The 72,089-nt window shown below is 40.0% G+C and overlaps 2 protein-coding genes and 1 long non-coding RNA gene across 4 annotated transcripts; all 3 read right to left on the bottom strand.

Moving 5' to 3' along the window:
* Nucleotides 1–1,140: 1,140 nt before the first annotated feature.
* On the bottom strand, nt 1,141–19,956 carry LOC124265890. Of its 2 annotated transcripts, none has more exons than XM_046700744.1 (3): nt 19,555–19,956; nt 5,821–6,024; nt 1,141–2,897 (listed from the first exon to the last, which is right to left on the bottom strand). In XM_046700744.1, the coding sequence occupies exons 1-3, from the start codon at nt 19,613–19,615 to the stop codon at nt 1,714–1,716; spliced, it is 1,449 nt and encodes a 482-aa protein (XP_046556700.1). In that variant the 5' UTR covers nt 19,616–19,956; the 3' UTR covers nt 1,141–1,713. The 2 variants fall into 2 exon arrangements, with proteins under 2 accessions (XP_046556700.1, XP_046556699.1); XM_046700743.1 differs by lacking the exon at nt 19,555–19,956 and adding an exon at nt 10,912–11,036.
* A 4,401-nt stretch (nt 19,957–24,357) lies between these two features.
* Nucleotides 24,358–35,617, bottom strand: LOC124265903 (probable basic-leucine zipper transcription factor L). Its single transcript, XM_046700756.1, has 2 exons — nt 35,401–35,617; nt 24,358–24,704 (listed from the first exon to the last, which is right to left on the bottom strand). The coding sequence occupies exons 1-2, from the start codon at nt 35,615–35,617 to the stop codon at nt 24,358–24,360; spliced, it is 564 nt and encodes a 187-aa protein (XP_046556712.1).
* A 16,829-nt stretch (nt 35,618–52,446) lies between these two features.
* LOC124265923 lies at nt 52,447–54,470 on the bottom strand. Its single transcript, XR_006895593.1, has 3 exons — nt 54,432–54,470; nt 52,916–53,091; nt 52,447–52,537 (listed from the first exon to the last, which is right to left on the bottom strand). It is a non-coding gene; the product is annotated as an uncharacterized LOC124265923 (long non-coding RNA).
* Nucleotides 54,471–72,089: the final 17,619 nt, after the last annotated feature.

The following is a 72,089-nucleotide window of genomic DNA, read 5'->3' on the forward strand; positions in this document are numbered from 1 at the left end:
TTATTCCACCCCAGAAACTCAGACCTTGTGTTTGACGAATATACAATGTGATGACACATCTACCGACAACAATTAGTCATGCCATTCTTTAAGAAAAATACTTTAGAAAAGTAGTCATTTTAAACATCAAGGATGTAAATCTGGTAGACCAATGTTTGACTTGGTCTCTTTAAATATACTTGAATTATTTCCTTCACGAGTCCTGTGACATGTCACGAGATTTTATTTCACCAATAGAAAATTTATTGCTTGGATGAACTGCATACATCATGATAAATCTGATCTGTCTTGATAGCTTCCCGTTGAAATTAAACGCCCTTCCTGAGTGATATAGCATTTACAGATCTGTACTGCAAACAAACAGAAGTTGATAAGTAGACTAGGGCCCTGTTCACAAAGTAATCTCCAGCACTACGACTACCATAAATCTAAGTTAACATATGAATTTAACATAGTCATTTTGCTAACAACACAATGGCAATGGGTCCTCACAAAAGAGGGATTCATCTAAGACTGAAAACTTTGACCCCTGGATCCAAATTTGAAAAGAAACATTATTTTATTAAAATAAATGGTTTCTTAAAGTACTTACCATAAATTCTCAGTATTTTAACATTGTTTTATGGGACTGTATTTGATGCAATATTACACAATCAAGTATTAAGCATTCTTCCACTTTAATGGTATTGTCAGCAGTGAAATACAGATAACATATATTTCTTTATCACTTTGTACATTGTTTACTTGCCTCCTTATCATGGGTAATCACACGGAAATATTTCTGTAATAATCATTTCCTACTCAAATTTATTGTGTAGCAGTGTGTAAATTACAAGTTCAACTGATTTTAGAGTTTATCTTTCTAACTTCAAATTTAGATAGACCTATATTGGAGTCCATTGTTTCATGCCAAATAAGGCTGCATTGGTTTTACGTCGAAATGTGATCCATGAAATGTTTTATCTAACAATTTCTCCTCACAAAATGTGACATGCAAATTATCTTAACTAAAGAAACCCACCAAAAAAACATTTGTTCTCTTCTTGTTTTACTCTCAAATTTTGAATGTTTCTGAACAACTTGTTTTAAAAAGGCTAAACATATCCTGTTTGTATACCTTGTTTCATTTTAATTTTGAAAAAATAATCAACACCATTAAATGTTTAACATTAAGTTCTAGTTATAAGAGATAGAAAGGTCAATCAAATCTGGAAGCATGAATCTAGAACAACATTAACAGATTCAACCCAAGACTTTCAGGAATGTTGTCTGTGTTATATAGGCTCAATTTGTATAATACATGTTTTACATTTTATTTTTGTTCGTGAGTTTGGTAAATGCTTCTATCAGCAATATTCCTGCTATGAAGGTGGCCTGTAAGTAGTTGAATCAGAGCCAGACAATCCGTTTCAGTGATGCCACAAAACTAGTCATCATGGTCATAAACAGCTTATCATTTTCAAAAATATATCTATCATATATTCCTTGTCACACATTACAAAAAACGTTTGATTTAAATTAGGAGTAAAAAAAATCACACACAAAAAGCATAGGCAATTCTTTCTCAGATTTCAAAGATATTTGATGGGAGTCAATTTTGATTTGAGCATTATTACGTCCTTTCAATCCTTTCAAAATGACAACTCATTCTATAAATAATTAATAGAAACCCTAAAACGTGTGGTAACAGGCAGGAACATATATAATCCCTGATCATGACATGCATTCAGTATAATAATCCCTGTCTTTGAAACTACTTAACATTGACCTTGTATAATATTCACTCACCATTTCCAGACTTAACAGTGAAACATTCAGATCAGTACTCAGAGAAAGTCTATCAGATACATCAATTCCATTAAAATATATTTTAACGATCAGATCTTTTGACTGAGAAGATTCATGAATCTCAAACACAAGCCTTGACGCCAATGGAAGAACTTGCTCCACTGGCAATCCCAGAACTGTCATCACCATGACAACGAAATCCTCTTCCGCTGCCATGACGGAAAATCTCTCATACCCACTCCCATGCAGCCATTTGAACATTCGCTCAAAAAATGGATAAACATTAAGATGTGCATAGCTTTTGAAACTAACTGTGGACGTTATGTGATTGAGATAATCATTAGTTGACTGGAAAACATCATTTAAATTTGAAATGCTGATGTTGAAACAGGTTCCATCTTTGCATGGATGTTGTCTCCCATCACAGACCCATGATGAAAGGAAAGACACGATTTCACGTGGAGCAATTTCTGTATGATAAGGAAGGTTTATTTTTTCATTGATGCCACGCTCAACTTTGGCACTTTCTTTAAATATATGAAACCCTCTTCGCACTGCTTTCGCAATCTGATGTTGAAGAAAATCTGACTTTGGACAGGAGCATCGATGACTAGGATACATTTGACAAAAATTATTCAAAGACTTTTTGACGCTTGTTGATACAAAATCTTTCTCATGAAGCAAGCCATGCAAAAACGCAAAAATACTCTGATACGCTGCTTCATCTTGTATGCAGTGCGCTGCCAACATCCCCTCTATGGCATATGGTTCATCAAACCCAAATTTAGAGTATTTCTTTCCCATATATTCTCCTAAAAGAATATGCTGGGTTGTACCAAGGGGAGACAACTCCTCATACTCACAGAATGGTGAATCAGGGTATGGCCGAAATATTTTGAATCCATCTTTCTTTGATTTCATATGACGATAAATATCAGCAACTTCGGGGAGACTTTGAACTTTAGGATGGCTTGACCGGTGTGCATACTCCTCAAAGTCACAGCTTATATCGGGACTTGTCATGTTTTCAAAATCAATCTTTGTAGCTCGCTGTCCTGGAGAGATTAGGGTGAGAACCTTCTTCAAGTGATAGCCAGGCACAGGAGAACCTGAGAAGGACAGAATTAAAGGCATCAAGTCAAAACACTTGGGTTCATGCAATATGCAAATTTTAAGGTGACCTTCCCCTAAAAGAGTTTTGAGCCCTTCCTAAACATGTATATTTTGTTTGTGTGTTGTTTAATGCTCCACTCAGCAATATTCTCAGTGTATGGCGGCAGTATGTAAATAATCAAAACTGTACCAGACAATCTGATGACCAACATCATGAGCACATGAGCATCGATCTACACAATTGGGTCAAATGTGTCAACCAAGTCAGCATGAGTGAGTGAGTTTAGGTTTATGCTGCTTTCAGCAACATTCCAGCAGGGGACACCATAAGTGGGCTTCACACATTGTCCCCATTTTGGGAATCGAACCTGGCTCTNAACGGTGTGACGAGCGAACAACTTCAGTGTAACCACGAGGCAAACCCACCAACCCCACCAAGTCAGTGAGCCTGACCACACTCGATCCTGTTAGTCACCTCTTACAGCAAGCATGGGTTGCTAACCCAGATCTTCACTCATCATCATCATCATCATCATCATAGAACAAGACACCTTGATATTTTGCCCCAGTTCTTAGCACTACCTGTGAAGATTTACGAGTCCTTGTGTCAAGTTTCATGGATTAATGGCTTCCCATGACAGTTACTAATTAGCCTGTTGGCCAGTGTCAGTGTGTCTGATGTTAGCTGTATCCAGTTGGGCTGGCTGAAGTGAGTGAGTTTAGTTTTAAGCCGCTTTCAGCAATATTCCAGAAATATCACGACAGGGGACACCAGAAATAGGCTTCACACACTGTACCCTAAACTAACAACTAGTCTCTGAAATGAAAATATTTAACAGAGAAAAAGCTCATAATAACAAAAATCAAATATAATGAAAAGGAGCCCAGACTTGCCGCATTTTCTAAACTTGCGTGGACTTTCTTGGATATATTTGCTTCAGGGTCTGTATGAGAGACTAACTGTACCCACATCGGGAATCAAACTCGGGTCTTCAGCGTGATTAGTGAGTAAGTGAGTGAGAATAATGTTATGCCGCTTTTAGCAATATTCCAGGAATATCGTGGCGGGGGACACCAGAAATGGGCTTAACACATTGTATCCATGTGGGGAATCGAACCTGGGTCTTCAGCGTGACGAGCCAAAGCTTTAACCACTAGGCTACCCCACCGCCCCTTCAGCATGATGTGCGGACGCATTAATCACTAGGCAACCCCACAGCCCCTAGGGCTGGATAACATGATTGGTAATCAGACTTATCATTGGTGGGAAGACTGACTGACTGACTGAGTTTGGTTTTACGCCGCTTTTAGCAATATTCCAGCAATATCACGGCGGGGGACACCAGAAATGGGCTTCACTCATTGTACCCATGTGGGGATTCGAACCCGGGTCTTCGGCGTGACAAGCCAGCGCTTTAACCACTAGACTACACCACCGCCCCCATTGATGGGAAGAACTATTAATGATTATCGATATGAAAGTTGTGTCAGCAATAATATTGTACTAACTATTGTGATGACATAGTTTAATATACACTGACAACACACAAAGTCTATATTCATGGGCTACTTCCAAATTATGTTCAAAGCGTATTTTTAGAAAAAAAGCCAAAACATGTCACCAGTCACCAGTGATGTGACATATGTCTATTTCTTTCAGAATGTTTTGGCATTTTTGCTCAAAGTTAGTTCTGATATTTATTGATAATCGAGCAATATTCAGTTACAGTCCGTTAGAGTCAGAAATGGACCGATGAATTGCAAATTTTATCATTGTACAAAATTGCCACATAAATATAAATAGTACACATGTTTATCATTTACTAATACCCAACAGCTTTCTTATATTTGAAAATTATCCGGACTCCACCCAAAAAGTTGTTTAAGAAACTATCATCATTGAAAACGCAAAAGTTGTTATCTGTCGCGGAGGGGTGAAACCATGTTTTTTTTTTACCTTTATCATCCATATAGATAGCCAGGCCCAGTGTTCAGTCAGAAGATGTTGGTTTGTTTGTTGTTTAATGCTGCACTCAGCAATATTCCAGCTATATGGGGGCGGCAAGTAAATAATCGAGTCTGAACCAGACAATCCAGTGATCAACAACATGAGCATCGATCTATGCATTTGGGATACAATGACATGTCAACCAAATCAGCCTGACCACCTGATCCCGTCAGTTGCTTCTTACAACAAGCATGGGTTGCTGAAGACCAATTCTAACACGAATCTTCACGGGTGCAAGGAAATGTTTCAGATTGAGTTGAGCTTTGCTAACCAACAACTTTGCATAAGCGAAGCAAGAAAGCCAGTGAGGGCATCGTCACACATGTTATGGTAACAAATGGCCCAGACATTTTGACCAAATTTCACTGAAATAAGTGGATGACTTTAATGAAAATGCATTGCAACCCCAATGAATATGAACTAAGCTGCTGTCTAAACATTCATTTGAATTAAAGATACGCCGTGGTGCCCTGTTTTGATAAATACGTCTAAAACAGATCTGAACTCATGACTCAGTTTTCTTGTGCTCCGCTATATTTCATTTTTTTACATCAATAAGCAAACAAGAGTCAAAACATGAAAGATTCAACAGATAAAATATCTAATGCCTGAGTCACATGTTTGGCTCTCTTATCAGTAGTTTGCCAAAAAAGAGTACTTGTGGACTTTGGATGGGATTTCCCTTGTTTAAGTGAAAAAGGACTAAGTTTAAGTGTATGCAACAATGAGTGCAACAATGGTTTAAAAAATTGGTATAAATTAAATCTGAAATGGTTTTTTTTTAAGATTCAAACAGACGTTTTGACATCCCTTGGATAGCAATGCAACTATTGATGGTATCCATTCTTTAATCTTACGAGTATTACATGCAATTAAGGCGGAGTGTTGGAAATAAAATCTTTCATATCTACCTTCACTGCCAGTGAATGCATTTTCCGACAGACGACAATAGTTCATAAACCCAGGGTGTAACAAGGGATCGGACTGGTTGTCGACTGTGAATGTCATCACACCGCCATTGTTCTCTTCTGGCTTCAGCAGTGCCCTCTGGTGGTCACCAGACACATGAAGAGATGAATCGTCGCCATGGATACATGGGAAGCACAAGCAAAACACTGAAATAACAAGAACATCCAATATACTTTATCCTCATACATACAAGCAGAAGAGAAAGAAACACTGCATGATACTGACGCCAAATTACATTTCATCCAATTGTTTTTTCCAATCATTAAAACCATCTGCAATACAACATCTAGAGTCCACTTTACTCTACAATGCTTTACTCCACTCTACAACCACAATGTCTGCTTTACTCTGTTATACAACCACCCAAGGTTTTACACAGACTTAGAAAAACGGGAGTCATGGTGACTCACAGTATTTATTTTGGAGAGTCATTTTCAACATTTGGGAGTCATGAAAATTTTAGTTTGATATTAGTGTAATATTTTATTGTGCAAATCCAAAAGCAAGAGTTGTGCAACAATTTTGTTCTTTTGTGTTGTATTGTCATTGATATGAGTCCTTGTGGGTAGCAAAAAGCACTTTAAGTCCCTAAGGTCCCTAGTGTGACGATCTACCTTCAATTGTTCGCGACCTATAGCCTGTTTTTATATTGCATTGTCTTCGTAAAGTAAAATAGTTTTTAGATTTACAGGCTAGTTTTAGACTCCATCTGTGATAATCTAGTTATTTTACAGTCCTTTGATGACTGATTATTTAACAATTAAAATTTATTGTCTATGTAAAACATTTTCTCATCACTATATGGCTGAAATATTGCTGAGGTGACATAAAATTTTAATTCACTCACTCACTCATGTATATGATTAGTTAATACATAGTATATTTTTCACTGTTCAATTCAATCATAACAAAGTCCAGTATACTGTATACCAGCAGGTTCACCCAGAAAGTTCACCATCAATATACCTGACATAAATTGCCAGCTTTTTTTTCTATGGTGATGTCACAGGTCTCATCCAATATAAGGCCAATGTATGGACTGCTTTTTATGGCTTCAATTTGCTGTTCTTCCATAATATGGAAGATCGATTCTTCAATGACATGAGCATTTCTGTAAAGTTACTGCGATGTGTTCTACACCATTGATAACCTGTAGATTCATCAAATCTCTAAAAGTATCGGCAGGGATATTTTTTGAGCCACCTTACATAAACAGTGCGCATATGTGACCATCAGTCTGGTCGCCACGGTCTGCATTTTTGATAGATGTGCTGAAATGCGCTTTGCATTTTGTGAATTTTAACTGAGTCAATGTCATCTTTAGAAGATTTAATGACTGGTTAAGGTTGAGTTCTGGAAAATTTTGACAAACAAATGTGATGGGGTTCGATTTATTGTTTGCCGAATGCACATATCACTGATTATGATTTTGAAGCCGGTTTTAGTGCTCATCATTAGAAACGCCATGAGATTAGTTTTTCTCGCTTTCATTATCGAAAAACAAGTCAAGCAACAGCTGTTTCTTAGCAGGACTGACAATGCTTAAATGACCAAAACAAAGTCTAAACATAGTGACTGACGTATTTAACTGCTATTGGCTGTCAAAATATAGTAGAATGGCATACCCAATGCTATTGGCTGGTTTCTTTACCGTGATTCTAGCATGCCATGGCTCTATATTTGTAGCCACTCGGTGTTCCCATACTTCCTGTTAATATCACGCTGCGTTTTCAATACAGTTTACAAATAAGAAGACAAAGTCATCAATATCCCCGAATGGCAAAATACTCTTCATGATTATGTCTACGAAGTTATGATTATGTCAAATATTTATGTGTGTATATAGAAAAGTGGAAGGAGAGTATTGAAAGGTTTTGAAAGTTCTGCTCCAGAAAGGAACAGTCACCAATTTCATTCTATGTCAAACTTGTTGGCATGGAAATGCCAAAAACATTTTATTCAGAATTCGAAAACTACCAAAAGGTACAAGTACACCACCAGATCTATCTATATGCCAAGTTTGGAGATGAAATATTGAACGGTTTTAGAGTTCTGCTCGAAAAGAGCACTACCACAATTTCAGTCAAAGTCTAACTTGTTGCCATGGAAAGGCCAAAACATATTTGATTCAGAATTCCAAAACTACCAAAAGGCACCAGTACACCACCAGATCCATGTATGTGCCAAGTTTGGTGAAGAAATATAGAACGGTTTTAGAGTTCTGCTCGAAAAGACAAATGTGCACGGACAGACGGACGGACGACGCACGGACGGAGTCTATTTTAATACCCCATAAAGCGCGCTGCGGGGATAATAAACCGAAAGTTATCTCTGTTGATAGATTTTACTGAACTGAATTCCGAGGGTCACTCATAAGACTTTGCGTCAAGATTGACTCTCGTATGATAATATTTTGAAGGTCTTTTTACAAATTGTTGCGTCAATTACACAGGAATCACGCAGCGGCCATGTAAAACCCTGCAACACCCAGTCTGCTTCACTCTCGGCTTCTACAACCACCCACAGTCTGCTTTACTCTGCTATACAACCACCAACAGACTGCTTTACACTGCTATACAACCACCCACAGTCTGCTTTACTCTGCTATACAACCACCCACAGTCTGCTTTACACTGCTATACAACCACCCAGTCTGCTTTACACTGCTATACAACCACCCACAGTCTGCTTTACTCTGCTATACAACCACCCACAGTCTGCTTTACTCTGCTATACAACCACCCACAGTCTGCTTTACTCTGCTCTACAACCACCCACAGTCTGCTTTACTCTGCTATACAACCACCAACAGTCTGCTTTACTCTGCTATACAACCACCCACAGTCTGCTTTACTCTGCTATACAACCACCCACAGTCTGCTTTACTCTGCTATACAACCACCCACAGTCTGCTTTACTCTGCTCTACAACCACCCAGTCTGCTTTACTCTGCTATACAACCACCCACAGTCTGCTTTAGTCTCCGCTTCTGCTTTACAACTCTACCCACCCACAGTCTGCTTTACTCTTTACTCTGCTATACAACCACCCAGTCTGCTTTACTCTGCTATACAACCACCCACAGTCTGCTTTACTCTGCTATACAACCAACCACCCAGTCTGCTTTACTCTGCTATACAACCGCAGTCTCTTTGCTATACAACCACCCAGTCTGCTTTACTCTGCTATACAACCACCCACAGTCTGCTTTACTCTGCTCTGCTCTACAACCCAGTCTGCTTATACAACCACTCTTTGCTCTCTACAACCACCCCAGTCTGCTTTACTCTGCTATACAACCACCCACTCTGCTGCTGCTATACAACCACCCAGTCTGCTTTACTCTGCTCTACAACCACACAGTCACAGTCTGCTTTACTGCTGCTCTACAACCACCCACAGTCTGCTTTACTCTGCTATACAACCACCCAGTCTGCCTTACTTTACTCTGCTATACAACCACACAGTCTGCTTTACTCTGCTCTACAACCACCAGTCAACATTCTGCTTTACTCTGCTATACAACCACCCCAGTCTGCTTTGCTCTGCTATACAACCACCAACAGTCTGCTTTTCTGCTATACAACCACCCAGTCTGCTCTGCTGCTTTACTCTGCTCTACAACCACCCAGAGTCTGCTTTACTCTGCTATACAACCACCAGTCTGCTTTACTCTGCTATACAAGTCCACCACCCAGTCTGCAGTCACCCAGTCTGCTTTACTCTGCTATACAACCACCCACCCACAGTCTGCTTTACACTGTTATACAACCACCCACAGTCTGCTTTACTGTGCTTATACAACCACCCAGTCTGCTTTGCTGTGTACAACCTCTGCTTTACTGTGTTATACAACCACCCAGTCTGCTTTACTGTGTTATACAACCACCCAGTCTGCTTTACTGTGTTATACAGCCACCCAGTCTGCTTTACTCTGCTATACAACTACCCAGTCTGCTTTATTCTGCTATACAACCACCCACAGTCTGCTTTACTCTGTTATACAACCACCCAGTCTGCTTTACTCCACTCCACAACCACACAGACTAGTAATCTTTGTATTGCATGCAAACTTGATGGGTTGACTCTGTTTTTAAGATACGAAAGGAAATTCATTGTTGCATAAGAAATACATTTCCTGTGTACTAATCCGAAAAAGCTTACACTGCTGGGATACTTTCTTACATTTACAATCAAACTAGAACTACCAGGGATATTTCCAAATTACAACATCTGACGGGCATCCACCATTCTTATTATCTGATTGTTTAGGCTGAAGAAATTAATTAGCACGCGTCCTTTGGTATATGTATATGCGTATAAACAAGGCTAGAATAACAAGTTACACTGTCAAGGTAGACAGCTGCCCAGTCTCCATGTCCGTCACAGTCAAGGAAGCTGAGCATCGGGCAGCTGGAGGACATAATTGTCGGCAAGAAACATGAATCACTCTAGATCAGTGCCCCTTTAACACTGATTTCAACAGTATTACAGTTACGTCACAGCAGAACTGTAAAAAAAGTGACATGTGGGATTAAAGCCAAACGAGATGCATGTCTCATATAGTCACCATTACAGTGAAATCAGTCAGCACAGGTATGAGTGAGCGAGTTTAGTTTTACGCCGCTTTTTACTAATACTATATTCTAGCAATATCACGGCGGGGAAAAACCAGAAATAGACTTCACACATTGGACGCATGTGGGGAATCGAACCAGGGTCTTCGGCGGGACGAGCAAAGCTTTAACCACTATGCTACCCCACTGCTCCTAGCACATAATCAGGACAAGCTGGGATTCAAACTCATACTGATAGGTTTCTGGTTTGCCAAAGGGAGGCAACTCGGCACTGCAAATAACTGCACCTCTGACAAGTGACAATCAGTATCAAGGAAAACCAAGTGAGTAAAAGCATACAGAATACCTTATCAACACCCAATGTGTTTGACATGTGATTAAATACATGGCTAAAAGAATTATCTTAAATATAAAAATACATCAACATATGACCCTTTTCATAATCTGTCTGCTCACCTGCAAGGGCTGCCACCATTGAAACGAATCTGTCACAAGGTGGGTGACTGTGATAGCCTATGAACGTCATGACGGACAAGGAATGAAACCATCTACACATAGCTGCCCCCACAATCTATCCCCTAGCACAGTGGTCTCTCTACTTATACTGACATTGCCGACACCCCCTCCCCCTCCCCCAAGCTGCTAAATAGTCGTGCATGGATCTACGTCAACAGGTGTTGAAGCAGTTGATTAGACGAGACAATGAACACCTGTAGAGACTGTTCCATAATTATGGGAAATATTTCGACATGAACAACTAAACTTATCATTCTCATATCACGCTTACGTTATTTCATAATAATGATAATCAAAAATAGCTTTCATTTCATCCAGTAAATATTTCCTTTGCTATTTTATTCATGCAATGTATTTTTACTTTAATATGTCTGTTTACTATATACCCAACCAATGAATAAATTAATTATTTTCTGTTTATGTTTTGATATGTTGGATGGTCATAATATACCAAAAATAACAGAAGATATTCATAAACAGAAAATGGATTCAATTGAAGTCCATGATGACTCCAAACAACGGCACTGTGGCATTATAAAATTTTCCAATGGTCCCTATCAAAACCATTCATGGACAATAGTCAGAGCTACCGATAACTTTTGGGCCTTTGAGTGTAGTACTGGCTTGTGTTCATCTCTATTGGGTATCCTAATTTTCCTTGGAGTAACCAAATTTATTTGTACTCACCTCCCTCAAACTCAATTGGGCATTTTGCCATTTTCCATTATTATAAAAAATATAAAATCTTTAAAAGTTGGTTTATGTGTTTCTTATATATATTTGTTCAGTAACATGAGAAACGATAAGAAAGACTAAGTTGCCAAGTTCATGTGCTGAAATAGAACCTCTACCGCAGTTAATTTATCTATTTTTGTGTGTACGCATGTAAGATCAAATGTATGGAGTAGTTACAAAAATTCAAGCGTACTTGTACACAATAGACTTAAGAGGTATTGAGTTTTCACATAAGTGAGTGAGTTAATATTTATCGTCACATCTGCAATATTTCAGCCATATCGTGACGAGAACAGTTTATAATTATATTATATATCTGCCAAGTTCTGTTGAAAGATATTGAATGGTTTTCGAGTTGTGCTCCGGGAAACCAAGCCCACCGCTCCCTTTTGAGAAAAATAAAAATGCCAAAAATCTAATTTGTTGAAAAATTTTGAGTTATGCTCCGGAAACAAAATGATTACGGACGGACGGACGGACGGACAGACTGACGAGGCGTCGACTATATCCCCCTGCATTAAATGCCGGGTGGGTAAAAATTCACTGCGTCCAAAAGTATGCACAATATTATTCACTGTACCCAAACACTTCTGTGACTAGGTGTTTGGGTTTTTCTTTCAGAGCAGTTTCGTGCATCATCCACCAGTTCATATGACCCAGGCTATAAAGATATTATCAAAACATACACTTCTCCACACTGTTCCTTCACAGGATCTTCATATGGCCAACAAAACTTATAAATTTACAAAACCCTTAAAACTTATAATTGGGGCTTTCCGGTGTAACTGTCCCACTTGCCAAACTTTCCCCAACCTTGAATCAACTTTAAAGGCTTCTTCTTTCCCACCCATGTTCTTATATCAAAAGGGAGAGATTCTGGCCTACCTAGGCTATTTCTTCCCCAACCTCGTTTTCATGTTTATGTTCGTCTATAGTTATTCACGTGAACACACTGATAAGATATTTAAGATATATCCGGAAATATATTTAAGGAATAAGAGTGAGAAAAATTGATTATTTCTTTTAATTCAATACCAAACAATTAAGGGTGAAACATCAACCTGATTGTTATGTATGTAGTAGACCCTTTAGCTTAACAGGAAATTAAAGAAAATAATTTTGTATCAATATGTAACTCTGTGACATGAGTACTAATATATAAACAACCACTGGTGAAAGTAAGCATGTTTGACCAAACACAATTCCTTAATTCAAAATTATTTAAAATAATTTAATATTACAAAATTTATCTTTGCTTATAATATTATGCATTATATAATTATTATTGTTTTATATTATCATTTACTTATTTCATTTTTCAATAATTTACTTATCCCGACTTATTCCAAATTGGCTTATCTCAAAATCACTACTATATTCCGAAATTTTAACTAAATACCCAGTTTTTACTTGGATATCCGTATCCATTCAAAATTTTATTCCCTCACTCATACCAAAAGTGATTATGGATTAGTACACAAGCTTATGTGAATAATGTTCCGTTACATTTATACATAAATACAATATTAGATAATAAACAGCATGATAAGAGAGCAAGCAGCCTGTGTATATTACATCTTATCTACTCATCAAATGTGAAATTGAATGTTTAGATCTTATGGTGACATGATTTGGACAGATCAGGAACTAATGCAATGTGTCTTCATAGGAATGGCGGCAGAGCAGGATGTATTTAGAGATAAATGCCGTTCGAACATGAATGCAATCAAATCACTACGCCCAAGTCAGAGGCAAGAATGGACTACAGTCAGACCTTGTAAATCCAAACTTCAGATATCAGAATATCTTGGTTTCCGAAAAATTCTTCACAAAAAACAAAATTTTCTAGTTACATTTTACCTCAATATCCGAATGGTCAATTTTGAGTATCAGCAAAAATATGTACAAATCTTATATCCGAACCCCAAGGCTGTTCGGGCAAGATGTCTTCACAAAAACCAAGTCTATCATGTCTACCGCTTGTCAAAACATTGTGCTGGCTGCTAGTTAATTCAGTGTTTATCACAGGGAGTGTAGGTTAATTAGAGAAGAAACAATTATTGAATCGTTGATTGAGTAAGCATATATAAAAGCGATCAAAGGAAAGGATTACTGTAGCATTGTGTGCTAATTCAACTGGAACTGTAAAATCAAACATTCCAGGCCTAGATCATAGATGTTTTGATAGCCATTCCAAACCTGAGATATATGCTAGATATAGAAATAACACAAAAGCGTGGATGACAGCAGAGCTGTTTCGTGATTGGCTGCTGTCTTTTGATCAACAGGCAGGCCATTTTGCTTGTTGACAATGCGGTTAGTCACAACTGTAAAATTCTGAAACTGACCAGCGTGACTGTCCATTTCCTGCCACCCAACACAACACAATGTTATTTTTAGTTGTTTTGATTTCACATGTAGCCGACAGCCTAGGTCCTGATTCAGATATCCGAATGATTCGTTTGTCTGAACAAATCAATAAAAAACCAAAGTGTTCGGAAAAACGAGGTCTGACTGTATATGGAGAAAATGTGTACCAAAATATAAGTCAAAGCCACTGTTGGTTTGATGTTTGTTATAACTTGTCCTTCCCCTTTTGATATAAGAATAATGGTGGGGAAGAAGTGGTCAAGCCAGGCCAGAATCTATATAGAACAATGGTGGGGAAGAAGTGGCCTAGCCAGGCCAGAATCTCCCCATTTGATATAAGAGCAATGGTGGGGAAGAAGTGGTCTAGTAGGCCAGAATCTCTCCCTTTGATATAAGAGCAATGGTGGGGGAAAGAAGTGGCCTAGCTAGGCCAGAATCTCCTCCCTTTTGATATAAGAGCAATGGGGGGGTGGCCTAGGGAAGAAGAAGCCTATATAAGAGCAATGGGGAAAAGTAGCCTAGCCAGGCCAGAATCTTTTGATATAAGAGCAAGGGTGGGTGGGGAAGAAGTGGCCTAGCTAGGCCAGAATCTCCTCCTTTTGATATAAGAGCAATGGTGGGGAAGAAGTGGCCTAGCTAGGCCAGAATCTCCCCATTTGATATAAGAGCAATGGTGGGGAAGAAGTGGCCTAGCTAGGCCAGAATCTCCCCTTTTGATATAAGAGCAATGGTGGGGAAGAAGTGGCCTAGCTAGGCCAGAATCTCCCCATTTGATATAAGAGCAATGGTGGGGAAGAAGTGGCCTAGCTAGGCCAGAATCTCCCCCTTTTGATATAAGAGCAATGGTGGGGAAGAAGTTGCCTAGCTAGGCCAGAATCTCCTCCAGAATTTTTGATATAAGAGCAAGGGTGGGGAAGAGTGGCCTAGCCAGGCCAGAATCTCCTCCTTTTGATATAAGAACAAGAAGTAGCCTAGCTAGGCCAGAAGTGGCTTTGATATAAGCAAGGCCAGAATCTAAGCTAGGCCCTCCTTTTGATATAAGAGCAATGGTGGGAAGAAGTGGCCTAGCTAGGCCAGAATCTCCTCCTTTGATATAAGAGCAATGGTGGGGGAAGAAGTGGCCAGGCCAGAATCTCCCCCTTTTGATATAAGAGTAAGGATGGGGAAGAAGTGGCCCAAGGTGGGGAAGAAGAGAAGAGAGAAACTTTAGCCTAGCCCAAACTTTCCCCATGGTAAGAATATCCTAGGACAAAACTTCTCCGGGAAAAGCTTGGCTTAGGCCAGATTCTTCCCGGGGAAAGTTTAGACTGGGAAAGAAATGGCCTGCTACAGCGGGACACCCTTCTTTGTGAGTCGAGGTAAAACCCTGCCTCATATCTTATTATGGAGTGATGTTTCCAGACGTAGACATGTCGATATTTGGGAGCTGGTCAGCAGCAAATGTCAGTAAATATTCCCAAATTAGAATATAATAAAACACTTCCTGATTCATTTTGTTATATTTATGCTCAATGTTACGGCTTTACAAGGGAACTTTTCATTCACTGATGATATCACCAATACAGACAAAGAGGCCTAATTAACCCATAGCTTCAAGTTATTGCATTAAACACCTTACATGTAATGTTAATTTTCAATATTAAAACATCTCTGAAATTTTGGAAAAGAAAACTTTAAAAGTTTTACTAATTTTTAAAATATTCTATTTTAAATGATCTCAAAACCCTTAAAATTATGATTGTTCCCAATTTGCCTTCCATGGGCAATTAGGAGAGAATCCTAGATAAATCCATGTTAGAATGAGTGAAGCCCTTCATCATGTTCTTGTACACTGCATAAGAAGACTACCAAACGTGATGCATACAATACTGGAAATATTAATCCTGACAAATACTGGACAGCTTTTCAATCCCCCTTAAAAAGTTTAAATACTATTGTATTTATTCAACAGGTTCAATTATGTATTCTGATACCTTGGAACTTTAGCGTGACCCATATTTTTCAGGTCAAGGGCTTTCATAGATATTATTTTAAATGAACTCATCAACTATCCAGAATATTAATGTGCCTATTACCTTTTTTTTCCAAACAAAAGCCTCATATGATCACAAATCTACTATCCTGATATTATCTCTGTTTTATCACGATAAATATTCACATATGAATTTACTTTCACTTTGCATGGGTTTACTGGTGCATAAGACTTCATCTAGTGAGGGGACCACCGCCATATAGCTGGAATATTGCTGAGTGTGGCGTAAAACTAAACTCACTCACTCACTCACTCTCTCTCTTGAGGGCCATGAGCATGGGTTACTGAAGATCAATATTCTAACCCAGACCTTCACGGGTTAAACAACATACAAACTATACTAGTCATTGATTGATTGATTGATTGATTGATTGATTGATTCCTCAGTCAGCAACACTATATGGCGATGATTTGTTAATAGTTGAGTCTGGACCAAACATTCAGCTATCAACATCATGAGCATCAATCTACGCAACTGGGATACAGTGATGTTAATGACATGCGTCAACTTACAAGAAGTTCATAACAAACTGACTTATATAATGAACTGAACTTGATATATTATTTTAGTCAAAATAGTAAGGGTGTCGCGATACATTTTTACTGACGATAGGATACGCGATACATGCTTGCGTGTATCGATTCCTATTTTAAAACTTTATCGATTCAAATTTTTATGCTATATCCATCTCCTTCAAAGTCTTGATAGTAAAATAATACGAGATCGCTCCGATAAATAGATGTAGCTAGCTTTACTTAAAAAATAGGTTGGAAACTAACAGCTTTTGTGATTGGCTAGACTATTTTGATGGACCAATCGTTGCCGGTAAGGTAATGCTATGAAAAGGTGCGTAAAATTATGTATCGCGATACGTATCGTATCGTGACCTTAAAATCGTGATACGTATCGTATCGTGAGATTGGTGTATCGTGACACCCCTACAAAATAGGTATGACGAAGTATTGTTCAAATAAACTAAAATCAGTTTTTCCTTTGAGTTTGTTGTGTAACTGTGAAGCCTTGTGTTCACTGAAAAATGGGGACTGCCCAAACAGTGAATGTATTTCTTATCAATACAAACATAAAAGATAGCTGTTATCACCTGCTTCAGTTTCTTAGTTCCGCAGGTTTGGCATCAAAGTTGGCCCCTCAGTGGAAATTATTTGTACCACTCCTAATTTTTTTAACACATGGGGCGATTGAGCGAGGTTTTGCGCTGCTTTTCGTCAATATTTCAGCAGAATCACAACAAGGATATCAGAAATGGGCTTGTGACGTTGAATCCGTGTTGGGAAACAAACCCTGGCAGGGGTGGAAATAACTTTAAAATTGATTGTGTACTCCGGTACAGTGGCACATGTAAAATCACTTGCCCTGATAATGTTTCCACTATACAGGACGCTTTTCTTGTTGATTTTTAAATAAGCAGCATGATGAACATTGGAAAGTCAACTGGACACCGGTACAGCGTGATATTCAAATTTGCATGCCCGACAGAAAAAAACACTGGACTGGGACGTCGGGCAATGGGTTATTTCCACCCCTGCCTGGTCTTCATCATGACTAGTGAGCACTTGAACCAATGGGCCATCACACCATCACCTTATGCATATGGGTCAAAACAAGTGTTGGGAATTCATTAAAATCTCATAATAGATGTTTGGTTCATTACAATCGATCAATTATCGAAAATAATTGGTTAGCATCATTTATAAAATGTTCCAGTTATGCTTGTTAATGCACAAAAAAAGAAAAGAAACATCATATATTTCTTTTGGATTTTTTTCAAGTTTCACAAAATGCATTTGCAAATTTCACATCTTTAAAGGATGACTAGTATACACACACATTCACACATTGAACCCATGTGGGGAATCAAACTCGGGTCTTTCACATGACCAGTGAATGCTTTAACCACTAGGTTACCCCGCTGCCCTTCAGTGAATTGAACCGTTTACCTTTATGAATTCATTATTTGCTATCACAAGAATGGAATATTCATGCATTTTCTAAATGGAATGTTTTTATTTGAACTTGGGTGTTACTTATAAAAATTATGCATGCAAAATGGAACTTACCCAAACCAGGCTTGGTAACAGTCAACGGTCCTATATATTTAATCTAGACAGTAATGTGGTCACCGGTCATTGTCGTGATAAATTATCATGGTCAGCATGGTCAAAACATGTAAAGAATATATTTTGTAATGTATCACGGAATATAATTCATAACGGTAATACATCAACTGCAGACTTATTACTGTATTCGTTACTTAATATTTGTATTTGTTACCCAATATCTGTGATATGTATCATATTCTACAAACAAGCGGTTTTGTTGCAGCCCCACAAAATGAGTTGTGTGTGAGTTGGTGTGTTAGTTTTACGCAGCTTTTAGCAATATTCACAGCAGGGGACACCAGAAATGGGCATCACACATTGTATCCATGTGGGGGAATCAAACCTGGGTCTTCGGCGTGACAAGCGAATGCTTAACCACTAGGCTACCCACCACTCCACCCCTCCCATCCCCCATAAAAATATCACTTGGGGAGTTGGGCTCAGTGACTTGGCTTTCAGACAGTGTGTCATAGTAACTATGTCCAATCCTCATACGAATCACTGAATATTGACTGACCCAGTGAAGTTTACTAACAGCTGTCCCTCTAAAGCTGGTGCACTGAGATATTCAAGTTAACCACACAAAGGTCATAAAAATAATGTAGAAAACTGTCAACTCCCATAAATGCTGTCATCATATACTTTGCCTCGTTTCAATATGGCCAACGTGTCATTCCCAGGCATACGTTTTCCAATTTTCTTATTTGTCTTCATTTTCAGATAAATTTTTGTGAATACTCCTAATTAGGTACAAAAATTAAATCAAGAAACATTTTAGATTTGTAATTCTGTATATTTTTTGTTACCAGAACACTAGCATGTGCATATTACTACAGATTCAAACAGACCACCAACGGCTTGCAGATAAACATATTGTAGGCACATTTTCTTTTGCAACCAGTTTACTTATGTTTAAGTTTAAGTTTAACACGAAAGGTCAACCTACTTAAACTTGAAATAAAAGCATCCATTGTGTTATTTATTTTCTGATTCACAGATTCTCTGTGTAATGTGCTTGTTCCACATCATAGTAAGCATGACTTATTTATTTATCACTTCATATTTCAATGCGTTTGGTGAAGCAGTGGAAGTTTAACACTTGTATGCCCTCTTCTGTGGGGTGACAAATTCTCTAGAAAACGAAAACAAGTCAGTCACAATTAAGGAGTATATGTCAGTATGCGCATCAACAATTTTTTTAAAAGCACTCAACGATGCATAACAGGTGAAAGGTCGGACTGAGGTGCTCCGAGTGCAAGGTGAACAGCTCACCTACATTTGACGAATTATTGTATTGTATTGTAAATACAAAAAGAGATCCTTACCTAGCAAACCAAGCGCACACACTCGCAGGATGAAAATTTCCACATCCATCCAAGACACCATTTTTCAAGAACCGAAACTGGCTCTTGGTTTCGAAAAATGTCACTGTTCAAAGTCATTTAGTCTATAGGCGGATACTTCCGAACTTATACACAAATCTACTTCCCGGCGTATTCTATTTTGAAATCTCCTTCGTCAAAAGCACGTGTCCTTGAATAGCACCATCGGGCGAGTCTCTCCTATCACACCAATCACAGCTGACCGAGTTGAAGTCAATTGGCTGGGCACGTATGACACGTGTAAATTCATGGCACGAAACCTAGACTGTAAATCATGAAACGATAGTCACAAACAATGTATCTCCTTCTACCTCAACTTCCATAACGACGATCCGAAACTGCACGTTGTCGAGCGAGGGAGCAGTCATTTACTTCCGCAGAATATGTAAATTTGCTGGGCCGTGACCTTATATTATTTACTGCGGGAAACAGGCACTAAACGGCCTTACCTTGACTGACAAGTAGTTCCAATTTGTCATCTTATTTTAAAATATATGAAATATATATATCTACGTGATAAATCCTTGATTTCTGGAGCTGGAGGCTATTAAGACATGTTGAATCATGTTAGACTTGAAGAAGACTAGTAGCTCTTATCTAATTTACAGGGCCTAGATTTTCGAAGCTCTCTTATTTAGCTGTAAGGTTTGGAAGTCATACCGGTACTACGATATTCCTGTTGGTTATTGTTATTACTAGGGGTGACTATATTGAAGGGGAAACGACTATTTCGACAGCAATAGTCCATTGCAACATACTATTGCCATAGCGATAGTCCAATATTGCGACCAACTTTTCCAAAAAAAATTCTCTCCTTGAATTGTCTCATTTGAAGTCATTTCCCAAATGAATGCATAGTTTATATGAAATAAAAACAAGTTGTAGTAGTTTCAGTCGCTTTTGATAACTGACAAGAAACTTGAAACCCAGATCAAGTAAACAGTTAATACACAAACTCAGTGCCGTTACAATTAAGTCTGCACCCAAACAATAAAAATACAAAACAACACAAATATTTCAAAGCGAACAAATCTGGTACTTGCTGTATTTTGCGCTGCGCATTTATCAGATACGATAGTCACATTCGTGTTATTCCGGGACAGCCGAATAGCGAGGTTACGGAAAGGGGCGAGTGGTGACGAATGACGATAGTCACACATACTATCGATGCATTGATATTTTATCGTTTCTACCATCGATTAATTGCTATCGGAGACTCCACAGTTGCAATATATCATAGTTCGATGCATCTATATTACCAATGTTTTAATGGGAATGGGGAAAGCAAACCTTAAGTATCTTTAAATAACTAGTTTAACACCATGTATAAAGTAGATACAATAATATTCTGATTATACGGGGAGGAGGGCAGGGAGATCCGTTTTTGTGTGGTTGGTTTGGTTTGTTGTTTAACGCCACACTCAGCAATATTCCAGATATAATGACGGCGGTCTGTAAATAATCAGGGCTAGACAATCCAGTGATCAACAGCATGAGCATCGATCAACGCAAATGGGAAGCGACTACTTGCGTCAACCAAGCCAGAGAGCCGGACCACCCGATCCCATCAGTCGTTTCTTCTAGCATGGGTTGCTGAAAAAACAATTCTAACCCGGATGTTCACTGGTATCACGCACGTAATCACAATCGAACAGGATGCAGCTAAGAGGTATCAGTTCTATCCATCACCTTGCAGGTGCACTATCACTATTTATATACACTATTTAAAAAGACTTCACAATTTAAAATCACTTCCTTCTCTATCCATTAAACATTCATTCGACTCAATCTACTGATGCACCATGCAAATTGATTCGATGCACGTAAAAGTATTGGAATTTCAAGTGTGGCTTCGCATGCACATCAATGGTATTATACTGCATAATGTTTAGGGGCAGGGGACATATTATACGGAGTAGAATGAAGAGTTGTTACTTGTCGGGGATGGAGTTGATGAGTTAAGGGCTTGTTTGCGCAATATTTATGAGTTGTCAGCCCACAAACCCCTATTGCGAAATATAGTCCGTTAAATACACTTACGGGTATGTTCACACAGTGTGCCCTTAAAGGAGCATGATCTTCCTTTTAAAAGGTTTCAAGCACCAGGCTACACTTTACATTTTATCTACTGACTGAGTTTGGTTTTACGCCGCTTTTAGCAATATTCCAGCAACATCACGGCGGGGAACACCAGAAATGGGCTTCACACATTGTGCCCATGTGGGGATTCGAACCCGGGTCTTCGGCGTGACGAGCAAACGCTTTAACCATTAGGCTACCCACCGCCCACATTTTTATCTAACCTTGGGTACACATGGGTACAATGTGTGAAGCCTATTTCTGGTGTCCCTCGCCGTGATGTTGCTGGAATATTGCTAAAAGCGGCGTAAAACCATACTCAGTCAGTCAGTCTTTGTTGCGTCCTTTGCCTTGTGCACACCATTCCCGGCGAAGTGATCTCATTTCGTCATGGAGGGGTTTGAGGTTATTCTTTCTCCGATATGGCTTCAGGTAGGGCCTAAACCTCGAACATGGAATGCTTTCAGCTGCTGCTTTATGAAGACTGTCTACAATATAATCAGTATAAGCGTTGATGTAGGTTTCGGGAGTCGAATATTCTGCTATTTCGAAAGATGCTTCACGAAGATAGGATTCAGTTTCGTATCGATATAGCATTAAGTCTATATCAGTAGCTATCCTCCAGTTAAGTCTACATCCTTCAGAGCGTGCACGGGTGGTAGTTAAGTTCATAAACACCATGATCGGCAAGTGATCAGACACTGAGTAGGTTACAGACCTGTCAATAAGGTATCCTGTTACACGTGGCAGATTATCTCTATGGATAAACACATAGTCGATCAGAGTCTGTGATGAACTGCATTGTGAGGAGTATGTATATTACGATTGATCGTCAATGGGCACAATGGAGAGAAGATGCCTTTCAGTGAACGATGTATGAAGAAATGCTGAACGTTTTCGCAGTGATATATGTGTTCTCAGGTCTGCATTGACGTCTCCTAGGAGAATGATATGGCCCTGTGCAGAGTATATATCATACAACGACATGGTGTAGTCCAAGGTTTCAAGGTATACAGAGTCTGGAGAGTTCGATGATGGTAGATGAGTGCCTACCACAAACAACACACTGTGGTCATCATCAATCCGGACAGCCACAACGCGAGTAGTAGTAGTAGTAGTAGTAGAAGTAGAAGTAGTAGTAGTAGTAGTAGTAGTAGTAGTAGTAGTAGTAGTAGTAGTAGTAGTGGTAGTAGTAGTAGTGGTAGTAGTAGTAGTAGTAGTAGGAAGAGGAGGAACGATTAAGCTCATGTTTTTACTATTTTCGGCAGACACGCTAGTTCATGATTATGTTCGTTCATGGAAACAAAGGCTTAATAGTTCACATGCAATCATTATCATACATGGCAACCAGAACTATAGTTCATGGTCATACATGCACTAGCTGTAATAGTTCATGTTCGTACATGGAAACAAAGGCTGCACTTGTTTGTGACGATGACCTTGCAAGAAACCAAGTGTTGCAATAGTTAGACCCATCCTCGGAACCCAGGAGCATGCGTGGCCATGTTTTCAGTTGTCATCATGTGTGGCACTTATATTTGTCCCTAAAGAACACCAGACTGTATCATAGACTCGAAAAACAGCTGTGTTGTGTAAACCGTGGAGAGTAACACGTACTTCAACTATGACACACCCGGGCGATTCACATCGACAACAGCGTTGCCCAAAGGCCTTAAAGCAACAATAAATCAACCGTACACGAAAGTAGTTTATTTAATATCGATGGATATATAACAACATAACAGTAACAACAGATTCGATATCTGTAAACAAATGCGAACGAAGCAACAGCTGGCTCTTCCTGAAATATAATGACACACATGATAAAGAGGATGACTGTTGGTCTAATAGTATAGACCTACACAATATTCAGGAAATCCAATAATGATTTTAATAAAGAGTGGTTGAAAAAGTTAAAATGTGACAGACACGCCTGAATTGGAAATAGTATATTAATAAGAATATTTATGACTTTTATGTTTAGAAAGACGTTTGCCTTTAAGGCCAGAAACCGAGTATGTATCCGAAACATTACTGCGTGTATTACGAAAGTATGACACCAAGTGGAGGATTTCGTACTAACTCCAGAAAGCGTATAGTAAATAAAATTAACAAGAAAATCTACAGTTGACACAATGGTTTGTCGATAGGGGCGGTGTTTGTGAGTGAGTTCCAGCAATATCACGAAATGGGCTTCACACATTGTGCCCATGTGGGGAATCGAACCCAGGTCTTCGGCGTGACAGGCGAACGCGCTTCAACCACTAGGCTACCCCACCGCCCCGGTGATTAAGAAATGACAGTAGATCACCAATAGCATAAACAAAACAGTTGCAGTCTTTCTAGCTGTAATTAGTTCCGGAAGTCACGGACTGACGCTCACTCTATCAACCACATGTTTGTCTATTACTAGCCTCAAGGAAAGGCTTATTACGACTTAAACCAATTAGCTCTGTTTTAATTCACATGATAAGATAATTAAATTGTTTGTTATTCAAAGTCGCAATCAGCAGCATTTCATCTACATGACAATGACATGTAGATAACAGAGTCTGGATCAGATAAACCATGGATTAATATAATGAGGGACGTGCCACGCCGTCAGGTCATGATGACCTGCGAAGACCTATTCTAACATGGAATTCCTACAATGTAACTTACGATAGCTTATTTTCCGGCTGTGGTGAGGACGATAGGGAGGTAGTTGCTGTGGCTGTGACCTCCGCCGCCGCCGCTAGAGATGGGCACAGGGATGGGGATGGGGTAGTCCTCGGAGGAGGATTCAGAGGACTCGGAACTGCCTCCACATCCACACCCGGAACTAGACGACCCGTAGGAGCTGGAGGAGGGAGAGGAGTGATGGTGGTGGTGGATAATCGTCTCCTCGCTGCTGCTGTAGCTGCTGTCGCCGCTGCTGCTGCTACTACTGCTGCTGTGACGATGGTGTCGGTGACGATGGTGACGGTGGTGACGGTGACGGTGACGATGACCATTTGTCGACATCACCAAAACGACTGAAAGGTCAAGGAAGGTAAAGATAACATCATTCAGTGTAGTCGCGTTGTAGAAAGAAGTGCTGAAATGTCTATGTGTCCTTCTCGTATTGCTTTCAGAGTTTACAATAAATATTGGTATTTTCTTTTGAGAAAACGTTCACTGGAATTGTAAACTGTAAACCCTTAAGGCTAACAATAACTTCAGGTGAGATCATCAGGAGATAAGGTGACACCTGGATAATACACTGTGATCGCATAAATGTTCAAAAGGAGGGAACTTAAGAAACGTTTCCTTTCTTTTATCACATACAACATGTACATACGATCTAAAACAAATAAAAAAAACCATTAAATGTTAGATTAGTACAATGAATATTAATAAATAAACATTTACGTAACGCGGATTGATACAGATTGCCCTCCAGTTTTTCGATTCTGAACTTGATGATCCGAAAAATATTTAAATTCAATCTTTAAATATAAAAAGAGGAGCTAGAACATCTTGAAAATCACGCTTGTTGCGGTTGCCTAATACTTCAGACTTGTCCTTCTTTCCGTTCTACCCCAGAGTCGAATACACTTACCGAGAGTCACGAGGAGAAGAGTTGATATTCTCTGCATGGTGATTGTTTTCTTGTTGTTGAGTTGGCAGAAGATGAGAGCTGTATGAATCTTGTGGTTTTTTGTACGTATTTATACCTCTTGATAACGGAAAACTGACCGGACGAGGCATTCTATGCTCCGGGCACCTGCTGGTCACTGTGGTCACTATGTAAGGTCCAGAGGAGATTAGTACACTAATCCCACGGACTATGCAGCCAAGGCCCAGCATGGGCGTGGTCTTTGCCGCATTGCTTACAATATAGAAATACCATACGTAATACAGTTTTATTACATACTAGTAAATGTTGATATAATGGGTGTTTTTTATTTAAAGAATTTAGTTTGAGACGTTATCTCGTCATACCAAAGTCTAACTTTTACAGGGAAATTAATGAATTTCGTCATACAACCATCTGAAAAATCAGATGAATAATGATAACATATTTGGCAAAAACTGACTTCCATATATTTGCGGCCGGTGATTAATGAGCATCGTCAGTTTAGAAAAGTTCTGTGACGGTTTAATTAATTTATTGTTTTGTTTGGATGACTAAAATAGGTTAGTGGATTGAATCTGCGTCGACTATCAGTATATCACGATACTAAAACAACCTGCTTAACTGTACCATTGTATATCACATAAAAGTTAATTTTACCAGCTGGATGTACGAGGTGTTCATCATAGTTAATTGCCTTCATTAGGAGTAGAGGAACGGTGGGGTGGCCAAGTGGTAAAAGCGTTTGCTGGTCACGCCAAACACCCGGGTTCGATTCCTCACATGGGTACAATGTCTGAAGCCAATTCCTGGTGTCCCCTACCGTGACATTGCTGGTATGTTGCTAACAGCGGCGTAAAACCATACTCATCCACTCACTCTTTATGAGTAAAGGAACAGTTCGAACAGGGCTAATTCAATCACTCATAGCACAAGGGCTGTACTTTGATTTGCATTCCATGGTCAGCCAGTTACCTCAAAGCTTATTACTCTTTTGTGAGCTTACAATGAATAGAACACGTTTTGAGACTGACTACGGAGCATGTTTATCATTTGAATAAAACTGCAATATTGGCAATATAGCATGTATTCCGGGATCAGGCGATCTCCAGCCTTTTATCAAGTGTTCATTGTGTAGATAGGATCGATTTTTAACGTTCATTAAGTAGGTATCTTCAATAACAGCTGATTCAGCCAGTCAATGAGTTAAGCCAGTCGTGACAATTTACGGAACATATGTTTATGATGGATATATTGATATATTATTACTTATATCACATAACGTCCACGTGTTTTGTAACGGGACCCGGCCGCCCACTCACACCCATAACCAACCACGTCATAACTGTCCAACCTCAAGTACCACTGTATTAAGTTTACTAGAAAGCAAATTGAATGCTTTTTGCGATGATGCGTTAGATTTAAGCTGCAGTGTGCGAAATAGCCACTGGCCCGCTTGTAAAAACCCCGTGGCTAAAAACCCAGTCGCGCCAGTAAATCTCCAGTCACTGGCCGACTGGCTAGTGAATTTTCATGGGGTCCTTTTGCAAATATATCACTCTCTCCGACTTGTTAAGTTTTAATATTTTAAATCATGCAAGATTAATGCCTGAGAAATATGTTCGTAATATTAGCAGCTTAATGATGAAACCTGTGTCATGCCTACAATATCTTATTCTCATCTATTTTTGTAATCTTTTGCTTAGTTTCTACATTCAAATTTCGGGCAAGTGAATTATTGTTTGGGCTAGTAACCTTCAGGCATAGCTAGCCCGACTGGTTAGCAACAAAAGTTGGAAACTTATTTCGCACACTGGATTTAGGTTTAGTTGGTATTACAGAAGAAGGAACTGTCTGTGGTTTGCAGCTGTTGTGGCCAAATACTAGGTGGGGTGAAATGGGGTTTAACGTCGTACTTGAGAATATTTCGCTCAAATGAAGACGTGTATGCGTGTGTATGTGTGGCTGCTTGTACTCCCTGACTTAAGCTGGTTTTATAGTGCTAGTCCACTGAGATACCATGCCGCAGTTAAGCATGAATACCCCACTCAGACACATTATACTGACTCCAAGCCGACCAGTCCTTGTTGTACCCATTAATGCCGAGCGCCAGGCAGGGACCAACAAGTACCATATTTTAACGTCTTATGGTATGACGACCGGGGATCGAACCCACGACCTTCCGCTCTCCGGGCGGACTTCACCACAGAAGCGGTGCCAAATACTAGGACGTTGATGACAGCTGAAATAGTAGTTGTTGACATTGCTACAATACTTGTTTGTTTATTGTTTAACACCGCACTCAGTAGTTTTCCATCTATATGGCGTGGTCTGTAAATAATCGAGTCTCTATTTGTGTAGATTAATGGTTTGTATCCCACTGAGGTGACGGTTGTCTTTGGGTGTGTTGCTACAGTTTTGGGGGAATTAGTAGCGCTAGAGCGGCCAAGACTGGCATGGCACTTTAAGAACAGAGAAGGCTGTTGAGTTTTGGCGTTTATACATTAACAGTTAAAACCCTAAGGCGCCGTTTTTCGCCGTCAATGTCAACCTTGTTTCAAGTAATATATAACACACTGGCTAAAGAATATAATGAAAGAACGTTTGTTTCACAATGGCCTTTACGCTCTTATTTTTTAAATTATTTTTAAAAAAAGATAATTTTGGATGCGTACACAAGAAACATGTTTTAGCTTGACAGGGTGGTGCTAATTTTGGGCCTATAAACTTAAAACGATCACGAGGAAGTAGTTAGTACAGTGCGTATGTGACATTACGGATCGATACAACGTAACAAATTACAGCATGTGGGTATTTCATGAGTGTGGATGACTTAGGCTGGATTTATATCTTATTTAAGGGTTATCGTGCAGGGTATGACGATGGGTACAGTGTGTACTGGGATATTGCAAGAATGGACATGAGAGGCGCTCGTTACTCACGGGAGCACATTGCGAATGCCTTAACTTCCAAGACACAGGGAATACTAGCCGACAGTGTATTATACGACATGTTGTTTAACGCCGCACCCAGCAATTTTCGAGCTATTTCAAGTGGGTCGAGCTATAAAACTCGATTCTGGACTAGACAATCCAGTGATTGACATCATGAGCATCGGTCTACACAATTCGGATACGATGACAGGTGTCATCCAAGTCAGCGTGCCTGACCACCCGATCCCGTTAGCGGCCTCTTACGACAAGCATGTGTTGCCCACGAAACTGATTGTTTAATGTAACACAAGGACAAGTATGCCTATTGATTTGTAATTCATGTCAGACCATACATGACATTTCAGGTCCGTGATTGGCTACTCCATGGTGATAACAGATTATGAAACTACTTCCCTGAGTAAACTTTTAGATTGGAATGTCACTACTACAGTGAGTGAATGAGTATAGTTTTACGCCGCTTTTAGCAATACTTCAGCAATAGCACGGCGGGGGGACACCATACACGGGCTTCATACAATTTACACATGTGGGGAATCGAACCCGGGTCTTCGGCATGACGAGCAAATGCTTTAACCATTGGGCTACCCCACCGCCCCAAACTAATAGTGAAGACATTTTATGGATGACAACTTCTATATTTTACGATCAAGTCTAGAACATGTAACAAGTCCAGATTACTGCAGTTTTAGAACAAAAGTAATAACTGAAAATTGAAGAAAGTGTCTGGGCTCCTTTCTATTTCATTTTAAAGAAAATTTAGGAAGTGTCTTTTTCTGTAAAATATATTCATTCCAGTTTTATTACTAAATAAATGTATGTAAAACAGTCTAAGCATCGATACCAAAACATTATAGAAAATATCTTATGTACACTGTTACCGTCCTAGTTTCCCTACCGGTGTCCCCCGCCGTGATATTGCTGGAATATTGCTAAAAGCGGCGTAAAACCAAACTCACTCACTCACTCATTCATCGTTTTCTGTGCTTCAGTCGAATTCAAATACGTGGGCGTCAAAGTCTTATACACTTCGATGTTTAGTTTGCATGGTTGATCTGCAGACATGGCGGAACCATTTTGCGGAGGTTCACAAGTGGCCGAGACTGACTACCAGATCAACTAAGTGTCGCCTCTTACGGCGAGGAGAGGTTTAGGGTATCAATGATAATCCGAAATCCCCACAAGGGAGGAGGGGTGGGTATGTTTGGGTCACATCTTTGCCGTACTGTCTCAGTACTTTAAGTAACTACAGACGATAAAATGTCCCTAAAGGGACCATTCGTCACCACTCGCCTCTTTCCGTAACCGCTTTTCGGCTTGTCCCGGAATAACACGAGTTGGTCACGAAAGGGGACAACCTTCCCAACTGCCAATCTGCAGCATTTTATGACCTCTTCAAAGAATGATATGGTTTCGTAAAATACTCAAATTGTGCATATATTGGTTGGTAGGTAACGCCAATGATCCTGATATAGTTCAGTAGGCATTCTGAAGTAACTTACACAAAGTTCTTCTCATTATTTTATGCAATGTTATTTGTGTCACGTCAAGCCTGGGATGTTGAAGCGCACGTAAAATATAGAAGTCTTTCCCTTACAATGTGGTTGCGTGAACGCTTTAAGTTCGACAAGGCAACCATCGCAGCTTTGTATTAATCCCAAATTCAGTCATTGTATATTCCCTATAACATCAAGGTGATGTTAACTTTCTCCAGCTATATACTGATGATTTAATTCTTGAAAACGCAAAAATCCTGTCTGATTATTAACAGAAATCTACCAATTCCATTACTGCCAGAATATAAAAATCCAATTATTTTAGTAGGAAATGTTTCTTATAAAAGTGACAGAACCCTTCACATAATTATAATACTAAAATCGACAAACCCTTTCCATACTCAAATGAAATATCTATTACGCATGGTACCTAAAGCATGGTACTATTCCGGATCATCACCAGCACGCAGTTTTGAGTCACTGATGACGCCAGATGTTCGCGGAAAGGTGAGCGGATCCTGTTCCACCGGTCACACACACATGCAAAGGCCAGTCATATTTTTTTTTAAAAGACAACAACAAAAACAACAACAAACGGTGTTAAATAGAACATGTTTTACACGTAATTTATTGATGCCAATAGAAATTTAAATTTCTCTCCCTCGATCTTCATTGTGATCACCGCATGTGTAATCTGAAAGAAATAAGTTCACTGTTGATAGTCAATAGTTAATATGAAAATACGCATATATAATATGTCACATATATGAATAGGTCTAACAAAACCGAGATCTGTCTCATAGCAAATAACTGTGATTCCTGGACATGATTCACTTAACGATGCGAAGTGTTTGTTTGTTTGAACATATTCTATTCAGTATGGAAAGGGATTGGACACAAGTTATTCAACTTATTAAAGCTCTCTCCCGACAACTACATGCGGAAAAAATACATGTTATAGACAATGAACAGAGAAAAGACAGATTACACAAGGGACGCTTAATAAGAACAATGAATTTATGGACGTGACTTAAAATATTTTCATTTTTAGTTTGTGGCAGACTAATATATTTTTATATATATATATTTTTTTTATTTATTTTATTGTTTTGCAACCCAAGTCTTCCATCATAAACGGTCCTTACATAATGACATATACAAATACATGAAATATAATCAGATATCCAACATACCAGGATGTAACATAGTTAGACCAGTGAAATATCAGCCTGTATAAGGTGTTGCATGTGGTGCCACACCCAACATATCATGTTTTACATAGCGCAACATGCTGCATACAGTGTTGCATATAGCGTCACACCAGACATAGCATATTGTATATGGGGTCACATCCAACATGCGCTGTATATTGCGCAACATCCAACATAAGTTGTATATAGTGTCATATCCGAAATATCGTAAAGCATGTAGCATATCATACAACCAATTATGTTGTATATAGCACCATATCCGACATATCATATTGTACATAGGGCCACATCTGATCTTTCCTGCTGTATATTGCGTCACATCCAACATATCGTATTGCATATTGCGGCTGCTCCGACATATGCTGTACATAGCGCAACATCCGAAATATCATGCCACATATAGCGTCATATCCGACATGTCATGCCACATATAGCGTCATATCCGACATGTCATGCTACATATAGCATCATATCCGACATGTCATGCCACATATAGAGTCATATCCGACATGTCATGCTACATATAGCATCATATCCGACATGTCATGCTACATATAGCGTCATTTCCGACATGTCATGCTACACATAGCGTCATATCCGACATGTCATGCTACATATAGCATCATATCCGGCATGTCATTCCACATATAGCGTCATATCCACATGTCATGCTACATATAGCGTCATATCCGACATGTCATGCTACACATAGCGTCATATCCGACATGTCATGCTACATATAGCATCATATCCGACATGTCATGCTACATATAGCGTCATATCCGACATGTCATGCTACATATAGCGTCATATCCGACATGTCATGCTACATATAGCGTCATATCCGACATGTCATGCTACATATAACGTCATATCCGACATGTCATGCTACATATAGCGTCATATCCGACATGTCATGCTACATATAGCGTCATATCCGACATGTCATGCTTCATATGTTGTCACACACGACATGTCATATTGTTTAAAGCACCACATCTGACATATCATGCTGTATTACATCCCTTCTATCTCATTGTATATTGCATCACATCTGATCTATCATGTTGTATAATGCATACTCCTCTGACATATTATGTTGTACATGTATATAGCGCCACATCCAACATACCATGTTGTACATAGAGCCACATCTAACACATCATGTTGTATATAGTGCAATACCCGACATACCATGTTGTATATAGAGTCACGTCCGACCTATCGTGTTGTACATAGTTGTCTTATCTGACATATATTGTATATAGGTCTTATCTAACATGTGTTGTATATAGTGCCACATCTGACACATCATGCTGTGTCTTGTGTCACATCCAATGTGTATTGTATATTGCGCCACATCCGACGTATTGTGTTGTATGTTGCGTCATATATCCGCCCTATAATATACTTCCCATCAAAAGTTTAGACTCACTAGTGTAAATATAGCCACTTACTTCAGTCAACTGTTCTAATCTAAATTTTGCAAAATATTCTTTACTGTTAAAAGATACTGTTTACACATGAACTGATGTGTTGTAAAACAAACTCGTAACGTTGAGAAGATTATTGTCATGAGTTCAGTAAATGATAAAAATCAGTGAAAATTGGCGAATTCTTAACAAAACTTTACACCAAAACGCAGCTGTCCACATGCACGATATTTGCACATGCTTTTCAGCAATTTGGTGAATGATCCTCGTGCAGTTCATCTGCATAAGGTTTGCAGTTGGTTCCCGCACGTTAGTGAAGAAATTCATCTTCAATGTAACCATATATATATACATAACATATAGTGAGTGTTTTAACTGAGTCTAAACTTTTGATGGGTAGTATATGTGTTCCCAATGTTACATCAGTGCACCTACACATATGTTAACTAATTAATCAATGCATAGCTAAAACAAACATATTTTTTACAAGGGGAAACAGATCAAGATTTTACAAATGCGGTTGCTGCATACACAGGTCAGGTTTGAATACTGGGAATAATGGATGCCATTTATTTGCAAATTTCTTCATTTCATTCTTTCTTTTGGCAATGAAGCTTTCAACAGAAAAAATATCTTTTAAAGTCTTTATAAAGTTCTTGCATTTTGGCATGTTGTTTTTCAAAGAAGAGACATTTCGTTTTGCTGAAATGATTATATGATTAAGTAATGGGTTTTTACTTAAGGAACCAAAATACACCAAAACTTTTGTCAAATTAACTTTTTGTATCAAATGGGTGTTAATCCAAATTTGATGATCATTCCAAACTTCTTAGTTTCACTACATTCCCAGTAAACATGGCACACGTTTTCATCCTCATCTTTACAAAAGCTGCATAAGGCACTTTGGATAAGCTTCATTTTTAACAGTTCCTTTTTGGTATAGATAATACCATGTAAAAATTTAAATTGGAAATCTAAGAGTTTTACATCATTAATGTCTTGTCTGTAAGACATAAAAAGCATTGGCCAATCAAAATCAGTATCATCAAACACTTCCTCCCATTTATGACATATATGAGGGTTATTATTGTTAAATAACAATATATCGTAAAATAATCTTGATCCATGTAATGATTTCATAAATTCTTTTGATAGGAATTTAGATTCAAGTCATAGTTATGTATATACCTGTAATTTGTTATTGTATTTTTCCATGATTAAGGTAAAATATTTAGAACATATCTATGATCTAATTCTGTCCCTTTTATTAAATATTTACTTTTCAAAGATTCAAAAGATATCAAACCTTCTTCATCACACATGTCCTTGATGGTTAATAGTCCTTTATTTGCCCAATGTCTGATGTAATGATTTTGGTTTTTAAAATTATGATTAAACCATAATGGCTGTGCTATAATTTCATCAATGTTGCTTTCCTTTATGGTTATGTTAGTACAATACATATTCCATACTTTTAAAACATCTTTCCAATATGGATTATGAATATCAGCAATATTATAGAAATTAGCACCAAATGTCATGATATCATGTAAAGGAAAATTGCATGGATTGCATATTAATGATTTTCTTAAATAAAGACTCAAAGTGGATAGTTTTAAGGCATTGATAAAGGTATTTATGTCAATCATTTTTTAACCCCCATGTACATAATCTTTTTTCAAAGAGGTTCTCTTAATTTTGTCCTTTTTGTCATTCCAAATGAATTTGAAAAATATTTTATCAAGGGAGGTAACAAAATCTTTGGGTGGGTTTGGTAAAGTATTGAAAATATGAACTAACTTTGAAATAGCTAGTGTCTTGATAACAGTGATTTTGCCGATTAGTGTTAAATGTCATTTTCTCCACACAGCCAATAATCTGTTAATTTTATCTATTTTTTTCTTTGTATTGATGATCCATAAATCCTTCAGTTTGGCGTTAAATATAATTGCCAGAACATCAAATTCATTTTTTCGCCATTCAATATTCAAATCCTGACATAGTTTATCTCCACAGCCTGTTTTTGATCCAATACAGATTGCTTTAGTCTTATCAATATTTATCTAAACTAACTTTTAGGATTTCAAAGCCTTGTATGAAATCAAACCTGACATCATTGGCATCAATGGAAAGGGGCGTTCCCAATAATCCATGTTGTACCTTATTGTAATGTCATGCATGTACACGAGGTCACACGTTGCACGTTGCAAACGCAGATATCCCTATAAAATTACTATTATTAAACGTTTTTCTAATTGGAAGTTTATTTCCGATATAATTCAGTATTAAGTTCAAAATACATCAAAGTATACTGCTCAACAATAGGAAATCTGTACCAGTGAATACTTTCTATTATTCAACTAAGTACTAAATTCTAGTTCATTTTCCTGTTGGAGTTGAGTGATATTCTTATTGTTGAATACGAGTCTGGACCAGACAAAATATACTTTCCTGTTGGAAAAAAAGAAGCGCATTCTAGGTGATAAGTAATATATTGCAACGTTTTTATAAATCGTATTTTGTTTACAATATGTCATGGTATTTTCCCTAAAAATATTAGAATAATATGATTTAAAAGGTGAACATTTCATCTTTTAGTTTGACATATCAGTAAAAACGGTAACAAATTTAAAGAAATGAGTCATCACAGATACCTTTTTAATGCAACATCTTAAAAGAAAACCATCAAACGATATCCAAAGGTTGGTCAATGGAAGACCTAAATGAACATGTGACCTTCTTACGTCAAGTCTAGGACCTGCAGCACTTCGTGTTTACCTCGCCTGACACGACGTGATGTGACCGAGACTAAACTCTAACCACTCACTGTAGCCAGATGCCTCGGAAGCTAATTGTTGAACTGCTGTGGCGTAATGCCTTGCTTTGATGAGGACACTTTTGCAAATGTACTGCTGGATTAAACACATTAACATTTGAACCATTCGTGTCGACCAGAGCACATAATTTTACTTTGTACATTAAAGATATTCACTCTTGTACAAATACTAACCTGTCAACGTCTACCCCCGCCGTTCAGAAGTGCCTGAAGTAGAGCAGCGTCTTGGGCCCCGTTGCTGCCGCTGTGACCGCCACTGCTGCTGTGATGCATGGGGACGGGGATGGGGATTGGGTAGCTGGAGGATGAGCTATGGTGGGAGGAGCCAGAGTGACAGCAGGACTTCTTGCAACACGCGGACGTCAGAGAAAACAACACAGCTGCAGAGAAAGAATAAAGCGACATGTCGGAGGCATGTAGGAAGATGCCATTAATACCATTACCAATGCCATTAAACTTGAAAGGCTATGCAATATATTATGTTACCATGGCTTTGGAAACGTCTCACATTTTATTTATGAATTTCGTTGAAAAGAGTATTAATAAATGTCTTATTTGTTACTGATTTTCGTTGAAATGAATAAAGTAATGAGACATTGACCGATTCCATTATTTTCACTTATACAATGAGTACACAGGACTTTCGTTAGAAAGCACTGGCACGTTATATTACTTATTACTTATTCCATTTTACTTATGAATGAAGGAGTAGAGAGTATTTTGTCTTACCACACAACACAAGGATAAGAAGGTACTTGGTGGACATCTTGCCTTGACTTGGTCTTCGTTACTTAAAGTCAGAAGATTAGTGCTGTCTGTTCTTCAAGACCACATTATATACTCGTGACAGCAATGCCTACTGTGCTATGTGTGACTGTTGATGGAGAAGTGTCACTCTGGTTTATCTGGCGTCATGTGGCGGAGTAGGTCCAACCACACGGAGCGACTCGTAGGGAGCTCTCAGGAAGACAATACCGTTACTTAGTATTTCCAAACACAAGATACAAAACATATTTTAACACGAATACAATAGGAGAATCGTAACAGAACTTACATTCATCCTGACAGGTATATTTTGTTTCTGTAATTACACATGAACTTGGGATTTTATTAACGAGTGCTTTGTTGTTTTGTTGATGCTCCCCGGGGTGGATGAGGGTTAAATATGTATTGAAATCACAAGCAGCACTGCCGGACAGAAAAGTCTCCTGAGAGAATCATGAATTATTTAGAAACTCGAGGTGCTAAAACTGATTAAAACACTAACGTGACCAAGTGGATTGCAACAAGATAAAAGCTGCCAAGTCTCATTTAATAGACTCGTATATTTTGAGTTACATCAGCATGCTAGTGACATTAGTTGTGTTTGTCAGAGCTCTCAGGGAGGTTTGGACAATTCACGCAGTGACACAATAAACAGCACTGCTGGAAAGGATGGCTTCATACGTTGGGGAATCGAACCCGGGTCTTCGACGTGACGACGGAACGCTTTAACTACTTGGCTAGCCCACCGTCCCTCTCCAGATAGAACGTTCAACTTTCTTGTAATAGTATGTCTTTATTATCGTTGTGGTAGAGCAGTAAGTTAGGAAGAAAGAATGAAATAAAATAGAGAAGTACATAAAAAATTTAATTCAGAATCGATAATTTAATCTATAATCGATTTATCGGCAAGGATGATCTACTGCGGTTTAACATACTGGGAACCGCTATGACACAGAGCAGGTGGTCCGCATTAACGCGGTGACATGTTGTTCACAGGGAAGATTAATACAAACAGGTGCGCGAGACCACTGATCAGATGCTTATTTCTCTTCCGATATTAATCTGTGTGTTCCCTCTCCACACAGGGGTGTCACACATTCCGCGTGGGGGGTCTCACACACAGCACCTGGGGGTCTGGACGACGTCCTTCCTCACACCAAAGAGCCAGAGCAGAGTTCAAAGAGGCTCCTAATTATATTTTAGCTAACATGGGGTTGTACGATAATATATATATTGAACACAGCGTAGTAATGCTTCATTCACATTGCTTCGCTGTTAAGTACTAACATCAACCAACGACTGAGAAAATGAACGCCAAATTTCTGAGTTCAGTCATTTTATTCGGTAAGATACCATTTGCAATGTTCTTTATGTAGTGTTAATCAACAAATACGGGGATATTTGCTTGTAATGAAACAGGAAACAAGAGGGTTAAAGTTCCAGCCTCTAGAGAAAAGCCCAATAGAGATATTCATCATTCGTGTTAGAGATCTAGGCGCCAAGTGACGGATTGTTATTTGTTGTCAAAAGTGTATATTAACCGCTGCTGAAAGCCTAGTCATCCTTATAGGTGAATGTGATCCGTCGTTTCTCTGGAACATGATTTTGAATTTTGAAATGATTTCTTTGTTTTTAAATATTCTCTGTGGGCGAGAACAAAAGCAAAAAAACAAATTTAATGTGGACAAAAGCTTTTAATCCCGGTCTGACCGCAAGTCCTTCATGAAATCCCTCCAAATATATTCCTTACTTTTAGGCAAACACCCGGTGACCTTTTTTATAGTGATTCATAATATATTTTTCAATATATAGTGAGATGTGCCATCGCCTCTGCTTCTTGTAGAGATTTCATATGTCAATGGACATAGCTTTGGTGGCTCTATTTTCTCTTGCATAATCATTTTGCTGAAATGCAGTTTACTGACTAGGTTGTTTCTTTTACTTGCACTGATCTCTGACGTCACGTGTCACTATTTTCAGTCATTTATAATACATTCTGTTTATTGAATTCTTCTCCTGCAGCTATGCTGTTTTCTCTGACGTCCGCGTGTTGCAAGAAGTCCTGCTGTCACTCTGGCTCCTCCCACCATAGCTCCTCCTCCAGCTACCCCATCCCCATCCCCGTCCCCATGCACCACGGCAGCAGTGGCGGTCACAGCGGCAGCAACGGGGCCCAAGACGCCGCTCTACTTCAGGCACTTCTGAACGGCGGGGGAAGACGTTGATAGGTTAGTGATTATCAATTAATTATATGTTTAATGAATGTTTCTGGCAGAGAAGAAAGAATGTTATCTTCATACGATGAAAAGCAGGTCAGAGACCAATTATCTAAAACCTGTCACCTATTCTAGACTTGCCTGGGTTGTTTTGGCTATATTTGGTTTTGGGTTTGTATGACAGTGTGGGCGTGCACGAATTGCATCAATGACATCAAAGGATAATATTTAATGAATAGAGAACTAGTAACTAGGGAAGAAAAATAGGAAAATACAGACGTGATCATCCATAAAATGTCTTACCTTTACTATCACGGACTAATTTATATAATTCCAATCTAACAGCAGTTTCGTAATCCATTATCACCATGGAGTAGCCAGACCCGGAATTCTGTCTCACACATCATGGATTTCTCAAAACACGAATTAATATCAGATCGTGGACGGAATTGGTATTTAGTTTACCTCAAACTATGTTGTAGCTATAGGTTATAGGAATGAATAATGCCTAGGTATGACCATGCATAAACTTCTAAAAAGCCTGTATATTGTTTAAATATTACCTGTATGTAACTTATTTACTTTCAGATTCAGGTGCACTTCAACAAGGGCTTTCGTTCAGAGCAACTGCGAAAACTACAAAATAAACACAGATATAAACACACAAAATGTCTTTTTGTTTAATTGGATGAATCTGCCCCACTGAGGGATAATACTGGACAGCATCCATCGATCCGAGGCTCATTGCCGGCATTCCGGATCTGGACGCCATTACGTCAGGACTGGCCACAATTCGTCTCAGGTATCTTATTGCTTGCCACCATTCGTGGGCGTTCTTAGTCTCATTAGGACGCCAATATCTGGTCTATTCAGGACGCCAATACGTATTGCTTGCCACCAGTAGATATTCTGGACATTCTAGTCTAATGAATACGGTGCACCGTGGGCAAGTCTAATCAGGGCGCCATTCATTTGCTAGCCACCTGTCACTGAATTCCTAATGCCAATGCCTCATCGCTGGCCACCCATGGGCATTCCTGGTCTGAATAGGTCGCCAACATCGCATTGCTAGCCACACGTGGACATTCCTGGTCTATTCAGGACGCCAATACGTCATTGCTGCCAACCGTGGGCATTCCTAGTCTAATCAGGACGCCAATGCCTCATTGCTGGCCAGCCGTGGACATTCCTAGTCTAATCAGGACGCCAATACGTCATTGCTGCCAACCGTGGGCATTCCTAGTCTAATCAGGGCGCCAGTACTTCATTGCTAGCCACCTGTGGACTTTCCTAGTCTGAATATGTCGCCAATATACCCCATTGGTGGCCACCCGTGGACATTTCTGGTCTGAATATGTCGCCAATATACCTCATTGATGGCCACCCATGGACATTCCTGGTCTGAATAGGTCACCAATACCTCATTGATGGCCACCCATGGACATTCCTGGTCTGAATATGTCGCCAATACCTCATTGCTGGTCAGCCGTTGGCATTTCAAATCTGAAAAGGTCGCCAATGCCTCATCGCTGGCCACCCATGGGCATGCCTGGTCTGAATAGGTCGCCAACATCGCATTGCTAGCCACACGTGGACATTCCTGGTCTATTCAGGACGCCAATACGTCATTGCTGCCAACCGTGGGCATTCCTAGTCTAATCAGGACGCCAATGCCTCATTGCTGGCCAGCCGTGGACATTCCTAGTCTAATCAGGACGCCAATACGTCATTGCTGCCAACCGTGGGCATTCCTAGTCTAATCAGGGCGCCAGTACTTCATTGCTAGCCACCTGTGGACTTTCCTAGTCTGAATATGTCGCCAATATACCCCATTGGTGGCCACCCGTGGACATTTCTGGTCTGAATATGTCGCCAATATACCTCATTGATGGCCACCCATGGACATTCCTGGTCTGAATAGGTCACCAATACCTCATTGATGGCCACCCATGGACATTCCTGGTCTGAATATGTCGCCAATACCTCATTGCTGGTCAGCCGTTGGCATTTCAAATCTGAAAAGGTCGCCAGTGCTTTTAATAAGATAAAAGCAGGATCTCAAAAACAGAAAATTGTAGCATATTCGATCAAAGATGATGGTAACAATCACTATAAAGTTAACGATCGGCCGAAGGCAAGGGCGACGGAAAGTCGGGCTTTCATGCAAGATCAGACATTGCGAGTTGGGGAAAGTTTAGGAAGTAAACAAAGAGATGCTGAATCGGTCACGTGGAGTCCTGTAGTTGTCCATCACGAGCAAGCACGAGGTCAACGTCTGACAGAGTATTTAACCAATCACACTGAGGTATTATCAAGACATGTAATCAATATCAGGTTAAGATCAAACCTACATAAAGATACCTTTAACACTAGTGGAGAAAATCGAGGGGAATCGCTGTCGCCCAGTTCTCCCATTCTGGTATGACTCTCCCCTGTCTTTAAATGAAGCTTTAGTTTCGAGAGATGGACTGAAGCAAAGTAAACTTATATGATTACAAAACCTGTTGTTGCGTTAATCTTTGCATGGGTAAATGCGAGCCAGTACATGAGTGTGATATGGACAGTTATGAGTCAAGATCATCTGACCTTCACTACTTGACTCAGCGACCCGCGATGGACAGATGTGGAGTTAGAGCCTACACCAACACTGACGAGGTGGAACGCAAATAGGCGGTGGTAACTGTTAAAGGTCAAGGGCACCCGAACGCAGTTGCGACAATACCTCATTGCTGGCCGCCCGTGGGTATTCTGGGTCTGAATGGGGCGCCAGTACCTCATTGTCCGTCACCCACACTCGTAGGACCAAACACAGACCGCCAGTACCTCATTGCCTGCCACCATATAGATTAGAATCAAGCATAGACTGCCAGTACCTCATTGTCTGTCACCATATAGATTAGAACCAAGCACAGACCGCCAGTGCCTCATTGCCTGTCACCCACACAGATTAGGACCAAGCACAGACCGCCAGTACCTCATTGCCTGCCACCATATAGATTTGAACCAAGTATAGACCGCCAGTAACTCATTGTCTGCTACCCACAGAGATTAGGACCAAGCACAGACCGCCAGTACCTCATTGCCTTCCCCCATATAGATTAGGACCAAGTATAGACAGCCAGTACCTCATTGCCTGTCGCCCATAGAGATTAGGGCTATGCATAGGCCGCTAGTATTTCAGTGCCTCCCAACCATACAGATTAGGGCCATGCATAGACCGCCAATACCTTATTGCCTGCCAACCATAGAGATTAGGGCCAAGCATAGACCGCCAATACCTCATTGCCTGCCAACCATAGAGATTAGGGCCAAGCATAGACCGTCAATACCTCATTGCCTGCCAGCCATAGAGATTAGGGCCAAGCATAGACGGTCAATACCTCATTGCCTGTCACCCACAGAGATTAGGGCCAAGTATAGACCGCCAATACCTCATTGCCTGCCAACCATAGAGATTAGGGCCAAGTATAGAACGCCAGGGCCTCATTGCCTTCACCCACAGAGATTAGGGCCAAGTATAGATCGCCAATACCTCATTGCCTGCCAACCATAGAGATTAGGTCAATACCTCATTGCCTGTCACCCACAGAGATTAGGGCCAAGCATAGACCGCCAATACCTCATTGCCTGCCAACCATAGAGATTAGAGCCAAGCATAGACCGTCAATACCTCATTGCCTGTCACCCACAGAGATTAGGGCCAAGTATAGACCGCCAATACCTCATTGCCTGCCAACCATAGAGATTAGGGCCAAGTATAGAACGCCAGGGCCTCATTGCCTTCACCCACAGAGATTAGGGCCAAGTATAGACCGCCAACACGTCATTGCCTGCCAACAATAGAGATTAGGGCCAAGTATAGACCGCCAATACCTCATTGCCTTCACCCACAGAGATTAGGGCCAAGTATAGACCGCCAATACCTCATTGCCTGCCAACCATAGAGATGAGGGCAAAGTATAGACCGCCAACACCTCATTGCCTGTCGCCCACAGAGATTGGGGCCAAGTATAGACCGCCAATACCTCATTGCCTGCCAACCATAGAGATGAGGGCCAAATATAGACCGCCAGGGCCCCATTGCCTGTCACCCACAGAGATTAGGGCCAAGTATAGAACGCCTGTTACTCATTGCCTGTCACCCAAGGAGATTTAGGGCCATGCATAGACCGGGACACTTTCATGAACTGGCGTGATTGGACGTTTTCCAGGTATATATGTGGAATATATACTTAAGAACAGGTTGTGCAATGAACAAAACAAAGTAAGTTTGCAATATTTCAAGAACTTTATTTGGGATGCTAAAACATCTGCCAGTCTTTAGAATGGCATTGTAATGCTGCCTCTGCGCTGAGGATACATCTGTGTTCTGAGACTGTAAACGGTATTGGTTTTTATGACCGGTAATTTCAGTTAGATCGAATTCATCTCCAAACACCGCGAAGGAGTTGCCGAGATGAACATCACCGATGTCCGATTCTTACGACATATCTGTCTACTAACAATAGAGTCCACGAATGCTATGTACTCAAGCGCAAATAAAACGGTCCGTGTAAAAAAATTCCGTTTAAAGCGTCCCTTCGTCACGCTGGATACCCGGGTTCGCCTCCCCAGATGCGTACAATGTGCGAAGCCCATTTCTTGTGTCCCCCACCGTGATATTGCTGGATATTTGCTAAAAGCAGCGTGAGACTATACTCACACACTCTAAATGTTTTAGAAGATTTCATAGATATTTTCATTTTTCCTTCATCACTTTGGTGTAAATCGACATTGAACTGTTTTGGCAACAGATGTAGCATTAGTTCAGCCAGGTAATAAGTGGACATAACAAACACAATTATGTTATCATAACCAAATTTTATTTGTGTACAGATGATCAAATGTCGGCCTTGCTGCAACACGCCTGAATCTGAAAGTAAATTAATTTACATCTATACTCATGACACCTTGAACGCATTCAATGGACATGACATTCGTCTTTTTAACTGGTATTCAGCATATTTGGTACCATATGAGGTACTCTTGGCATGTATTTGAGTGAGGGAGTGGTTCATACGCCGCTTTTTGCAATATTCCAGCAATATCACGCCGGGGGATATTGGGCTTCACACATTGTGCCCATGTGGGGAATCAAACCTGGGTCTTCGGCGTGACGAGGGAACGCTTTAACCACTAGGCTACCCAACCGCCCCATGTATTTGACACGACATGGTACTAAATATTTTTGACATGACAGCCCAAATGTAAATCTGAACGAAAGTTATGAAGACTCAATGCCTTTTAGGATGTTTTCAAATGTAACATATGTTACATTATGAAATAAAGATTTTTAGTCAAGTACTCAACAAATTACAGATGCTTTTCGAAATGTAAGTCTTATAATAGTTATTAACTTGTATTTGAATTTATACTTACTAACCTCTTAACGTCTTCCCCCGCCGTTCAGAAGTGCCTGAAGTAGAGCGGCGTCTTGGGCCCCGTTGTTCCCGCTGTGACCGCCACTACTGCCGTGATGCATGGGGACGGGGATGGGGATGGGATAGCTGGAGGAGGAGCTATGGTGGGAGGAGCCAGAGTGACAGCAGGACTTCTTGCAACACGCGGACGTCAGAGAAAACAGCATAGCTGCGGAGAAAGAATAAAGTGGCATGATTGGACTGGAAGCATATAGGTAAATAACGAATTACAATTAACATTGAAAAGCCAATATATTTTGTAACCAGGGACTGATACAAAAACGAATATTATGGTAACATACTCACAATTACTGAAAATGGTGACACTAATGTCAGAGAAAACTGACGGTATTTGAAAGGGTGTAGATTAAAACACGATTGGACGATTTCAAATCACTTGCATTTCATCACATGCATGTTTGACCTCGAAAATGCGAAGTAAGCCATTAGTTGCATGAAAACACTCTAAAGTGATTTTTTCTTACCCAGTAGAAAGAAGGTATGGAGGAACTTAATGGCCATTTTCTTAGTCTATTAACCGATGTCAAAACTGTCCTGGTGAAGTTGAAGCAGTTATAGCAACAATGACTACAATGTACACACTTCATTCATTTTATATCATACAGACATATACCGTACTAAATGAGATAAAACAAACTGAACTGAACGTTTTACCTGAATCCTTGGTGTGAGGAAGGAAACCGTTGAGACCCCTATGGGGCTGGGGAACACACAGATGACTACATGAGAAGAGATGATGGGATCAGTGATCAGTGTTTATATTAATCTTCTCGAGACTCTGCATGTCGCAGTACCTCCCGCCTTGTGTCACCGTGATTCTCAGTCTATTGACCTGGGCCATTGTAGGCGGTCATTGTTGAGATTAACGATTAAAAAATATCTTCCATATTCCATATTATTTGATATTGACATTTTTCCGTGATGGAACTTCCTTGATTTAACTCGTACTTCTTGCTGTCTGTCTTGTGTCCCCACAGGAATGACCATCATCTCATTCAAACAAAACCACTAAGACATTCGTTACCAAAACCTCAGCTCATGCCTAGAACATAAACAGTATATACAGATAGAGTGTGATATCAGCCCTGGAAGAATCTTCTTGTTTATGTCAATGCTAAAATAGTAACTTGCTAGTTTTTCCTTGTGTAACAAAACCACAAAGAGACTCGTTATTAAAATCTCAGCTTCATAATTAATAACACAACCAGTATATACAGACTGAATGTGAGTCCTGTAACGATAGTCTAGATTATATTCGCGTTAAAATCATATTACGATTTGAAACTTATGTTTTGTCGGTATTGTCTTCCTGAGAGCTCGCTACGAGTCACTACGTGTGGTTGAAACCACTCCACCACATGACGCCAAATTAACAAAAGTGACACCTCTCAATCAAAAGTCACACACAGCACAGTGGGCAATGCTCTCACGAGTATATAATGTGGTCTTGAAGAACAGACAGTACTAATCTTCTGACTTTAAGTAACGAAGACCAAGCCAACCCAAGATGTCCTCCAAGTACCTTCTCATACTTGCGTTGTCTGGTAAGACAAAATACTCTCTACTACTTTCATAAGTAAAATAATATAATGTGCCTATGCTTTCTTACGAGGATCCTCTGTACTCCTTTCATATATAAAAATAATAGCACCGTTTAATGTCATCTAACTTTATTCATTGAGCGCATTTCAGCGAAAATCAGTAACATAAAAGACATTTCTTAAGCCCGGATAACAGACTTTGTTCCATGGCTTTTGCATTTTCATATTACAACCTTATTTATGTACATATGTACATCTCCACTTCTACTACTTTACTAAATTCTTCCCCTGCAGCTATGCTGTTTTCTCTGACGTCCGCGTGTTGCAAGAAGTCCTGCTGTCACTCTGGCTCCTCCCACCATAGCTCCTCCTCCAGCTACCCCATCCCCATCCCCGTCCCCATGCATCACGGCAGCAGTGGCGGTCACAGCGGCAGCAATGGGGCCCAAGACGCCGCTCTACTTCAGGCACTTCTGAACGGCGGGGGAAGACGTTAAGAGGTTAGTAAGCATAATTTAAAACGCTGATAACTACATTGTAAAACTTACATTACGAGGAACATCTATTATTTGTTGAGTACTTAACTAAAAAGGTGTGTTCCTAAATGTAACACGTGCTACGTTAAATAACTTTCTGAAAGGCAGTATGTTTTCATAGCTTTTGTTCATGTGAATCATGCCAATCTACATTTGGGCTGTCATGTAAAACATATGAAATGCCATGTCAAGCTCACCAGCTATCATGTCAAACGAATGTCCACTAAATGTGTATATTTCATTGTGTCCCTTTTTCTCTCGTCATGAGTATATACGTGAATTAATCTACTTTCAGATTCAGACGTGTTGTTGCAAGGCTGACATTTTGAACATCTGTACACAAATATAAATTCGTTAAGATAACATATTGTGTTTGTTATGCCCGCTTACTACCTGGCTGAGCTAACAGTTCAATCTCGATTTACACCCATCTTTTCGTTGGACAGAGATGTAGGCAAAATGGAATAAGCGTAAATTTCTATGATACCTTCTGCGACAGAGGAAGAGCATCGATCACCTTACACATGTTAATTACATGTGAATGATCGACAGTCGCTTCTGATATGGAGACCATGTAAGGATGAGTGAGTGAGTTTAGTTTTACGCCGCATTTAGCAATATTCCAGCAATATCACGGCGGGGGACACCAGAAATAGGCTTCACACATTGTACCCATGTGGGGAATCGAACCCGGGTTTTCGGCGTGACGAGCGAACGCTTTAACCACTAGGCTTCCCCATCGCCCCCGACCATGTAAGGATTCACTGAACAAATAGTGAGTGAACGAGTTAGATTTAACTTCATTTTCAACAGTATTCAAGTTACGACGTGTTAGGTTGATGTGAGGGGACGGTTCAAATTTACAGACGTTTACCACTTTGCTCAAACCCACGAGCACGGGTATGGTGGGTACAAAACCAAACACATAGTACTTCAGGGTTAACTTTTACACTTATAAAATCCGCTTGCCCCCCAGTTTGGGCTTCTTCAACCACAGGCAAACTGTAGCGCAAAGACGGTTGCGCAACAGAGAGAAAATGTCCAGTCTTCCTAGAGACTGTTTTCGTTCTCTGTTGCGCAGCCGTCTTTGCGCTACAGTTTGCCTGTGCTTCAACTTTGAAACAACGCGAGTCTACTTCGGCATGTAGCAGCACCATATAACACAAACACATCTCTGGAATGCTTCATGATTTTTATTTACTTCCGCACAACGTACGTGAATTTTCTGACCGGTATAGAAGACGGGTCATAGCAGAGCTGAAACAAAAATGTAAATATGAACAAAACAATAGCAGCAAGAATATAATGCCAGCTATCCAAGCATCTCAGACAAACACACTCTCAGTTTTGTTTTACCCTCTTATCTTCTTTTAATTTGGAATCAATCAACATGAACGTCAACGAACAAAAATAATATATTGGCTCACAAAAAAGACCTACAAATGTATCGCAGTGATAAAAATATATATATATATTTTTTAGCACCTATTTAGTTCGTGTACGATGTTTATAAAATCTAAATACGCTTACCGCAAATTCTATTTCCCCGCATTGATGAGCGCCTGCAGAAGGGCGGCGTCGGAGGAACCACTGCTGCCGCTGCTGCTTCCGCCGCTAGAGATTGGAACGGGGATTGGGACGGGGTAGTCCTCGGATGAAGATGAGGATGAACCAGAGCTACCCCCACAGGAACAGCCGCAGGAGTGACTGTAGTGGACCATCAGGACAACTGGCAGATACGTGAGAGCGAGAAACGGTCATAATAAACAGATGTCTTTGATGATAAGAAACGGATGATGTTCAGAGCGGCGCAACTATGGATTCTGGTACATAATAGTATTATGGGTGAGTGAGTGAGTGCTTTACGCAGCATTCAGCAATATTCTAGCGAAATGGACGCGGTCAGTCAATAATAGAGTCTGGGCCAGACAATCTGGTGATCAACAGCATAAGCATCGATCTATGCAATTGGGATACGATGACATGTGTCAACCAAGTCAGCGAGTCTGACCACCCGATCTCATTAGTCGCCTCTTACGACAAGCATGGGTGTCTGAAGATCAATTCTAACCCGGATTTTCACGGGTCGTTTTATAATGGATACTTTGGAGGTACAAGTTGTCTGACGCCACAAGCTTAACTATGACATAAATATGGTGACTATACAAGTTAAACGCGTGAGAATAACCCATTATCCAGAAACAACATCCTTTGGGCACGAAAAGGAACAGCGCTGAAACATTTGAAACATCACTGAAAAACAGTGACGACACTGTTCACGTAAAGGGTAAGCGAGTCCTGGCCCACTGCTAGAAAACGTTCACACCTGACCAAATGTGAAAAACGTTAAAATAATGAAAATACCTTTCAATCACAATGTCAAAACATAATAGAATAGTACACACAGATGGAATTTATCAAACTGACATTCCCACAAGAAGGGAACAATCTGTGAACATTTGAAAGAAGGTTTGTATTTGTTAGTTCATATTGAACATTACTCATATGTCAGTATACATTTGGTTTCTATGAGTAAGTGATAGAGTTTAGTTTAACGCCGCTTTTAACAATATTCCTGCAATATCACGGCGGGGGACACCAGAAATGGGCTTCACACATTTAACCAGGCTTCTATGAACTAATGTATATAGGTGGAAAATCGTTACAGAAATTAATGAAATTTGAATGACAAGAATTGAACGAAAAGAAACCATTTTTCGACTCAGTTGAAAATAAAATATACACAATATACATTATTTTTGTCAGACTCACCGAGAATAAGAACAGTCAAGATAACAGGTTTTCCCATCTTGTTGGAGTGTTAATCAGAGAAGGTAGGAATGCACAATGTCTAGATCCGGCGACTGTAGTTTTTATAGGTTCACTGTCGTTACTGTTTTTAACCACCTCATGCTCCCCGCCGTCATTGCCGCTGAGTGACAATTTAAGCTGCGGTTGGCCACGACTTTTGACATCTACCTTGGGTGTAAGACGTAAACAAGTGACTTGCAAATATGCTAAGAAATTGTGAAAAAAACAACTGTATTTGTTAGTTCTTCAGTGAGAATAGTAAACTCATAAGTGGCTATTGAGGGGGACATACGTTCTTACTCAGGCTGGCCTTTGTCTTTGTCCCTAGTCCTTCCATACAGTGAGTGAGTTTAGTTTTACGCCGCTTTTAGCATTATTCTAGCAACATCACAGCGAGGGACACCAGAAATGGGCTTCACACACTGTGCCCATGTGGAACCCTCCACACACATTTTAGCTTTTTTGAAATCTTTCAGACTAATAAAAGTGTTATATGGAAATCGATAGATATAAATGTAGTCAAGAGATGACAGTGTGTTATGCATGTGCGTGCGTGCGTGTGTGTGTGTTCGTATTTTTGTATGTGGGTGTGTTCGTTTGCATGTATATGAGGGAGGGGCTTGGGTAAGGGGGTGGATTGTGTTGAGAGGGAGAGAGAGCATGCAAGCTGCAGATCAAAAGAAATTATAGTCTAATGTCCGGGGTTAGAATTGGTCTTCAGCAAACCATGCTTGTCGTAAGAGGTGACAAACGGGATCGGGTGGTCAGACTCATTGACTTGGTTGACACATGTCATCGTATCCCAATTGCGTAGATCGATGCTCATGATGTCAGTCACTGGATTGTCTGGCCCAGACTCAATTATTTACAGACCGCCGCCATGTAGCTGGAATATTGCTGAGTGAGGTGTTAAACAACAAACAAACAGTTGCTGGGTAAATTATAAACGACAAGGAATGAGTAATCGATCAAGATGTATTTGAAATGGATGTCGCAGTTGTGTTTTGGACCTAAAGTTTGCAGAGTTGTGGTGTCTGTTTTCAGACTGGTAACGTTTTTGTGACGTTTTTCGTCAAATCAAACTTTTACGTTCATGCTTTACTTTGTCTGAAATAAGCTCAATTATGAATTCTTTTCAGGAACAACAATTCCTTTTGGGCCCCAAACACTTTTCAGGACATCAAAATTGTATGGAGCGATCTATTTTTAATATGAAACATGAGCACAAACTATTTCTTCAGTATATACAGAAACAGGTAATATTCTACCAACATATGTCAGGGACTCCCAAGATAGTATATACATAAGACAAGCAAACTACAATATAGTGTTTCTTACCATTGAAGGGTAAGCTACTGTTGATACGAAATCTCTTTATTCGGTACAGTGGTGTGGGCCATCAGCCCTATGTACAACATGGTCCATACATTATAAGGGAACTTATGCAAGTACAGCAAGGCTATGTGACGATACAATCGATAGGTGTATCCAGGAAGATATAACATTCCACGAACAACGATGCATGATTTTACAAGATAATTATCAGTGTATGAAATAAGCCAAAACCCAGTCAAACATCTGGCCCCGATTTCTCGAAACAAACTTACGTTTTTACTCAAATTTGAAACTGAGTTTGACTATTTGAAACAGCTGGATTTTAACTCAGCTGCATTTTTAAAATAAAAAAAGCCCAAACAACTTCAGTATTCTATTCACGAAACTCAAATTATCTACTATGTTTGAATTTAATATCGATTTCAGTTCATTCTGGGAAATGCGTTTTCTCAAATTTGAGTAAAAACTCTAACTTAAGTCAAACCTCAGACTTAAGTTTGTTTCGAGAAATCGGGGCCTGGACTGGTAACTTCAAAAACTTACCAGCCCAGAAGAGATTTAACCAGTCCTTCTTTAATACTAAATAGACAGTGCCAGACACGTTATCTGAATACTTTTGTCACCCGTCCATCGGGCTGGCAAGCTGTAAAATTAGACCGTCCGGTGGAAATCTAGCCAGTCTCGGGCGGTCGGACTGGCCTTATTTCACTGTAATTATACAAGCTCTTTAAGGCAAAGTCTTGAGGCCTAGAGGATATAACAGACTTATATACACTTCGAAGGACTTGATAGTGATAATCACACATGACTTTCTATTTAAACATAAAACTGATACGTGGGAAGTGGTGTTGCACTAGAACTAGAACGGTACATCGTTGGGCATCTCGGTACACTAAATGTGTGAGTGCGTGAGTGAGTGAGTGAGTCTTATTTAACTTTTGCCTTATTTCAGCCATATAGCGACGAGACTAAATCTGCACACATACACTACATGGAGAAAAACTGATATTTCAGCTAGGCTTCTTGTTCTTGCAATTTGCCACCTGACAAAAGTTAACAATTCCGATATCACGAGAGGTGATATGATTGATGCATCCAAAACCTATAATTAATTAATATAACACACCCAATAGCCATGCATACAATTTTATGGGGTCATTAAAGTCCATGTTATAAAACAAATTGTTCAAATTTGATCTGATGCAATATTTCATTGGACAACATTTTAATTTTATTTTGTTATAATAGTATGTATGTATTTTTTAACTAGATTCTATTTCTAAATACTTTCCCCTCTTCCTTCTGTTTCATGTAATGTTTGACCGCCTCCGTGGTGTAGTGGTTAGAGCGTCCGCCCGGAGGGCGGAAGGTCGCGGGTTCGATCCCCGACCGCGTCCAACCAAATGACGTTAAAATATGGTACTTGTTGGTCCCTGTCTGACGCTCGGCATTAATGGGTACAAGAAGGACTGGTCGGCTCGGAGTCAGTATAATGTGTCTGAGTAGGGTATTCATGCTTCACTGCGGCATGGTATCTCAGTGAGCTAGCACTATAAAACCAGCTTCAGTCTGGGCTAGTACAAGCAGCCGCACATACACATACACACGCATGCACGTCGTCATATGAGCGAAATATTCTCAAGCACGACGTTAAACCCAATTTCACCTCACCTCACCTCATGTAATGTTTATACAAGTGTATGTGTATTTTGGAAACAACCGTTTAGTTTCTCAACTTGTGTGTCCGGTGTTTTTACCAACTTTAACCAACATACATTGCTTAATGCTACTCACAAAATATCAGAAAACACTACAAATGCTTTTGTTTAACACATCCCGCCTTATGAAGGTACCGCCTTGATCGGCACAGCGTCTTTTGTGACCTACTTGGCCCCTTGAACAAACCACGTGGTGAGTGTGACCCGGAAGTTGTTGACGTTAAAGTGCATTGTTTTTTAACAGAATCTGATGGTATTATAAACCCATTATTGGTAGGAAATAATATAAAAAACAATAGAAATAATATCCGTTGGTTCGACATGGTATCCAATCATCGACCTTTCGATATGTCCACCAGACGAAGGATGCGGGTAACGTCATAAACGATAACAGGGTATACAGATCGACTTTACATTGCACATTAGAAGTCTGCTAATTTGCAAACTTAACTGATACATGCACCATAGTATATATTGTTTGGTTTGAAGTGTGTTTGTTTGGTGTTTAACGCCGCGCACAGCAATATTCCAGCTGTATGTAAATACTGGGGTCTAGACCAGACAATCCAGTGTTCAACAACATGAGCACCGATCTACGCTGTTGGGATACAATGACATGTGTCATCCAAGTAAGCGAGTCACCAGATCCCGTTAAACGACTCTTACGACAAGCAAAAGATCAATTCTAACCCGGATCTTCACGGGTTTGGGTTTGAAGAAGTTAAACAAACTCTTGTGCGGTTTAAAGTAGCTTTAACAAAGTTCTCCATATGATTTCACCATGAATCATCGCTCTGACAAGAAAACTTCAAATGGAAGATTTCGTCATCTGTATTTATTTATTTTTCTACATTTGCCTTCATCCAATGACGTACGCTGTCCACGTCTCAACACGTTTGGTGTCTGGGTCTCATTACCTAGCTCTGTAAAACAAAACATCTGTAAGAAATCCATGTGAGATACGCATATCAAGTACGCTTCAATTGTTACGCTATTGAAGATCGGAGGATAACTGGGACAAGTGCCTCCCTGGCCTCCAATGTGTGACTGACAATACTGAAACATGATACAATTGGAAGCGTTTTAAATATTATATAACGTAAACGACATAAAATAATCTGTATAACTGTCAGAACAGATTCTATTTCGCGTATTTAGCGATGATAAATATATGAATGGATCAAATGAAATCAGCGATGAAGTGTTCGCGTATTTAGCGATGATAAATATATGAATGGATCAAATGAAATCAGCGATGACTATTTTCATGTTTTTATTGTTGTTTTAATCAAACTACTTACTGCGGTTTATCCCAGCGTGGTGAGGATGGTGGGGAGGAAGTTGGAGCTGGGGGCACTGGGAGGGGGACCGGCGACGGGCATGGGGATGGGGATGGGATAGCTGGATGAGGAAGTTTGGGTAGACGCCTGGTTTGCCTGACAGCAGCAGCTGGCCCCGTACTGGGCAAACAGAGCCACTGCAATGACACGAACATGTAGCGAGTGCAGAGAGGTATTAGCGGGAAGCGTCCGTAAAATGTTCAAACATGTTCGAGTGGTGTCTGTGAGCATTTGAGATTGAGTTGAGGTGAGTTGAGGTTTCACGTTGCACCTCCCATTGTTTCAGCAATATAACGACAGAATATTTTGAGTAATGATGATGCTTTTTATAATGATAAAAGTCAACCAGACAAACCAGTGTATGGTAGTGTTAACAACATTCAGGCTGGTTATGCCTCTTAACACCATACCTATAATCTAGTTACGGCAAGTGCTGTGTTTAACATGGACATACTCTGCTTCACGAAGAGAGTAGTTGAATGAATGAAGAGGGCTGATCAACGTCACTTTCTCAGTTCCAATTGCAACAAAATGTCATATGTAAAGGTCCTTTAATGGGGTAATGAGAATGTGAGCTTCCATCCATTCTTTTGAGATATGATGTCACACAGATTCAGCCAAATTTGATAGACAATCTTCGGAAATTTATTGTTAATTAATATAGAAAATTAACAGCATTTGGTCATATATGATTAAGCTAGAACATCCTAATGTGATATCATGTGATTGTTTCATAAACACATGTTCATGACAATCAGTATCAGAAGACTATCATATGAATATGGAAATAATGTTTTTTAAGGTGATTACTCGAAATCGTTTGTTTGTTTGTTTGTTTCATAACGCCCTAGTCAGGAATATTAAGACTACAACATGGCGGCCTGTACATAACCGAGAACAGGTACGAGAAGATTAACATTAGAAAACCTACCCCACAACTCAAAAATAAATGAGTGAGTGAGTTTGGTTTTACGCCGCTTTTAGCATTATTCCAGCAATATCACGGCGGGTGACACCAGCTTCACACATTGTACCCATGTGGGGAATCGAACCCAGGTCTTCGGCGTGACGAACCAACGCTTTAACCACTAGGCTACCACACCGCCCAAAAAAATAAAAGAAGAAGACAGTTAAAAGAAAACACAAATATAACCATAATGATAAGAAATCTCTGCTAAAGTAAGTTCATTGTAAGATTCCGACTACATAATGGTCATGTGTTTATGAATCACCAATGGTACATGCGTCACAAATCTGTGCACAAATGAATGGTAAACAACCAAGTAACTATCCATATCATTCAATACAATATAGTCGCTACTTAGTAGAATTCTTCTTATTCTGAACCTGATCACATGGTTAGGTGTCTTAGATCAATAACAACAGTACTCCTCTTTGACCCTTACACACAGGCACAGATGCCATTGATTCGCTAAACAGTGTTTAGATGTAAATGTGTTAAAATGATAGCTCTCACCACAAAGAACAAAAGCGTAGATGAATCGCGCCATGGCTGCTTCTGTAGTCCTTTCCAAAGAATAATGCTACGATCTGAACCAAAATATGATTTATAGTATGAAATAATACACGCATGCTGAGTTAGACGTGACCATACAGACACAATATTTCCCTCTCCAGTCGTTTGCTTAAAATAGAGTCGTTTAAAAAGTGTGTTCATAATGGCATAATTAAAAGTCATCACCACGTGGGGTCGTTTTGGGGATTACTTGTCACCGAAACAAACGACGATTCGATTTTAACTCCTCGAGATGCCAATTGTTAAGAGTACAACGAGAACGCCTTTCCATAGCCATAAGAAATCTCAACAAGGTTGCCGTTGTAGACATCAGTATATTTAGGTGTATGCTTTTATATATGTCATCACGTGAAACATTTTATGATATAAAAAATATCATAACGTTCTGTCAAACTGCGGGGACGACGGAGGTAAGCAGCGGTAACGGCGACACAGCACGACATCACTCCATCATATCCAAATATCGTGCTGTGTTTATTAATTATTGTATTTTTTAAAAGAATATACTTTGACAAAAAATTCTTACAAAGATCATTGGATGAATATTCATAATGACGCATGTTGAAATTTTTGAAAAGGGAAATCGTATAATAAAATGATACCGTATGAAGTTATGAACCTGCGAAAAACCAGCTATTGTCTTCGAGCTGTCAAGAAACGTGTGTAGGTATCTTAAAGTATGACGGGTCCTGGGATCGCTAAACAAGTGTGAACAAGAAAGATGGGTATGTCAGATTCTGGATTTCAAAAGAAGAATGGGTGGCGAGATGATGGCGTATAGGTAAGGTTATGGTTGTTAACTCTCCTCTGTCACAGTTGTCTAGACTTTCACAAATCTCTAAGTCAATAATTAATAGTTTAAATGAAAATTTCTAAAAAAATATAATCTCTAACATATTGGAGTCCGCTTATCTTGACTTGAGTCTAAAAGCATTACCGAGATTGCACGTATTTTAAGACCACTGGTACTATACCTCGTACTTAGCCTACAGTACAGCCTTGGAACAAGGCTGACAGTTGTCCTCGTCCTTCATATTGCTCAAACGGCGCAGAACAAAACTCACTCAGCACACAATAGTCACCATTGTGATGTAACACCCTCGGACTGGGATATTGTTTACCTGAAAAATATCGGGAAGGTATGAACAAGTCAAAATAGGGAATTGCATCAGACATCATTTTTGTCACTGATCAAATTTTGAAATGTCCTTCACATGTCTTCGATAAAACGTTTTGAAAGCTTTACTGAGGTCTTGAATTTTGTAACCTTGATCGAACAACTTCTGAGAAAGAGTCGTATGACGCTCTTTGAAATCGGGCAAAAAGAACATGCTCCATTGTACCTAAGAAATTGTGAAATGTAAACACCAAAAATTGGAGCTGTCGGAATTTTGCTCGATATGAAGATAAGGTCGAAAAACATCCCTTTAGTTATGCAGCCTTGTGGAGGTTTTGCTGTCACTCTGTTTATGCATAGATCTAAATATGGCACACATGAGGCGGTCTCATTTGTTTCTTTCCTTTGTGGGGCGGTGGGGTAGCCTAGTGGTTAAAGCGTTGGCTCGTCACGCCGAAGACTTGGGTTCGAATCCCTACATGGGTACAATGTGTGAAGCCCATTTCTGGTGTTCCCCTCCGTGATGTTGCTGGAATATTGCTAAAAGCGGAGTAAAACCAAACTCAGTCAGTCAGTCTTTCCTTTATTTCAAGTTCAGGTTGGGTAAATCGGAGGGGAACTGACTATTTGATGGTTATTGAATCATGATATTAGATAAAAGGTTAAACTTCTTGTGTTGATTTTTTGTTTTGATTTCTTGATTTTTGCCACCCCGAACCGAGTTTCTGACTCATATGCATAAGAAACAGATGAGTAAGAAGGGGAGCGCAATTGGTGTTGAATGTGGTGAATACTTCTTGTCTAAATGTTTTACTGAGTTTGGTTTTACGCCGCTTTTAGCAATATTCCAGCAGCATCACGGCGGGGGACACCACAAATGGGCTTCACACATTGTACCCATGTGGGGTTTCGAACCCGGGTCTTCGGCGTGACGAACCAACGCTTTAACCACTAGGCTACCCCACCACCCCTGAAAATGTTTTACTCCCAAATTTTACGTAGATGTTGACAGTGAAGAAGTCCAGCATTCCACATAGAGTTTTCTCATTAAACTTCAAATGGCATTCGCCTTTATATTTGACAAGTTATCCTGGCCCTCTGAATAGAGATAGATACACATTTCAAACAAATGCCCCATGGAATATGAAATGAAGTATTCCTAAAGTCTTTCATGAGGGATAGTACACAAAGTGCATAACGTTGAAAAATGAAAGGTTTAATAGAATGGAACTCGGCCCGCTTCTGAGATTGTAGAAATTTGATAATTATGCTTTTATTCTCAGTTGATTTTATTTTCAATGGTAATTTAACATATGGAATCGTTTGAGATATACAGTAGATACAGTAGAGTACAGTACAGTTTCTTTCCAGTTCGGTACAACCGTGTTCGTCATAAACGTAGTCTACTAAATATGTACTGTCATTGTGAGCACCATCTTTAAAATGGGGTATCTGTACCAACAGTAGTGTAAGAATCATCAACGACCAAATGCATAACCTCAGCTTATCAAAACATATACACTGCCTGGGAACTTCAGGGTTGACTGTGAAACTGCTACTTTACAGACATGCCGAACTATCGGGTGCACAAAGGAACGACGTCTTTGAACGACAGGAAGCGAGAGAATCGAAGCTGGTTTTAGCCAGGGTATTAAGACCTGTCCCAGAGATTTACAAAGACCCTGGTCTTATAGACTACGTTAAACGTAAGTTGCTTAGGTCCACTTCATCATGCCAGCTTCTAAATGCCACTTTAAGGAGTAGGTAGCCTACTTGGTGCAGGTTTCAGAGACAGACTGAGATGTGTTGCACAAACGCGACAACATCGTCAACAGCGACGTCATTGGTTTCAGGCACGCATGGTCAAGCCAAAAGAAAATGTTTGGCTCAGAGACGAGTGCGAATTTCTCTTAAGAGCGAGCCACTATTTACTAACGAAGTGACGAACCTTTTGCTGCCTACTACTTCAATAGATTTGGTTTAGTACGAGAGGTGGATAAAATGTTTTGAGCCTAATTTTTCATGGAGCTTATTCTTCTTATTATATTGAAACGTAATCCCCTCCGACGTGGGCACACCCCCTATCAACGACCCAAGAATGCCTGGATCGGACTGGTGTAAGAGACTTCCTCCTGGTGGTGTAAGTCATCCACAGCAGAAATAATTTAATGTTACGCTTTAGATACGGTCATACATGGTCCATCCACACATCGATCTTTACAATTAATGTCAACACTACACACCAGTTTCGGTTATCAGAGAGGAAAAGTTCCACAATGGGTTTAGTACAAATTATTGGTGAAACTGCATCAGTGAACATTAGTGTGCGTGCGTGCGTGCGTGCGTGCGTGCGTGCGTGTGGTTTAATGCCGAACGTGGCAATATTCTAGTCAGTCCAAAAGAATTGTCACAGTGACTGACTGACTGACTGATTGAGTTTAGTTTTACGCCGCTTTTAGCAATATTCAAGCAATATCACGGCGGGGGACACCAGAAATGGGCTTAACACATTGTGCCCATGTGGGGAATCGAACCCGGGTCTTCGGCTTGTCACAATGAAGCGTGATGCTAACAGTCAATTGTTTCCGTTAGTAGTGATGAGAGGATGGGAACGAAGTTGCTGCAATCAAAGGGATAGCATGCTAATATTTTCTCAACAACCTATCACATCAAGACTGGCAGTCCAATTATCAGTAAAATGGTCGAGAAATACAGTGATCATTTATTTGTTTGTTATTTAACGCCACACACGCAATATTCCAGCTCTATGGCGGCGGTCTGTAAATAATCGAGTCTGGACCAGACAATCCAGTGATCAATATCATTAGCTTCGATGTGTCAACCAAGTCAGCGAGCCTGACCACCCGATCCCGTTAGTCGCCTCTTACCACAATTAAAGGTTGCTGAAGATCATTTCAAACTCGGATCTCCACAGGTTAATACAGTGGTCAAGAACGTTCCAAACCTTTCACATCAGGAAAGACAGTCCAGCTATGAGAAGGACCTAGGTGGAGAAATGCAGTGCTCAAGGCCGTTAAGGTTCAGCTTGGGTCCAACTATAAATTACCACAAACAAACTTGCCCTCCACATTTCCTGGGCACAGCAGGAGCTTTTTGTATAACCTTGGAAGGTATGTTATAAAGACAGAGGACCTCTCTACTATGATATAGCTCGTACAAGAACCATCTCAGACTGCCCAACTGTAGGATAACCTTGGAAGGTATTCTATAAAGACAGAGGACCTCTCTACTATGATATAGCTCGTACAAGAACCATCTCAGACTGCCCAACTGTAGGATAACCTTGGAAGGTATTCTATAAAGACAGAGGACCTCTCTACTATGATATAGCTCGTACAAGAACCTCCCAGACTGCCAAACTGTAGGATTTACGTGTTCCTTTAACCACTCTGTCTATCGCTGTCAGCGATCACGTACATCACGTCTCCCGGTCAAATGACCACAGTTGTCAATCAACCCAACAGAGCGCCTTCAGGAAACGGCCCCGCCATGTGGTACCAACTTAATACGTACGACAAAACGTGTGGCTCAACGTTTTTGTGGTATTTAACAGTCTCAATACTGTGATGAGCAATAAAGGTCCTACTTAACATTGACGTGAAGTTGTTTATCATAAACCGGTTTTTCGTGCATCTTTAGGTTAAACATTGACTTATAGCTGCACAGTTCTAGAAAAGAGATACATGATTTTTTAAGGATTGTCACACGTCCCTCTGTGATCACGAATACCGCAGGCTATATATAATGATACCGGGATAGGTTCAACACATTCGAAAAAACATTTTTTTTGAACAATGGCAAAGTTCCTCTACATGTTTGTCCTATGTGGTGAGTAATTAACAGTCATCCCTATATAATACAAATCATCATTGTTGCTGAATATTTGCTGTCGTCCATAATTCAATTGATGTCATCACTGGTGGTTTGTTTTTGTCTAATATGAGGATGTCATTTTCAGCGTCATGCAACAGAAGTTCGGAGTCAAACCCAGCTCACTCACTAATAGTGAGGGCAATACATGAGGAAAAACACAACTGTTTTGTCATAATAGATAATGTTTTACATGTTCCCGTTTCAGTGGCACTGTTTGCCACCTACGGTGAGAGTTGTTGCTGTGGAAGCAGCAAGTCCTCCCACTCGTCCTCGTCCTCCTACCCCATGTTCATCCCCGTCCCCATGTCTCACGGCAGCAGCGGCGGCGGCAGTCACACCAACTTCCTCCCCATCATCCTCACCACAGCCGGTTAATCTGACAAGGTAGATAAAAACAGGGTATTAATTAACCACAAGTATCCAGCTTAATTGTAACAATGACTCCCTCTCAGCTATCAAGGTCGATAAAGTTTCATTACTCATTCTGTGAGGAAATTAAAAAAGATATTTATTTTACTCATAGATTACACGAGACTGTGTATCTGAAACTTAATGACGTTAAAGCAATTATCATTACCACATTTTTCCTCTTTACTCTGACTCTGTTACGCTAAAGCATGGTAAATCCCTGTTGCCTCCCTTCGGCATGCCAGGATCCGCTGGTTGTTGAATCCTGGTATCGCTGTGATCAATCTGACAGCACCGTGTTCACGCAACGGGTTTCACAAAAATACTGAAAATCGAAAAACTGCGTCACTTTTAGGCAACCGCATTTTTCAAGATTACTCAATTTACTGTTACTGCTTCTTAATGCTGCTGCTTTTTTTTTCAGTGAAAAGGTGCACACGTACCCATCTTCTGATGTCGAAATTACCTGGTCAGTTTACACGAGTTTGAATGACCGAATAAAATGTCAAAATGGAAAACGATATTTGTTATTTTCACCATATATACAACCGTGGACGCATGTTAGGAATCGGAAAATATATGTTGTTAACCATTAGGACATTGTTCAGAAGTAGTCCTTGGTACCAAGTCATTATGATAATCGGGTTTTTTAGACTTCTCAAACAACATGCAGTTAAACAACCTGCAATAGCTAACTTAGTGAGGATAATGTCCTTTAGCCTGAGAGGAAGATCCTTTGATATATTTCTAATAATAATAATAAATGCTAACTTATAAGGATAATCCATGCACAAGGCCTTTAGCAAAGCGAGAGGAATAATCCAATAAGGGACTTTCTAGTCATAATGCAGTTTTACGCCGCTTTAAAGCAATATTCCAGCAATATCACGGCAGGGGACAAAGGACCAGAAATGTGAGTATTGTCACATTGTACCCACCCGGGAAATCGAATCCGGTTTTTGGCTGAGGGAACCATTTAACCATTAGGGTTACCCACCTCCGGGGACCATCATAAGGAGGGGGTTTGGTAGATAATATCTACCCAAAAGATCGGGGTTTCATGCTTCTAGTCTATCATCGCACGCCAATGGCATGGACGTTGTCCAGCATGTCTCCTTTGTTCGAGGGACGATGGGGTAGCCTAGTGGTTAAAGCGTTGACTCGTCACGCCGAAGACCCGGGTTCGATTCCCCACATGGGTACAATGTGTGAAGCCCATTTCTGGTGTCCCCCGCCTTGAAATTGCTGGAATATTGCTAAACTCACTCACTCCTTTGTTCAACATGCAAGTAGCTGAATCCAATTTTTCCTTCGTCTAATTTTGGTACCCCGTTTAAATACCGGCAGCACAAGTCACTCATACAATTTGCAATAAAATGTAAGTGTTTGTCGCATAAAGACGCACATCGCTTCTCCACCCATACCATTGCTTTTGTGAACTTTCGAGTCATGCTAAGGCAATCAATCAAGCGATGGACCAGACAATCCGGTGACACAATATTTGATTTGGGATCCGTATCAACGCCATCTTTATGAGCATGAACCGACATTTGGTCAATATTGAATTAACTCCATGGATGAAAGGACCAGGATTGATGTTTGAAGACAGATGTAGGACTTGTGAACCAATAAGATATGCTGAACCATCTGTAGAAAATATGTACTGCGAAATATGAATGACCTGTGAGGAACTGCTAAAAAGTCCTTATAAACGAGGTGATGGAATAGAGTTTACCACCACAGTCAGCAATATTCCATCTATATCTCGGTATAATATAAATATTAGAGCGTGTCCCAGACAAGGGAGGATCTGAAAACACAAACCGCGACATGAGGGACATCGAGAAATGAACCAGTGAGTGAGTGAGTGTGTGAGTGAGTATGGTTTTGCGCCGCTTTTAGCAATATTCCAGCAATATCACGGCGGGGGACACCAGAAATGGGCTTCACACAATGTGCCCATGTGGGGATTCGAACCCGGGTCTTCGGCGTGACGAGCCAACGCTTTAACCACTAGGCTACCCCACCGCCCCCGAAATGAACCAGACCACTCATGATCACTTCTTTTCATTCGACTCCTACGACAAACAAAGGAAGAACTTTACTCTGGACAACAGAAATGTATGCAGAAATTGGGCTGATATGAAGGTCAGAGATCAAGGTCATTCATCTGCCATCTGATTTTTAAAACATTAGTATAAATGGAGCCATATCGAAATATTGGCTGTATTCAAAACCATTTTACTTACCCACGTCTATCTGTTTACTTCTAAGGGTCCGTAGACACTGCAGCTATCGGTGTGGCAACTCAAGATAAAGTGCTTATGGCAGTGAGAAAATCGTTTTTAGACCCGAAAATGCTCTGAATCTTTGGACGGTATATCCATAATGTCTGCATGAATCATAATACCCTCAGACTGTAAAACGGGTCTGTTTCCATGACAACTTTATTCCAAAATATAACATCGCTTCTTTTGTAAGGGGAAATGATTCGAGGAAAGACCTAAAGTATACCATCGTTACATATTACCAATTTCTGATTTCAGAGTAACTCTTTAAATAAAGTCTGCCTTTGAAAAACGTGAGGCTGATCATAGTTCTTTTATAGAATATGTTTATACCTACCTCCGCAGTTTAAGTTCTTTCCTCTAAGTCCGTCCTGCTGTTGATGTAGAATAGTGTCTCAGTACAAGAGGGCACAACCTTCAAGTAGATTATATGTGATAACCATAAAAAGATATCTAATAAAAAGGAATTCTTAAAAATGATATTAAAATACCCAATATGTACATAGTGGTCAGATACGTTTGTTTGATGCTTCGCTACGCCAATCTTGACAATGACAAGCTCGCATCTTTGACAGTTTGAAAATACGTGACGTTTCCATTTAAAACTATTTGCACGTGATGTTCCACGTTAAAGTACACTGTTTGTATTTATTGTTCTAAGTGATAAATATTTTTTACTCTGCAGGAATGGAAGATGAGTCAAGTATCATCAAAGGCTATACAGTTATATCACATTTAATCTTCATAATCGCCCACAGCTCGTGATATCAAATGTTTTTTTTTTAATAAAACACGTGTTTTTCAATTGTTTATATTTTGTTTACATTTCACTGAAGCAAAGCAAAAGCTTATTCTATTTTCGGCACATTCAGCCCAGCATGTATATCTGATTAAGCAGTATAAAGTGGCTTGCGGTTTAATATGTGGCATCATTATTTGGAACACTTTGGAAACAACGATGGCACGATTTCTCTTCTCTGTTGTACTTTGCGGTGAGTATCTTTGCTGCCTGTTTCACACTGACTTTTACTGAACTTATTTACGGTTATCTTTAACAGACCCGTGAAGATCCGGTTTAGAATTGGTCTTCAGCCACCCATGCTTGTCGTAAGAGGCGAATAACGGGATCGGGTGGTCAGGCTCGCTGACTTGATTGACACATGATATGTATGCCAGTTGCGTAGATCGATGCTCATGGTGTTGATCACTGGATTGTCTGGTCCAGACTTGATTATTTACAGACCGTCGTAGGGGCGTAGGAACGGTTTTCAGAGCGGCGGGGGCGGGGGCTAATTTATGAAAAGTATTGAAAATCAAAATGAAATTGTGGTTATGGTAAGGTAGATATGGTTTCGTCTTGAGAAGGACACCCCCCCCCCCCCGTTCCTACGCCCCCTGCGTCGACATATAGCTGGAATATTGCTGAGAGCGGCGTTAAACCACAAACAAACTTTAACATAGGTATCTCAACATGTATGCGGGTTGAGCTGCCAGGAAGGAGAATAGGATCGATATGATTTTCTGCCAGTACATACACTGTAGTAAACTACGTTTATAAAGAACAGACTTGCAACGTAACTACAGAAACAACGAACTTTTTTATCCTGACCACTTGCTGCATATTTCAGTCGCGCTGCGCATAACACACTACGGTTATGACGAACTAAAGCAAGTGGTCCCTTTGTGTTATAACCGTATCTGGGATGCACCTGTCCAATCCGTTATAGCCATACACCTTTCCATATTAGCAAGTGACCTCAATAGTAGTTGATATATAATACAAGCAGTGTGCGAAATAGTTCCAAATTTTGCTAGCAAAACAGGCTAGCTATGCCTAAAAGTTACTAGCCCACAAAATTATTCACTGGCCCGAAATTTGAATGTAGACACGGGTTTCATCATTAGGCTGCTAATATGATGAACATTTTTATCAGGCCATAATCTTGCATGATTTAAAAGTGTATTATAACTTAACAAGTAGGAGAGAGTGATATACATGTATTTACAAAATGACCCCATGAAAATTGACTAGCCATTCGGGCCAGTGACTGGAGATTTACTGGCCCGACTGGATTTTTCTAGCCACGGGCTAGCTGGCCAGTGGCTGTTTCGAACACTGAATACAAGTACATTATCTCATCTCAGAATGTTCGTTGAAGCATAGCAGAGTTGAAGCATTGTTTCTGCCTAGGTAGTGCCATTTGGGATATTCCACAAGCACTGAGCCTCGGATGCTGATATTTCTGTTCTTCATCCCCAGTGATCTCTTAAGAATCCCCAATATTCATACGGTACTGGCATTTTGACCACTATCCTCGCAAGTTCATCAGGAAAGAACAGCAATACTACTGGACCCCTAATAAGTTCAACGTCTTTGCAGAAAATGCTTAGTAGGCAAAACACTGTAATGAAGTCCCAGACATATCATTCAGTAAATACCATTAGTATAATGCCATCCCAGGGTTCTAATCCAACCTAATCGATGCAGATGTTCTCCACAGATTGATATCTTTATCCAGACCGAGGTATTTAAGTGACAGTTGGTACAATCCTTAATGCAGCACATAGCCGTAGTTACCCATCCTTAAAGATTGAATGGACCAAAAAAAATAACAACAATTCCGCTTCCTTGTTGCTGATCATTACCTGCTTTCTTTCAGTGGCTCTGTTTGTCCACTACGGTCAGAGTTGCTGCTGCAGGAGAACCCGCATTTCACACACTTCTTCATTCACTAAACCTTTCCCCGCCCCCCTTCCATTCCCTCCGCCAGTCGCCGCACCCTTCCCAAGCTTCCTCCCAACCGTCCTCACCACGCTTGGATGAACCAGGGTGAGTGAGTAGTTACATTTCTATGTTCATGATAAAACAAGACTGTCCATGTTTTATAAAATACTGACCTCTTGGACATTTGCCTGAAATGGTCGCTGACCAAAGGGATAGGATGAACAGACTTGGATACATGGTTGACTGAGTGTTATCGTACCCCGATGCTCATCATATCGATCACTTGATCACCTGCTCTAGACTCGTTTTAGGAGATAAACATCATGTGTTGGCCAATTTCCGGGTGTTATTGAGTATTTGGAAGCACGGGAATCGTTTGGAACCGACGGCGTTAGCATAACGCGTAACATTTCAATGTACCACGCTGTCAATGGCAACTCATTTGGTACTTCATGGTAGTAATTCTTTATCTCGAATAACATTGAATCACGTATGATGTACGGAAATTACCGATGGACGGGAGATAACTCTAAATCTGTTTTTCTTCATTCGTCACCACATTCGTCACCACTCGCCTCTTTCCGTAACCTCCACTATTCGGCTTGTCCCGGAAAAACACGAGTTGGTCACGAATGGTTTTTCTTGTCAGCAAATTCTAGCGATGGCTACAAAAAAGATTTGTACCCGTGCTTCAAACAATTCAAAATTAACATTAAGGTGTTCGGTAAGATAAATACGTTGTTCACTGGTCACGAGGGGGGCATGGGTTGTTGTACCCTCGATGTTTGTTTATGTTCCCTGAGCCCGAAGCCCTCGTGACCAGTGAACAACTTATAATATAAATACAGTATATATGATTTTATTTTAAATCTTTCTATGACGTATTTTTACCCCCCTTTTAGTTATGTATAGATCACAGTGTCTCATAAGCTTGTTAAGGCTGGATGTATGTACCCAAAATTATGTGACACTTAATTGTAAAGCAAAAGTCACTGTGTTCTTTAATCTGATTGGTTGAAAAACATGATCGAATGGTATTCGATTCCCGGAAATTCGCTGCGTATTAATACGTACAAACATCGCTCACGCCATTGTATTGTTACGTCGTCAGCTGTGATGACGTCATTCAAATCATATTGTGACGTAAAGTCTGAATGACGTCAGAAATGAGTAGTTCCAGATCACACTCCGGCGCAGTGATGACTTAGCATAACATATATGTACTATGCTGGCTGGCCGCATGGAACTCTGGGTAGGAGATTGGTTCCAGATGCTACCATTGGAGACAGCCGAAACGGCCGGCTGATGGCATTTCACTGCTGTACCCGTACTCGATGTCAATGAGTACAGACACAAAAACGTGGGTGGACCATTTTGGTTTACTTTTGTGTTTACAATGTCGATTTAGGAAATAAAGTTTGCTCTACCCCAATGTGTTTTGTAATAAAGTATAGTTTTGCCCTGAACTATTATAATTAAAGCACGAGGACGGTAGTCCGAGTGCTTTGATGTTATAATAGTTCAGGGCAAACTATACTTTATTACAAAACACATTTGGGTAGAGCGAACTTTACATCTTTTCGAAGATGCTAAATTAAATACTTTCTAAGGATAATTACGATTAATTTAAGGCAGAAAACAAACGACGGTGTCGCTGACCTAAATTAAGAATCCTCGCACAGGGCTAACTGGGGCGCTGTTCTATTGATGTGTCTGCCCCCTACGTTAAGACGAACGTTACCAGAAAAAAACAAATGATAACAGTTTGATGACGGTTTACGTTCGGATTAAATATCTTCTCTGAATTGTCTTAATTACATCTTTCATTAACGTAAACCATATGGGGCAATATGAACGTCGCATTTCTACTACCAACGTAAGTTTAGATCAGTACATCCAGATGAAGCTGAGTAGTCAAGCGACATTCCACGATTGCATTGTGGGAATGTAAACATTACGAACGTTACCGTGTCGCTGAAAACTTGTGAGTCGAATTGAGACATTTTAACCGTCGTAAAACATAAACGTAATGTTTCCACCAGTGATGTTAGCTGCGTGAAGCAACAGCAAACCAAGAAACGGGATGCAACGGTGTAGTTTACTGTAGGAGGCCGTACGAGGCGATGACAACTGACATGCATCGTGACGTCGCTTACATTGTGACGTAATGTAAAATGGTTTGATTACGAGGGGGCACACTAGAATGGCGTAGTGACGGTATAGCGTCATTCAATTGTTACGTCATCAAAAAACTATACCTTTATTGTCTGATAATGTATTTTTTTTTCGATTGTTCTAACCGCTAGGTATCTTAGAAAAACAAATAAACTATGTCTGTATGTCTGTATGTCATAACAAACCTTTATGTTTTGCACACCATTGCTTACTAATTCTTGACGTCACAATCAAATGACGCATCTAATATCTCTGCCACTGAAGGTTGTTAGCTTACGAGATTCTATATAAACACTCGTCAACAAAGTGTTAAAACCCCTCGCCTTATGTACAATGATGTTTTTTTCCATATGTGTACTTTTCTATTTACAGTGCCCACAGAGACACAGCCTGCATAATCTGGACTTCAATCATTTCCTTCATGTAGTATTTTCTTATGTATGTAATTAAATGAGATAAATATATGCATATTCAGTTTTCCTTACATCAGTACTGCGTCTGGGTGTTCCTTGAACGCTAAAAAGATCGTGTGTGGTATATGCAGCATACAAGAAATTGAAGGATAATGTTGTCTATTAAATACATTTTAATCTATATCATTACAGTCGTAAAATATTGTAACGATTATACTGCGCTGAATGCACACACGACCTGCTTTTACAACACACATCAAAGAGAGCCATCGAGAGTGTACTATGGGTCAAGATGGCTACAATACTGAGTAAACATGGCTAAAGATTGCATGATGTCCTTAATTATTTTCGTAACATCACAGTCCTTTTCCATTCATTATTGATGTGTTCTATTTGTATGTTATAGGTTTATGCTTTAAGCATGTTGAGAGATGTGTCTCCAGGCCGAAACAAACGAGTCTGTACATGTATATTGCAGCCATTTTCCAGAAACCAAACATCTACCGCTTACATTGTGTCATATTCAAGCCACTAATTCAGCATATACCTGTTATTTGGACATGATTAGAGGTGAGGTGAGGTGAAATTGGGTTTTACGTCGTGCTTGAGAATATTTCGCTCATATGACGATGTGCATGCGTGTGTGTGTGTATGTGCGGCTGCTTGTACTAGCCTAGACTTAAGCTTGTATTATAGTGCTAGCCCACTGAGATACCATGCCGCAGTGAAGCATGAATACCCCACTCAGACACATTATACTGACTCCGAGCCGACCAGTCCGTGTTGTACCCATTAATGCCGAGCGCCAGGCAGGGACCAACAAGTACCATATTTTAACGTCTTTTGGTATGACGCGATCGGGGATCGAACCCGCGACCTTCCGCTCTCCGGGCGGACGCTCTAACCACTACACCGCTGAGGCGGTCGGACATGATTAGAGAGGGTACATGCTATGATCACCTGAACACCACCTGACACTATCATTAGGACAAGAATTAGGAGTAAAGAACTTTCTATATCGATATCCTTACAGGTACGGAAACAGCGAAGAAAAATGTTCAGAGTTTTCCGATTTCATTTGTTATTAGAAACTATGGAATCGTACAAGTGGTAAAATAACGTAGATTTCGTGATGGCTTTTAATTGTTTTATTCGGTCGTATCAAGATCTTGTCACCCAACTGGGCAATGTCGACTTCTCCTGGCGGGTACAGTGCAGCTGCTCTCTGAAAAACAAATACAATGTATTGCTATAGTTTGACACAGGATGAGGCACATTCAACGGAAACAAATAAGTTACCCAGGTTGTCATTTCCTGTTGTAAATACAACGAAGTAGGCTGCTGACTGATCGAGGATTGTAATCCGTAGCTGGGATTTAAACCAGTGGATCCTGCCACGGATAAGGGGGGGTAACTCGCATCATGTAGTGACGTTAATGTAATATGTAGAGAATCTAATGAAAACAATTGAGGATAAATTTATGGATAGATTTAAGGATGTTATTATGTGATTATTATTATTACTACAATGCTGCCAATGATAATCCTTTTACAAACCTCGTGAGATTAACCGGCTGTGGTGAGGATGATGGGGAGGAAGTTGGTGTGACTGCCGCCGCCGCTGCTGCCGTGAGACATGGGGACGGGGATGAACATGGGGTAGGAGGACGAGGACGAGTGGGAGGACTTGCTGCTTCCACAGCAACAACTCTCAACATGGTTGGCAAACAGTGCCACTGAAACAAAAATATGTTCAAAATAATAATAATATACGTGTATTGTCATTTTAATTTTATAATTTTGGTTTACGTTGCTTCGTTCTGAGTGAGTGAGTTTAATATCAGAAACGTGCCTGACACATGTGGGGAATGGAACCCGGGTCTTGGGCGTGATGAGCGAACGCTTTAACCACTTGGCTAACGCACCGTCTCTGTTCCCTTGTGGATGAGGACGGTTAAACCTTACTTGGAACAATACATCACAGCATTGCTACTTTACACGGGAGAGAAAACAAAGAAACTGTATAATGCTAATGGATCCAGGATGATATCTGGGTACACTATCTAAGGATCCTTGCACAGTGAAGGTATACAAGTCTTCACACTAGTTCACTTATATTTGCCCAGTGGAATAAGAGCGTTTGTATGGAGTATATCTAAGCACAGGCAGACTGTAGCGCGAACAGGGTTGCGCAACAGAGAGAAAAATGACCAGGCCCCAATTTCTTGAAACAAACTTAAGTTTTTACTCAAATTTCAAACTGAGTTTGACAATTTGAAACAGCTGAATGTTTAACTCAACTGCATTTTTAAAATTAAAAAGCCCAAAACAACTTAAGTAATCTATCCACCAAACTCAAATTGTTTACTATGTTTGAGTTTGATATCGATTTCAGTTCATTCTGGGAAATGCATTTTCCTGCGTTTTCTCAAATTTGAGTAAAAACTCTAACTTAAGTCAAAACTCAGACTTAGGTTTGTTTCGAGAAATCGGGGCCAGTCTTCAGATATGCTTCGCTCGCAAAGAGGAAGACTGGTAATTTTTCTCTCTGCTGCGCAACCCTATTTGCGCTACCTGTGATCTGAGAACCCAAAACGAAACGTCCTTTCATTTCAATCGTCTAAGAACCCAAATCGAAACGTCCTCGCTTCCCTCGCAGAGAGGAAGACTGGTATTTTTTCTCTCTGTTACGCAACCCTATTTGCGCTACAGTCTGCCTGTGATCTAAGAACCCAAACGAAACATCCATTCAGTTCTCTATTTACCATTGCAGTTCGCTAAATGATATCAGCAAATAAACAATACTTCGTAGCATTTATTACGGAGTAACAGTTACTTGTAAGTACTCACCACAAAGGACAAAAACGTAGAGGAATCTGGCCATTGTTAATCCTAGTTGTTACTGATGTCCCAACGCTATCTAGATGCCATTATATACGTTGTCAAAATCTTGATCACTGAGAGACGTGTGACAAACTTGAGGAAAGCTATATCTAGTTTCTTTGGAAGGGTGCACGTTCAAGTCATTGTTTAACCGAAAAGTACACGAAAAACCGACTCAATGATCAAGGATGCTACACACTGCCCCAACTGTTCGGCACAGTAGGACGAATGTGAACTTCCACAGAAGCGTTAAAGGCACGTATTGCCGTGTGTAGTAAGTTGGTACCACGTGGCGAAAAGGGTGCCTTAAGGCACTCTGTTGGTTTGACTGACAGTTGAAGATGACCACATGACCATCAGAAATGGGCTTCACACATTGTACCCATGAGGGAATCGAACCCGAGAGAACGATTTAACCACTAGACTACCCCACGGACGTGTGAGTTGAGGACAGTGTAACTTAATTAGGCATATATGATCTAGTCAAGCCATTTATGATGGCATATTTTGGATAGAGGAAAAATCAGAGTCTGGAGAGTTTTTGCTGTTATGTTGAATTAATATTTAACGCAATGTTCAAAGTGTGCTTCATTGTCAATGTGACAAACAGTGAGGGGTAGTGGTGAACTATATTCATACTTGTGCTATACTGGTACAGAAAGATCTGGAAAGTGCTGCAGGGTGTTGGTCCAACATACAAGCAAGCACACAGCACACACGGACGCGCGCGCGCACACATACATACATACATACATACATACATACATACATACATACATACATACATACATACATACATACATACATACATACATACATACATACATACACACAAACTCTTTCGATATTATACGATTCTGTAACTATTGTAACCATTTCTTAGTGAATCACAAGTATCAAATGATGCTGATACCAGGTAACATTTGATGCAAAACCGGGAACGGCCATGGACATCGTTTTGATCACCAATACCTCAGATTTGTAGCATGACACTCTTTGAAGTCGTCGTGGTAAAGTATACTCGATTCCACAAAAATGGTTAAATAAAGAAACCAAAAGCTGGAACAGATAGAATAAGCTCGGCACGAAGGAATATATTGAAAGTAAAAACAATTCTCATCGACAAGAGAGTAGATATATGTTAGGTCTTCGAATGTGAATACAGCACTTGCTATATTAAGTCAGTTAAGAATTTCTTGAAGGAATTTCTTCAAACCCAAAACTCAGAGTGGGACTGTTGCATTTCCACCCTGCCGCCATATAGCTGGAACATTGCTGAGTGCGGCGTAAAACTCAACTCACCCACTCACTCATTTCCACCCTGAAGCATGCACAAAATACTATACTGAACAAAGGTTGGCGTTCTACAAAGACATCTTGAAATACTACGGTTTACTCCCTGTAATTTCAAGTTGAGCGTTTCCATAAAGCCATGAAGATAATATATCTCTTATGAATCTTTACAGAATCCGTTGTACGATTCCATGAATATAAAACGTTTGGCATCATTAATGCAGTTGCCACGTTTTCATCAAATACACGCGAAACACGCTTTAGACATGCCAGTCGCTTGTTAGCTCTCCGTGCATGTCTGAAGGGTCTGAACTGCTGGCTGTAAGTAAAATACTTAAGTGATAACTTATTAAAGAAAACTCCTCATTTGTATTTTGGCTAATTCCATTTATTCCATCATAT

Source organism: Haliotis rubra, unplaced genomic scaffold, assembly GCF_003918875.1.
Source record: "Haliotis rubra isolate DU_JTF1 unplaced genomic scaffold, ASM391887v1 Scf122, whole genome shotgun sequence".
NCBI lineage: Eukaryota > Metazoa > Mollusca > Gastropoda > Lepetellida > Haliotidae > Haliotis > Haliotis rubra.

Coding starts and splice junctions, on each gene's coding strand:
- LOC124265890 (XM_046700743.1), bottom strand. CDS start 11,011: ATGTGTAGATGGTTTCATTCCTTGTCCGTCATGACGTTCATAGGCTAT. Junction 6,025..10,911: donor AATGGTGGCAGCCCTTGCAG/GTGAGCAGACAG, acceptor TTGTTATTTCAG/TGTTTTGCTTGTGCTTCCCA. Junction 2,898..5,820: donor TGCATTCACTGGCAGTGAAG/GTAGATATGAAA, acceptor TGTCCTTCTCAG/GTTCTCCTGTGCCTGGCTAT.
- LOC124265903 (XM_046700756.1), bottom strand. CDS start 35,617: ATGTCGCTTTATTCTTTCTCTGCAGCTGTGTTGTTTTCTCTGACGTCC. Junction 24,705..35,400: donor GGCACTTCTGAACGGCGGGG/GTAGACGTTGAC, acceptor TTGACCTTTCAG/TCGTTTTGGTGATGTCGACA.